Source organism: Magnolia sinica, chromosome 18 (genome assembly GCF_029962835.1).
Source record: "Magnolia sinica isolate HGM2019 chromosome 18, MsV1, whole genome shotgun sequence".
In the NCBI taxonomy this organism is placed as follows: domain Eukaryota; kingdom Viridiplantae; phylum Streptophyta; class Magnoliopsida; order Magnoliales; family Magnoliaceae; genus Magnolia; species Magnolia sinica.
This window is the reverse complement of record NC_080590.1, coordinates 66,660,833-66,732,921: the sequence shown is the minus strand read 5'-3', so window position 1 is coordinate 66,732,921 and position 72,089 is coordinate 66,660,833. Positions and strand designations below refer to the sequence as shown.

Here is a 72,089-nt window from a genome sequence, read left to right as displayed (position 1 = left end):
GGCGGGCCACCCCACATCACTTCCCTCTCTCTCTCTCTCTCTTACACATATATATAATGTAATATAATATATTAAGATATATTATAATATCATATATATACACATTTAAAATGCCCACCGTCCAGACCCTCTAGACATTCTAGACGGTGGGATCTAACGCATCTATCATGGTGGGTCGACACGTGTGGCCCACCTCAATTATATAATGCTGATATTTGTGTTACCTCTTCATCTGGGACTGTCCAGACGGACGGGCAGCAATCCCGTCCGCTGGACAGTCCAACAAGGTGGACCTAATTCTTGGACGACACGGATATGATACATACTTCAAGGTGGGGTCCATTCGGGTGGGTCACACAGCTTCATCGTCACCACCAAAAAAATGAAAGAAAGATGGAGAGAGAGAGAGAGACGGCAGAGATAGAGGGACCCCACCACATGGGCCCCTCTTGATTTCAACATATACATCGAAATGGGTCCCATCATAAGTGGGCCCTAAAATGAAATTCACAGTGGATCACCCACCTATTGGCCTTCTTCCTTAGCTCCTTGGACTTGTATGCTCCTTGCCTTCTATTTTAATGGAGGTTGATGGAGAATGAATGGTTGAGATGGGAGAGAGTGGAAAAGTGGGCTACACTTGGCTTTGGGGGAGAGAGAGCTTGGACGTTGGAATATTTTATTGCTTAGGAGATTGTTTTTTTGAGAAATGAGGGAGAGAGAGAAGTGATGGGATGATAAGAGATGGAGTGATGGGTGATGGGTGATGGGTGGAGTGATGGATGAAGTGATGTAAGGGTTAACTTTGGGGTAGCTTGTGTAAGAGAAAGGTAAGGGGTAGGATATGGGTTACTTGTACTTGACTTGAGGTGTGATGTGCACTTGATTAATGGGATTGATTGATTCATGGGATAGGTCGTAGAGATTCTCTCAGAATTCGCACGCGCAGCATTTTCCTCGAAATGAATGCGAGCCCATATCTCCTAGCCCGGGTATCGGATCGGTGCGGAGTCGCGGCGTTGGAACTGCGGTGATGGTACAGTCGCAGGGGTACAAGTCTCGAGTCGAGCTGACTTTGGTATGCAGGACTTAGCTTAGGATCGTGCGTAAACATCGGATACAGGTCGATGGTTGCCGGAATTTGACCGGGAGGACCGCGGGAGCCTACAAAATGGTACAGTCTAGGGTAGGGGTCTTACACCTCTGAAAGGCCATACAAGGGCGTGAGATAAAAAATTCAATTGGGGAAAAAGAAATTCTTCTAGCCTAATCTTTCCCCAATCCTAAACCACAATATGAAATAAGTGACCAAGCTCTTCAAATCAAATGGAGCAAGTTAAGTCTATCACCACTCTTAGGAGTGGGAAGATAATTGACAAATCTATTCTGGTAAGGGCTGAAAAGCCTAAGGACACAGAAGAGGATAATAATAATAGACCTAGCACTGCTCACAAGAATTAGAACTGGAACTTCAAGGTAAGCTGATTGACCCATTCCCCCAACAATTGGTTGCACCAAAATCTCTCTTTAACTCTCAGGACATTCTAGAGGTACTGAAATAAGTGAAGGTCAATATTCCTCTACTTGATGTCGTAAAACAAATGCCTTCATATGTCAAATTTCTAAAAGATATGTGTACGACCAAAAGATGGCAAAATATTCAAAAGAAAATCTTCTTAATTGAAAAAGTGAGTGTCATCCTAAAGTAAGATGTGCCACAAAAACACAAAGATCCCGGTAGTCTAACCATCCCTTGTGTAATTAGGAACTACCAGATTGAGCACGCACTTCTTGACTTAGGAGCGAGCGTAAATCTTATTCCTTAATCGGTCTATGAACAATTAAGTTTGGGTAAATTGAAACCCACCCAAACTATATTACAACTTGTCGACTACTCAGTTTGTGTACCGAGAGAGATAATCGAGGATGTGTTGGTCCAGGTTGACAGATTCTATTACCCGGTAGATTTTTATCTTGGATACTCAACCCATCATGGACATGAGCACTCAAATTCCCATCATTCTTAGTCGCCCATTCCTTGCCAAATCAAATGCAATTATTAATTGCAGTAATGGAGTCATGAGTATGTCTTTTGGAAATATGACATTGGAATTGAATATCTTTTTCAATACGGGCAAACAGTTAGAGGATAATGACGATTTCCATGACATTAACATGATTAACTCTTTTGTGGAAGATAGGACACTTCTGACCTTATTCTCTGACCATTTAGAGATGTGCATGGCCCACTCCCATGATTTGAATGATGATATGATTAGGGAGATGGGTGTCATACTTGATATTGTGCCGGTACTTGAAGTTAACCAGTGGAGGCCACAATTTGAAGAATTACCCTAAACTGATGTGGTGTCTCCACCGTCTAACCTCAAGGCACCGAAGCTTGACCTAAAACCTTTGCCCTCTGATTTGCAATATGCCTATTTAGGTCAAGATGAGACATATCCGGTGGTGATTTCTTCCCACCTTGAGCAACAACAAGAGAGTATGCTCATTTCTACTCTCATTGAGCATAAGGGAGCCCTTGGATGGTCGATTGTGGACCTCAAAAGAATTGATCCTTTGATTTGTACTCACCACATTCATCTTGAGGATAATGCGAAGACCTCACGCCAACCACAACGTAGACTAAATCCAAACATGAAGGAAGTGGTTAAGGCCGAGGTTCTTAAGCCATTAGATGTGGGTATTATATACCCTATATTGGATAGCCAATGGGTGAGTCCAACTCAGGTGGTTCCTAAGAAGTCCGTAATCACCATTGTAGCCAATGCCAATAATGAACTCATGCCAACAAGAATCACTATTGGTTGAAAAATGTGCATTGACTATAGGAAGTCGAATACCGTCGCAAGGAAGGACCACTCTCCTTTGCCTTTATCGATCAAATTTTGGAAAGGCTAGCAAGTCACTCTTACTATTTCTTCCTCGACAGTTATTCGGGCTACAATCAGATCGAGATAGCCCTTGAAGATCAGGAAAAGACCACAATTACATGTCCTTACGGCACCTTTGCTTACCGAAGGATGCCATTCGGGCTATGTAATGCCCCCGCCACTTTTCAGCGATGCATGTTGAGTATTTTCTCTAACATGATGGGGCAATATTTAGAGGTCTTCATAGATGACTTCTCGGTCTTTGGTCCATCCTTCAGCGAATGTTTAAAAATTTTGAAAAATGTACTGAAGCGATGCGAGAAAATAAACTTGGTACTGAATTGAGAAAAGTGTCACTTCATGGTTCATACGAAAATTGTCCTTGAACACATCATCTTGTCCAAGGGAATTGATGTATATAAGGCTAAAATTGATCTTATCTCTAACCTACCTCCACCTAAGAACATACGAGACTGCAATTCTTTCTAGGACACACCGGGTTTTACAAAAGATTCATAAAGGACTTTAGTCACCTCTCTCATCCTCTATATAATCTACTTTAAAAGGATGCACCATACGAGTGGACTGAGCAATGTCAGGAAGCTTTTACTAAGCTTAATGGCATGTTAACCACTGCACTTATCATGCAACCACCCGACTGGAGCCTTCCTTTTGAACTTATGTGCAACACATCTGACTATGCTCTTGGGGCGGTTTTAGGCTAGAGAAAAGAAAAGAAGCTCTACGTTATTCATTACGCAAGTAGAACTCTAAATCCTGCCCAAGTGAACTACTCGACTACGGATTACACAAATCATGCGGTGCTCAAGTCTCTTCTTTCTAAGAATGATGCAAAGCCCCGCCTGATTAGATGGATCCTCCTACTCTAAGAATTTGATTTAGAAATAAAAGATAAAAAGAGAGTAGAGAACATAGTAGCTAACATCTTTCCCACCTTGATCTCTCTAATTCCCTTGAGACAACGCATATAAATGACATGTTCCCTGACAAACAATTGTACAAAGACTCTCATTCACCTTGGTTTGCTGATATTACTAATTATCTTACCACAGGTTTCACACCGACACATTAGACTGCGCAAGATAAGAAAAAATTCTTCGTCAAGGTTTGTAAGTTCTTCTGGAATGATCCATATTTGTTTAAATATTACCCAGACCAAATCTTAAGGAGACATATGCCAGACAGTGAATACTAAAGTGTCATCTCCTTCTGTCATTCGCAGGCCTATGGTCTTTTTTGCTAAAAAGACCACGGCCAAAATTCTGCAGTGCAGCTTTTACTGGCCCACTATGTTCAAGGACACTCATGAGTTTTATAAAGCTTGTGAGCGTTGTTAGAAATTAGGAGCATTGTCCTGTCGAAACATGATGCCTTTGAACCCCATTCTGATCATTGAAGCATTTGATTACTGGGGCATCGATTTCATGGGACCATTCCCCCAATCCTTTAGGAATTTATACATTCTACTAGCAGTAGACTATGTTACTAAATGGGTCGAAGCGATTCCATGCCGGAACAATGACCATCAAACGGTCATTAAATTTTTAAAAGAGAGCATCCTTTCCTGGTTCGGAACACTTCGAGCCATCATTAGTGATGGAGGTTCACAGTTTTGTAATAGGTCATTTGTGAACTTAATGAAGAAATATGGCATCTCTCACAAGGTGAGCATTCCATACCACCCACAAACAAGTGGGCAAGTTGAGATTTCCAATAAGGAATTAAACACATCTTGGAAAAGATGGTTAACCTTGACAGTAAGGATTGGTCAATCTGATTGACCAATGCCTTATGGGCATACCGTACCGCATTTAAAACCCCTATTGGAATGCCTCCCTTTAGACTTGTCTATGGGAAAGCTTGCCACTTGCCTGTGGAGTTGGAGCATAGAGCCTACTAGGCTATTAAAAATTTGAATTTCAATTTGGATAACACTGGCTCACTACGCAAACTTCAGTTGAATGAACTCGAAGAAATCTGGAATGATGCGTACGAGAACTCGAGAATTTACAAGGACAGGATGAAGATGTTTCATGACCAACACATTCTTTGGAAATCATTCACACCAGGTCAGGAAGTCCTCTTGTATAATTCTCGATTACATCTCTTTCCAGGCAAACTCCGATCTCGTTGGGTCGGCCCTTTCACTGTTACTAATGTCTATCCACATGGGGTTGTCAAGATATAAGATTCGAACAATGGCAAAGAATTCAAAGTAAATGGACATTGATTAAAGTCATTTGTTGAGAAATTTGATTCAGAGGATATGTTCATACCTCTGAGTGATCCTGTATACCAAGATTGATCTCTTAGTCTGACGGAGGTGTAGTTAGGTTTATTTGTTTCATACTTTGTTTAGGATAGTTTGTTTTATGTTGCTTAAGATAGTTTGTTTTCCATTGTTTTAGGATATTTTCTTTTTTGCTGGTTTAAATCTTATGTTAACCTATCTTCACACTGAGATCATTAAAAAAGCCTCAAAATTTCTTCGTCAGGTATTATCTTTCCATCACTTTCTTTTTCCTTTTCATTGTCTCTTTTGCTTTACATGCTTATTTCTTTTACGTTGAAGATAATGTAGATTTTTCGGTTAGGAATGGGGGATTAGGTGAACTAATCAGTGTTTGCTCAATTTTGAGCAAAATTTTTGAAAATTTTCAATGTTTTAAGTTGAAATCTGTTTGGGAAGCGATGAATTATGTACTTAAGAATGCTTTGGGTTTTATAAGATAGAGGTTGAATTTTGGATTGTTAGAGTCTAATCATCTAAGTAACTTATCACTTAAGTGCTTACGTTCAATTGATTAAGAGGTAATTTGAATATCATGTTAATCTAAATTACAAGACACATTACACTCAATCTCCTTCTGTAAAATGTACTAGAATTTCTTATTATTAGTATGTAAATCATTGATAGATGGTGAGAATCGAGTCTGGAGAATTTTATCCACCTTAAAAGAAGAAAAGAACCAGTTAAAAAATAGGAGATCGACAAATAGGTCATGAAAAAGAACGAAAAGACTGGAAAAGAATGTAAAAATAATATAAGGTTTGTAAAAGAATGAATAAAAATTGACCATCAATATAAAATCAAAAATTGAAAAAAGAAAGAAAAGGGCATAAGTTCGGAATCAGTACTTGAGTTTCAAACTGATCTGGAAGTGATGAGCATAGCTAACATGATGAATTGATAGTATTCGTACGGGAAGTAAATTGACTTTCGTTAAGTACATTGAAAACTTGATATACAAATTGTGCTTCAATTTAGTAGATGAAGAACTTATTTGATCGGTTGCTTATGTGATTGGGCTTTAGGTTTTCAAAATCTCACGTTCGTGTCTTAATTCTACCCATTCATCCTTAAGTACACAAAAGATTATTTTCTGAAAAAGATTTCTGACATTAAGCATTGGGATTTATTTTTCGCATACTTTGCTCGAGACTAGCAAAATGCTGGTTAGGAATTGTGTTGAGGATCAAATATTGTATATTAGACCCCATTTATTACTTGGTTTTATGAACATGATAATGCTTAATGATCTATTTTAATCAACTTTGTGTTGCAAGATGAATTTAAGAGCTTGGATTGAAAATGATGCTAAAAGCATGAATTTAACGCTCAAGAATCACTAAAGCCAAGGATGGATCTTAGAAGACAAAGAATGAAAAATTCACATGCCAAAGATCCAAAAAAACTAAGTCAAGAATGAAGAAAATCGAAATTTTAAAATGAATCCTCGACTAGTCCTGACACCTGCTTGACTAGTCGAGGCTCCTACTAGCCCAGAGACTCATCGACTCGAACTCAGCGACAAAATCCTTGAAAATCAGGTCATCCTCGACCAATCGAGGATGGTCCATGACCAGTCGAAGGTGACCCTCGATCGGTTAAGGATGGTCCATGACCAATCGAGGGTTACGCAAATTTTGCGCAGACTGCGTAAATTTGAGTCAGTTTCTGAAAATTTCCAACTCGATGCGAAAGGAGGTGATACAAAACTATAAATAGGGGTCCGTAGGGCATTCCTAGGCATCATCTAGGGCTTGTGAAGTGGAGCAAAAGCGCGGAGAAGTCGTCGCCAAGAGTTTTTCTTCCCTTTCCTTAGTTGTTTTTATGTTTTTCTTAAGAGATTGTAGTTCAATCATGTCTATGGTTGGCTAAACCTCTTAGCTAGGGCTAAGAGGTGAAGCTTGTAACGTGATGGGATATTTTTTATTGCTTTGATTCATGTTTAAGTTGAACTATCTTTAATTTTAGTTTATTGTTCAAGGAATACTTTCAGTTTTTAATGGTTTGTTGTGACTTAAATTACAATAGATCTGCAATAGCTTTGAGTATGTTCTTTTCATGTATTAAGATTGCAAAATTAGGAAATCCTGTTGTTCACCATCATCCCATGGGCATGGTTGGGTGATGGAATCCTTCTAATCTTCATGATTCTCTTATGATTGGTTGTGGGAGTGGTAAATCCTGTTGTTTGCCTTGTCTCATGGGTATGGTTTTTTTCTGGAATTACTTCCAGTTCTCACTCCTCTCATCCATTAAGAATTAGGTCAAAGGAAGTTCAGATTTGGTTTTATTGAGATATCTTCCAATTGGACAAGATGGGACTCTGATTCTAGTTGTGTCCTTGAATCAAGCATAAATCTCCCTGATCTCTACAAGTGGATCCTTGGAAACCCTAGTTTCTCACCTTTGAATTTATAAGTTTTAGTTAAATAATTCACAATTACTCTCTCAATCAATTCGGATTTAGATAAATATCTTCTTCTAATTCTAGTTTTAGTTGCTTTTAGAAGACACGAGATTAGTCCCCGTGGATTCGACGTCGGTCTCACCGAGATTATTACTACATCGCAACCCTACACTTGGGGTTATGAACAGTTATGAAATTGACAAAGGGAGAGATTGTAAGTGCTTGTACTTAAGCACAATTAGGATTGTCAAATTTCGTGGTCCTGAAAGGAACACAAGCACTCATCAAGATACTCTTGGACAACTCATGAAGATTTGTTATCGACTCGATCAAGCATCTCAGGGAGACTCAACATCTGAAGGTATATAAGGACATGATTCAAAGATCGGAACACTTCGTATGAGTCAACCATTACGTGGTATAACCTTAGATTGACCCTAGGTTAGGTGTACTTCACATAGCATTATAATGAACACAATTTCAAGTAAAATACACTCTAATTAGGCCAATCCAACATCTGGTTCAGCCAACCTAACCACCTTTGCCTAACCCAACATAATTTGAGCAAGTTTATAGATTGACAAAGATTTTCCACGGCAAGTTCGGTCAACCTAACCTTAGGTTCGGCCAGCCGAACATGACCGCTCAGCCAACTTGACTATGTTCGGTCAAGTTTTCAATGCACAAAGATTTCAGATCTCAAGGAGATTTGGCTAGTCGAACCCTGTATTCGCCCAGCCGAATCTTGGCTTAGGCCAGCAAAATTTTGAAAGATGTTATCCTGCGAAATCCAAGTGTCGTCGAAACACAATCGTTGGAATCCGACTAGCCGAATTTCCAATTCATTTGGCTATAAATAGAGGCCTTCTCTCATTCATTTCAACAATGAAAATCTGTGAGTAACCTCCTCAAAGAAAGAGAGTGAAAAGGAGACCTTACGATGTCCTAGAGGGGCGGTGAATAGAACAATGCCAAATAATCGAAACAAGTTTTAAATATGTAAATAAAATAAAGATCTCAATTGCTAGATTATTGAAACCTTGATTCCAAATAATTAGTAGGACAACCTTCACATAAAGTTTTAAGCAGGATAACCTTATTTCATGAATTTCTTTAAGATCAAAACCTCAAACTTGCAAGAGTAAATTAAAAAATTACAGCATTCACTACAGAACTGAAATTAAATACATTCAATCCACCAAAAATAAAAATAACGCATTCACCACATGGCACAAAGAATTATAGTGGTTTGGTGCTTTAAAAACAGTCACACCTACTCCACTTCCAAATTACTTCCCTCATAATTTTGGCTTTCACTATGAAAAGGTTTCACAGGGTCACCTTAATAATCTGATACAATTCCTTATGATTTTCATGGGCTATCACAATAAAAACCCAAATTGAGATTTTACCATGCTATATCAGACAAAACCTTAAACTGAGATTTTCACAGGAGATCTCAGAAAAACCTAACAAGAAGTTATAGAAGGTATACTTATCTTGACCATAGAAGATATAGTAGAAGCTTGTAGCAGAAGGACCTCTTTTTTAATGTAGATGGTTCCATGTTTAGTTATAAGAAATGGTCTAAGGTTCTATTGATTTTAATTATATTAAACCCAAAAGCTACTTAAATCAATTCTCTTAGATCTCAAAAGAGGAGTATAGTTTACTCTCTTAGATTAAACTTGAAATATTTAAGATTAAAGGGAATTGAAAAAGCTATTTAAATAAATTATAAATACCTTCCAATAGCTTGCTAATAACTTAAGCTTCCTTCTCTATTGCAGAAGAATTTTGATAATTAACTTGTGTAATTCAGAATAAGAGAAGAACTCAATTTATAGGCAAAGAAGTTAGAACTTCAGCTAGCCCGAGATAGGCTTCGACTAGCCTAAGTTCAGCAGTTTCGGTTCAACGGATTTCAGATTGCGTGAGATAAGGATTATCCAAAATTCGGCTAGCCCGAGGTCAAGTTTGACTAACCGAACAACTCAGTTCAGCTAGGCAAATTTGGCTTTCGACTGGTCGAATTGCCCTAAAATTTAAAAGTTGAAGCTGCTGGAATTTGGCCCAAACTTTCTCGAGCTGGCCGAATTTCAAGCTCGAGCTAGCCGAACCAAAACTTGGGCTAGCCGAATTTACAACAAAAGTTGTTATTCACTTCGGGCTTGAAGTTGGGCTAGCCAAGGAAGTTTAAGTTGACCGAACTAAAAGTTAGGCAAGCTGAATTCCAGGCAAAAGAAGTATAAAAACCCATAATTAAATAACTTTGAAAGCACCTAATCCTAAGGTCTTTCTGGGATTTTATACCACTTGAGAGATATCAAATATCTGATTCTCTTTGGCTTGAACTTAGTCTCAGACTTTATCTTGAATTTGTGCTTGAACTTTTCTTAAGCATTAGCCGATCTTGAGCTTGATCTTTTCTTGAACATAGACCGATCTTGAGCTTGATTTTCTCTTGAACATAAACTGATCTTGAGCTTGATCTTCTCTTGAACATAAACTAATCTTTGAAGATCTACTTTGAAGTAGTTTTGTCTTATGAAATTTGACAACTTATGTGTGCTCAACCTCCTAGCACTTACGATCTCCCCCTTTGTCAATTTCGTGATAAAACAAAACACTTAACATTATAAATTTGCAATCACACACATCTTTTGATGTTTGTATTCTGAAGTCTTGTAATCCGAAGTCTTGTGCTCTTCTTGTAATCTTCAGCTCACCAACTGATGATGCTCAACTGACACTCCCCCTATGAAATACACATATAGCATTCCATACACATAACATCTATGCATTCATTTTATACATTCCATACACAAAGCATCCATGCCATTCATTCCATACATACTCTCCTACATTCTCTCCCCCATACTATAACATTGCATATTACTCTTACTACTACTAGCATTGGTATCATCTCTCCCCCATACTAGCATATCTCTCCCCCTTTTTGTCACAAATTGAAGGAAGAATAGAAGAAATAAGATGAATAAAAGGAGCATGTAGTAAGAGAATAAGGGTAAGCATATGAAATAATAAAGGTAAGCATATGAAATCTTTTAAGGTTTAAGGGTAAGCAAGTGTCAGCAAAAGCATCCAAAGTACCAAGACAAACACAAAATAAGGTTTAGTACATAACCAGCACAAGTCTGAAAAATAAAGGTAATCTAGCTCAATCCGACCCAGAGGAAAAGGGAGCAGGCATCAAGGGATCATTTTGGCTCAAACTCCGACTGATGCGATGAAAGTACTTCTTCATGTACTTCATTGTAGACTTATGGGTTTGGGCCAATGAAGCTTGCGATACATGCAATGACTCCACTTTCTCCTCCAATGCAGTAAGTCTCTCATCAAACTGAGAGGGATGGTAGTCGGAATCAACTGGATCATCTGAATCATCCAACTCATTAAAAATATCTTCCATTGTGGTGTCTGTAGCTGGCTGAGCTTCCTCTTCTTCTTCATTTTGTCTAGGAAGAGGAGTGAGGTTCATCATATTCAGATTTAAGTTGTTAAATAGGAGTTCAGATTCCGCTGCCTCATATGTTGGAATTCGAATGTTATAGTGAAGTGCAATACAAGTCATGAGATGATCAAAGGGAATCAAACCGTGCTTGGGATACAAGCAAAATTGAATGATGATGTAACAGATTAAGGAAGGCAGACAGACACGAATACCTGATACAATGGAGTGAAATACTCTAAGCATGAAGGGAGTAAGATCAGTCTTATTCCTGGTTCAAGGATATACATTAGACGTAAAAATTTGATGTAATACGCGGTATTTTAGGAGTATTTGGTTTGCGGAAAGGGCATTACCCGATCACCATTCAGCATTGAAATAACATAATTTATGAGTGATGGTTTGTCTTTCAGAGTTCGACATCTTCTCTGATAATGTGGCAATTGGTGTACCATCATCCGTAACAAATATATCCATCAACGCAGAAATAACATGTGGTGTAATTGTGAATGTCTCTTCAACAAATTTAATTGAGAATGTTAAATTCTCAAGTGAGACATCACAAATGGAGGCATAAATGCCCTGCACTATGGACCGGTAAGCCATTCCACCTCAACTCAAGATACGTTCCCATCCAATCTCAGAAAGAATAGGAATAAGACCAAACTTAGCAATGTGGTCTAAGTTGACAGATTTTTCTATGATTATGTCTCTTTTGCAGAAGTCCTGAACATAATCCAAATTATCTTCCGGTGACCGTAGGGTCCGTACACCAAGATGAGTCGATCTACAAGATGAACCTGCACGATTCTTATGAGCCATTTTCTTAGTTTTATGCTCCATATCAGAATGCACAAGAAAAATATCAAAGAAAAAGAGAAGAAAAAGAGTAGCTCATATTTAAATCAAAACCCACAACAAAAAAGGGTTTCAAATGATGAAAAATCTACTCAAATATGATTATCTAGAATGAGACTACTAAATACTTGAAGGAATTTGAAAATAAATCACTTACAAGTGAGTTTGGAAGATGGGTTGGTCAAATGGGGCACCGGCTAGCTGAGGAAGAAGTTGTGGAATGAAATGAATTCGAGGATTTTCCCATTTAAGAGGCAAACCTATGCGATCATCGGCTAGCCCGAGCATGTGCTCAACTGGCCGAATTCTTTGGCTATCCAGAGCATGTGCTCGGCTAGTTGAAAAATCTCAAAATTTTTTAATTTTTTGACATTTAATTTTTATTAATTTTTTATATTAATTTCATGCATTTCATTATAAAAAATAAACATAAACATAAATGCATAAAAAGAAATAAAATAATTATTTAACGATACATAATCCAATATCATGCTTTAAATTTGAAAATTTAACTCTGTTAAGCGGCTTAGTCAGTATATCTGTAAGCTACTTCTCAGTTTAAATGTATTCTAGCATGATAGATTTGTCTTCAACTAATTCTCGAATATAATGGTATCGTATGTCGATATGCTTTGTACAAGAATGTTGAATTGGATTTTTAGAGATATTTATTACACTAGAATTATCGCAATATAAAATTATCGTATCTTGCGTAATTCCATAGTCAGCTAGCATTCTTTTCATCCATATTAGCTGAGTGCAAGCATTTCTTTTTACAATATATTCATCTTCAGCAGTAGAAAGAGATACAGAATTTTGTTTCTTCCTGAGCCAAGATACTAAGCAATTTCCAATGTAGAAACATCCACCGCTGGTAGATTTTCTATCATCAACATTTCCTGCCCAATCTGCATCTATATATCCAGCAATTTGTACAGACGTATCATGTGGATACCATAGACCTAAGTTCGCAGAACCTGCAACATATCTGATTATCCGTTTAACAGCAGTTAAGTGCAATTCTTTAAGATCGGATTGATATCTAGTACATATTCCAACACTAAATGCAATATCAGGTCTACTAGCAGTTAAGTACAAAAGACTACCAATCATACTTCGATATAGTCGAGAGTCTACTCTTTTACCTGATTCATCTTTTAAGAGTTTAAAAGTTATACTCATTGGAGTATCGAAATTTTTACCATTTTCAAAGCCAAACCTTTTTACAAGATTCAATGCATATTTGGTCTATGAGATGAACATTCCATCTTCAAGTTGTTTAACTTGTAATCCAAAGAAATAGTTTAGTTCGCTGACCATACTCATTTTAAAATTAGATTTCATTAGATCTGCAAACTCAATAGATAGGTTAGCGCATGTAGATCCATAAATAATATTGTCAACATAGATTTGAACTATCAGAATATGATTATTATATTTCTTGACGAATAGGGTTTTATCAACACTACCCCTAACAAAATTATGACTAAATAAGAATTTAGTGAATTTTTTATAGCACGCTCTGGGAGCTTGTTTCAACCCATAAAGAACCTTTTTTTTATGGTAAACATGATTTAGAAGTTTGGGATCTTCAAAACCCTTTGGTTTTCAACATATTTCCTCATTCAAATCATCGTTTAAAAAAGCACTTTTGACATCCATTTGATAAATTTTGACTTTTTTATGGCATGCAATTGAAATAAATAATTTGATTGATTCAAGACGCGCAACTGGTGCAAAGGTTTCATTGTAATCAATACCTTGTATTTGAGTATACCCTTGTACAACCAGTCGTGCTTTATTTCTGATAATATTTCCTATTTCATCAGTTTTATTCTTAAAAATCCACTTGGTTCCAATTACATGTTTATCAGTAGGTCTGGAAACCAAATACCATACACCATTTCTAATGAATTGATTTAATTCTTCTTACATGGCATTAATCCAACTTTCATTAGCGAGTGTTTCATTTACATTACCCGGTTCAATTTGGGAAATAAAGAAGACATGATTACATATATTTTCTAGTTGTCTTCTTATCTAAACACCAGTGCGAGGGTTACCAAGTATTTGATTAGTCGGATGGTCTTTCACTAACTTTAACTCAGTATTGTCTAATTTAGATAAAGAGTCAGGAATATTAATCAAATTGACATCATCATCATCATCTTGATTAGGACAAGGTGTGATCTATTGATCATCTATCACAACATTTATAAATTCTCGTATCACCCTAATTCTTTTGTTAAGAACACGGTATGCCCGACTATTTAGATCATAACCTATAAATATTCCTTTCTCGCTTGTAGCTTTAAATTTTCTTGTTCACGTAAAATAAAAGTGGTACCTAGACAATGGTTGCTCTAGACATATGACAGGTGACAAAGATTTGTTCACCAACTTCAAAGATATGACTGATGGTTCGGTCACATTTGGTAATGGCAGCAACTGCAGAATTATTGGCCAAGGTACGGTTCAACTTTCAATCTTCCTCTTTTGAGAATGTTTTATTTGTAAAAGGCCTTAAGCATAATCTCTTAAGCATTTCTCAAATTTGCGATAATAAATATAGCGTCAAATTCACTAATCAAGGGTGTGAAATTTCTAATGAGAAAAGTTCTGTGATATTAACTGGTCGCAGAACATCTGAAAATTGCTATATAGTTAGTGATTCGAGCTCATCTAAGTTATCGTGTTACATGATCCAGACCAATGAGACTGACTTATGGCATAAACGCCTAGGACATGTACACTACCGTAATCTTTATAGACTGAGCAAAGGCGAATTAATAAGAGGTCTACCCAAGTTAAAGAAAATGGATAAAATTTGTGGCGAATGTCAGATTGGGAAACAAACTAGGAGTACTCACAAGAAAGTGAACTCCAGTGCCACATCCAAACCCCTTGAACTCATCCACATGAATCTCATTGGACCTACTAGAACGGAGAGTCAAAGCGGTAAGAAATCCATTCTGGTAATAGTGGATGACTTTACCAAGTATAAATGGGTAGCTTTCATGAGAAAGAAGTCTGAAACTCTCGTTGAAGTGAAAAGGACACTCGAGCGTATCCAAACTGCAAAGGAATCAGATGTTTTGAAAATCCGAAGTAGCCATGGATCGAAATTTGATAATAGAAATTTTGAGAAGTTCTGTAGCGATCACGGGATATCGCATGAATTTTCTGCACCTAAGACACCTCAACAAAATCGGGTTCTTGAAAGGAAAAAATCATGTCCTTCAAGAAATGGCCAATGTTATGTTAAATAGCATGAAATTATCTAAAAATCTATGAACTGAAGCTATGAACATTGCATGCTATATAATAAACCATGTTTATACTAAAAAATCAAATGATAAGACTGCATATGAACTGTGGTTCAATAAGAAGCCCGCAGTCAAATACTTTCGAGCTTTTGGCAGTTCTATATTTTGCATGACCGTGAAAATTTAGGAAAGTTCGACACTAAAAGTAACGAAGGGATTTTTCTAGGGTATGCTCTAAATAGTCAAGCGTATCGAGTTCTCAACAAGAGAACCAGTGTTATTCAAGAGTCCATTAATATGGTTACAGATAATCACTTGAATACACCTGTCTCTAGTTAAGAAGATGATGAAGTCTATATATTTAATAAACCAGACTCTTCATCCAGTCAAAATGACACTGAACTGCGGTCAGTTAAAGACCATCCAATTGATCAAATACTTGGGAACCCTCTCACTGGTGTATGCACTTGAAGACAATTAGAAAACATATGTAATTATGTGTGCTTGACTTCCCAAATTGAGCTGGCCAATGTAAAAAAAAGCGCTTACTGATGAAAACTGGATAATAGCCCTGCAAGATGAACTCAATCAATTTGTAAGGAATGATGTGTGGTATTTGGTTCCTAGACCTAATGATAAACATATAATTGGAACTAAGTGGATCTTTAAAAATAAATCTAATGAATTAGGAAATATTATAAGAAACAAGGCAAGACTGGTTGTACAAGGGTACACTCAAATAGAAGGCATCGATTATGACGAAACCTTTGCCCCGGTAGCTCGTCTTGAATCTATCAAATTATTTATATCCATTGTTTGTTTCAAAAAGTTCAAAATCTATCAAATGGATGTCAAAAGTGCTTTCTTGAATAGTGATTTACATGAGGAAGTATATGTAGAACAACCTAAGGGTTTTGAAGACCCTAAATACACTGATCATGTTTATCGCATGAAAAAGGCACTCTATGGTTTAAAACAAGCTCCCAAGGCATGGTATGAGAAGCTGACTAAGTTTTTACAAAGTCATAACTTTGTTATGGGGAGTGTTGATAAGACATTGTTTGTAAAGAAATACAATGATCACATACTTATAGTACAGATATATGTTGATGACATTATCTATGACTCTACTTGTTCTAACCTGTCTGCTGAGTTTGCAGAGTTGGTAAAGTCCAAGTTTGAAATGAGCATAGTTGGAGAACTGAACTACTTTTTAGGTCTACAAGTGAAACAACTTGAAGACGGAATTTTTATTTCTCAAACCAAGTATGCTCTAAACTTGGTTAAGAAGTTTGGTTTTGAGAGTGGAAAAAACTTCAATACTCCTATGAGTACGACTCTTAAGCTCTCTAAGGATGCAACAAGTAAATGTTTAGATCGTAGGTTGTATCGCAGTATGATCGGTAGCTTACTATATTTAACTGCGAGCAGACCTGATATAGCATTCAGCGTAGGTATCTGTGCTAGATATCGATCAGATTCTAAAGAATCTCACCTGATTACTGTCAAGCAAATTATGAGATATGTTGCAAGTTCGGCCAATCTAGGCCTTTGGTATCCATATGATACTAATGTTCAGTTAGCTGGTTATACGGATGCTGACTGGGCTGGGAATATAGATGATCGAAAGTCTACCACGGCGGATGCTTTTATGTCGAGAACTGTTTAGTTTCGTGGCATAACAAGAAACAGAGTTCCGTTTTACTATCCACAACTGAGGCTGAATATATTGTAGCTAGAAATGCATGCACTCAGCTTGTGTGGATGAAAAGAATGTTAAATGACTATGGATTTGCGCAAGATACTATGGTTTTTTATTACAATAACTCTAGCGCTATCAACATCTCTAAAAATCTCATCCAGCATTCACAAACCAAGCATATTGACATTAGATATCATTACATTCGTGAATTACAGGAAGATAAAATTATTTCATTGGATTATGTTTGAACTGAAAATCAACTTGCGAACATTTTCACTAAACCACTTGACAGAAATAGGTTCTCTAAGTTAAAACTGGATATTGGTATATGTAATTTGATCTGTGATTACTATGCTTGTTTGTACTATATTTTGTATATTTTGTTTTTACAAATTTTTTAATTTCAAAAATTAATAAAATTAAGAATTTTCGTGTCTGCACGACCAATCAATTCACACTCGACCAGTCATGGCACGACCGGTCGAGTATATACTCGACCAGTTGAGATGCACGGGTAGGGTGCTTTTATTGTGAGAAAAATTACTTTTTCTTCACTTTCTTCATCTTCTCCAACAGCCCCTTCTCCGTCTGGTTAAACCCATCTCCGAATATAACTTGGCTAGTGCATCATTTTCATTTTTCTTTTGGATTTAGGTTCCTTGCATCTCATTTAGCTTGATTCTAATGTTTATTTCAAGCTTTCTTGTGGTTTCCTTTGATTTTTAGGAAAAAATCTATTTTGAGTGAAATCCATAAATCCTTCTTGCATTCTATTTTTTGCTTCTTGCAATGGAAGGTAAAACTAAGAAGAAAACTACTCGTGGTCCTTCTTCTTCTCGTTCCACACCTATTTTGGTGCGCACTCTTCGACCACCCAAAGAAGACCCGAAATATGTGCGGGATATTCGTCTCCGTCATGTCATTGTTGAACGAACTGTTAATTCCAACCATCTGGTTCCTTTCAACATTATTCTCCTCCTTGTGGCTGTAGGATGGGATAACATTTTGAATTAGGGCAGACCCGCATATCAGTCCATTACACAAGCCATGTATGCATGTATTAATGATGTTTCTATTGAAAATTTAACCTTCACTATTACATTTAGAGAAGGTACATTTCTAGTAGATCGTCACTTGATTTCTAACTTGATGGATATACAAGTTAATGATGAAGGGATTCTAATATCCACATTGGCTGAGAGATTGAATGAATCTGAAAAGCGTCTTTTAATCAGAAATTTGTGCAACATGAACTCGGAATGGAATTCCAAGATTGCGCTCCGTGCCAGCCATATGTTACCCAGATACAGAGTACTTCATCGTATTTTCATTTCCAATGTATACCCTAGATCTGGTAACGAGTCTAAATTAACCTCTTTCATGGTGCGTATTCTTCATTCTGTCGTTTCTGATATTCATGTGTGTCTTCCTTCGTTAATTTGTTATATTATAATCCAATTTCGTCTCCATCCGGGGCATAGCGATATTCCTTTCGCTTACTTGATGACCATCCTTGCAACTCATTGTCTTGTGGTCATGCCAAATAGAGAGGCTCCTATTTCTCAACTTCCCTTCAACAACTCAAATATTAACAAGATGAATTTGAAGTTGGGTCCTGGTTAAGTTGATAGGGATGCTGGAGGAGCTAGTGAAGAAGTTGGAGAGGAAGAGGCACTACCTACTGACGACGTGAATATGGATGATTTGTTTGATGAGTTAGAATCTGATTCTGAGGCTGATCCTAATTTTCAGCCTTCTGATTTTGATGAGAGACTTAGAACATTAGAAGAGAAGGTAGATGATCTCCATGTATCTCATGAATCATAATTCAAATATATGCGCAAATACCTTTGTCGCATTAACAAGGGATTACATCAAATTGACCCATCTATTCCTGCTCCATCTTCTGGTTCTGATTAGTCTTTTTAGTTATATCGGGCATGTACTAAATTTTAATCTTTACTTTTGCTTGGGTGATACTTGGACATGTTTTTAAATAAGGCATCTATGGACATGTTTATGCTTGTTGATGATATATTTATCTATACTTGTTGATGCTTGAACTTGATAGTATCATTTCTTGTTATCTCTCTTTCTCATACTCTTCTCTTACTTTTTTCTGTTACCTCCATCATCTGTTTATATCATTTTTCCTTTGTCATTTTGTGACAAAAGGGGGGAGAAATGTGGTATGATGATTGTTGGATTTGGACATGATTGTAGAGAAATATAGAAGTGCACATATTTTTGTGGATATGTATTTGATTTTATACAAGTACTCTACAAATGGGGAGTAGTAGTAGATTGAGGGGGGGTAGTAACATTGCCTTGTAATGTACATATACTGGTGCATGATTCTTTAGTCAGTTTTGTCACAAATTTGATAAAGGAGGAGATTGTAAGTACTATGTTGTAATTTGAGCATCCGGTATTATCAAATTTTATTGTGCCAAACCACTTGGAGTCAGTATTTTGTTATAATAAGATAGAAAGTTCACCTTCAAGTCATCGTCAACTCTTCTACATTTTCAAGTTGAAGAACATTGCTAAAGGTCAAATAGAAGCTTAAATATAAGAACAGAGACTCAAAAGCTCAAGTTCAAGTTCTTTACCCCTAACTCAAGTTTTAAGTACTCAAGCTCATATTACAAGATCACTACCTTAAGCTTAAAGTCTCATGAACACAAGCTCATGCTCAAGTTCAAGACTACAAGGTCAAGCTTCACGTACTTTAAGATAATCGAGTTACCGAAGTGATCGATGTTTCGATGTTTCAAACTCACAATCAAGGTATGAATGACCCTAGATTGACCATATGTTAGGTCATATTTATTACATATTGAATTTGGGTCAATGTATAAGTTTATTGGTCTTTCTTCGACTAGTCCTAGCCTTTGTTCGACTAGTCCAGGCACTGGCTCGACCAGTCCAAAGTGTTTCTCGACCAGTCCAAGATTTATTGAGAATTTTCAGGATCTTTTTGTTGTGGCTCGACCAGTCGTGTACACTGCTCGACTAGTCGAGTGAACAGTCTTGACCAGTCGAACAGGTCTCGACTTAAAGTCCAACAAGCTTTTTTGGTCTCACTCGACCAGTCGAGCAAGTCACTCAACCAATCAAGTAACGGGTTTATCTTATCGCGCTAGAAATTTTGAAAATTGGTTGGTGCTTCGACCAATCGAACCGGCCCTTAGACCAGTTAAGGGAATAGATCTTTTACCTATAAATAGATGACGAATCTCAGAGTTTTTCATTCATTCCAAGTATAATCAAGTCATCACTCTAAGAGATAAGTTCCTGCAATTGTGAAGCTATTACTTATTCATTTGAGATTCTTTTTATAGCTTTTTGTATTTGATTTTATGATCTCTGTATTCAACTGTATTGTATTAAAAAGGAGAATTGTGATTTATCATTTTGAGATCAAAATCAAATCAGGCTAGCCCCAAGTTAATTTAATTTAAAAATCATTTAGACTTCGAACCCTTTCATTTGTGAGATTGGACATTAAATATCTACGTCTACATCGAATTGGTTCTATCGGGCTACATCGAAAGAAGAATCTTTAGATAAGTACAATTTTATTTTCTGCAAATTTGGTTTGTGAGATTCAGCTAGGAAAAATTCATTGTGGGGTTTTTGTGATTATGTAAGCCCATTTGAAAAACAAAATTGTGAAGGTTTTAAGGGTTGTATGGCTGCAAAGTTTCATATCAGCCTAAGTTCTCGGTGTTTTCACTTTATCCCAGTGGGAATGACCTTATAAACCGTTTAGATGGCATGTAAACATCTAAGTAGTAGATCCCATGAAGATTTTAACGGTAGGAAACTCTTTCCTCAGTTTTCCCTCTCGTATGGCCGCCTTGAGTACTGGATCCACTTGATTTGTGATCTCATGTCCTAAAATTATACGGGGAAACGGATGGACAGTGTGGATTTCTATAAATAAATATAAAAAAAAATCACGATGGCCCGACCTAACATCCCCGTGCGGGAACTTTCTGCCAAAGAAATTTGCATGCAACATCTCGTGCAAACCAACGGTCCAGATGGACAGGAGTTTACTTCTAAATGAATGCTGATTTCTTGGGAGAGCCTTTCATAGGAAGTTCCTGCGCTGGGAACGCACTAGGGGCCCACTGGGATGTTTGTGAGAAATCCTCACCGCCCATCCATTCTGTGAGTTCATTTTAGGACAGCCAAAGATGAATGGTATCCAAGCTGAAGTGCGCAGAAAATGTGATAATTAAACGTCCACAGTTGAAATATTCATGGGGCCACGGAAGTTTTGAATCATGATAATATTTGTGTTTTCAGTTCATCCCACAAGGAATGAAGTTATTAACGGTGTGGATGGCAGGTAAACGTCGCTGTCGAATTCAGGGAGGTTTCAACCGTTGGAATTTCCTTAAATACTTTTTCTTTTAGTACGGCCCACTTAGTCTTGGATCCTATTCAATTTTGGTATAATCTCCTCAAATTAGCTCACACAAGACGGAGTGGATTCCTGACAAACATTACGGTGGGCCCCATCTGCGTTCCCAGCGCAGGAACTTCACCTGCAAAATGCTTAAGCCGGAAATCCGCGTCCCTTCTAAACCCTGTTTTAGTTACGTGAGCCGTGTGACATCATCCATCATTTTCGAGGCGCTGTGGTCATATTTTTCAAGGAAAGAAGGTGCGAAGACACTCCCCATCGTAGAGTTCTTGTCTCTGACTCTTCTTCCGCATTTTACCGAACGTATCGAGAATCTCTTCGCTCTTCCAACGCTTGCCAAGATTTCTAGGGTTACGGTTTTGGCGTAACAGGTCGTATCTCTTTCGATTCCTTTTTTCTTTTTCGTGATCTTTTTTTTTTTTTTTTTCTTTCGAAGAATTATATTGAAAAATTGGAGATATCAGTATTTGGGATATTGTGATTGCTGCGATTTCATCATCTTCTGATTGGGAGCTTACATTTACATCTCTCTTTCTTAGATAAAATGGGATTTCTGTGACAAAAATGCTGGATGTGAATATCAGCTTCCTTTATAACCTTTTAGATGATAATATATATTTTTTTCTTATAAAAGGGTGGCTTATGATTCTCAGCTCGGCCAGAGCGTGTGGCCTGGAAACTGTGCAGTTAAGGCCCAAGGTTTGAAATTAGTGTGTTACGTGTAAAGTATCATTTACCACCGATACCGCTACATATTGCCCTGTTTCACACTGCATCGGGCTATTTCGGTCCGATACAGGTGCTGATGCACCCATATTGTTCATGGGCAATATGTACTGTTTTTGGATGCTACTTTAAACCTTGGTGGGGCCCACCTTTTCAATGATTGGGGCTGTTCGTCTGGTGGGGCCTTGTTTTATATCTGATATGCCTGAAAGATCTTTGCCTTTGGATGTAAATTTTATACTTGCATTCTTTTTTGCGTGGCTAGTGCCTTGGTGGCTAATTAATAAAAGGACGGTTATCCTTAACAAAATAAAAAATAAAAAATTCTGCCGTTGGATGATATTCGACTATCTAATTGTTGGATTGAAATGAATGGTTTAGCCAGTGATCCACTTTCAATGTGAAAACCTATTCATTTTGGTCCCGGAAGTTAGATGGTATGGGCTGCTGAAAGATTGGCCGTCTTTTCCTTTGCTGGCCAAAAAGAAAATCCTGTTTAATTTAGTCATGCATTGTATGGTTCCTGTTTTAGAGAAGGGGAAATATATGATACTTGTCTGACCAAAGCAATTTTTTTGGGGGGGCCCACTAAATACAGAGTTGAGTTCCATCATTCAGTGATCTTGACGGATTATTTGTTGGATGCTATCATGAATTAGCTGTCTCAAAAATATCCACATCGGAAAAATCCTAGCTACAAGATTGGTGGAGTATTTCCTGTTGGATGCCAACAGCTGGCTGAATCGTTCATTTACAGTCCGTCAGACTATTAAGATTGTCCTAAGGATGACATTTTCGTGGATTAACGAAATTTGTCCCCCATTTGTATGGTTGTAGGGTCAACCAGAAAACCCATTATTCAGCTGCGCTCTTAATGAATGCACTATCGTAAATTTCATCTCTTTTGATTTTTTGGGCAGGATGAGAATGGGCATTGAAGAACATGGTTTGTTTGAAACCTAACTTAGATTTTCAGAAGATTACAGTTTCCTGTGGACTCATTTGGAAGTAGAAATAGAAATATGGGAATTACTAGTGAATAAGGGTGTTTGAGAAGATTGGGATTATTAGCATTCCTTGGCTTCCACCCAATTGATTATGGGATTGTGAAATCAAGAAAATAAGAAGTTGGGGTTTCTCTTTCATTGAAATTTGATTTCTAGTGGAGGGATATTCAAGAAAAAACCACTAGCTTCTGTTGCAGCATTTGGGTTTCCTCTCTTTGTTTGTTGGGTCTATACTTGCAAGTTAGAATCATGTCTGTGACGGCAGGCGTTAGCGACACTGTAATCACGATTAGAGATAAGCTTCGAGGGAAGATTGGACAGACCAAGGTGAAAAGGTATTGGCCTGGTAAAGCCCCTGAATGGGCAGATGATGCTGATGAAGATGGAGATATTAGAACAGCTCGAGCCGTTGCTCTTGAGAAAGCTTTTCCTAGCCAGGATGATTTGGATGTTAAAGTAAAGGATGACCCTAGGCTGCGTCGTCTAGCTGAGAGCAAGATAGACAATAAAGAAGAGGTGAGGGCTGACCATCGGCGTATCCGGCAAGCTGAGATTGTTTCGACTATAGAAGAGGAAAACAGGAGGCAAGAAAGATTGGATTTGGAGGAGGAGGACGAGGATGCGTTGGAGGAAAGGAGGAGAAGAATCAGGGAGAAATTGCTTCAGAAGCAGCAGGAAGAAGGTGCACTTCTTCCAGAGGAAGAGGAAGAGGAGATAGAGGAAGAGGAAGAGGAGGAATCTGAGTATGAAACTGATTCGGAAGAAGAACAATCTGGTATTGCAATGATAAAGCCTGTCTTTGTCCCTAAGTCAGAGCGGGATACCATAGCCGAGCGTGAGCGGCTCGAAGCAGAAGAAAGGGCACTTGAGGAATTGGTGAAGAGGAGGTTGGAAGAGCGGAAGGTGGAAACAAAACAGATTGTTGTTGAGGAGATCCGGAAGGATGAAGAGATCCAAAAGAATTTGGACGTGGAGGCCAATACTGCTGATATTGACACGGATGATGAGGTTAATGAAGCAGAGGAGTATGAAGCTTGGAAGGCTAGAGAAATTGCAAGGATAAAGAGGGATAGAGAGGACCGAGAGGCTATGCTGAAGGAGAAGGAAGAGGTCGATAAGGTGAGAAACATGACAGAGGAAGAGCGTAGGGAATGGGAGAGGAAGAATCCAAAACCCCTTCCTCCGCCCAAGCAGAAGTGGAGGTTTATGCAGAAGTATTACCACAAGGGTGCCTTCTTCCAATCAGAAGTGGATGATTGTGCGGCAACAGCCAGGTCAGACGAGATCTACAAGCGTGACTTCTCTGCTCCTACTGGTGAAGATAAGATGGACAAAACTATATTGCCCAAGGTCATGCAAGTCAAGCACTTCGGGCGTAGTGGAAGGACTAAGTGGACCCATCTTGTCAATGAGGATACGACTGATTGGAACAATCCGTGAGTACACTTTTGCTATTCTTGTGATTTCCAACTTTCCAAAACTTCTATTAGCTCCAATTCAGATCCATCTCATCAACTTTTCATGAATTAGATTGGCATTACTTTCTCTAGAGCTTGGATGGCTGTTTTCTTTCTGGTGTTCCTATTATGTTATCTGTTGAGCAGTTTCATATGATCTGAAAAGTAGTCTCTTATTTAAGTTTAGTTGTACATGTATATGAGGGTAGTCTATGTATTTTTTATTTTTTATTTTCACTTTGGTGAATACCCATAATGGAAAGGATCTTGTCGCTATTGATTGAAAGCTTTGAGGAAATCAAACAATCCATGGAGGGCAGAGATTTTGTATCTTAGACAAGTACAACAGGAGTACATTTTACAGGTACTTGCTGCTCACATGTGTCAATGGGGCAACATTGATGCAAGATCCAAGCTGCTCATCAGGTGGAATCCAATGTGTAGATGCATTTAAAATTGGGCCTATCTGCTCATTTGGTAGGTCAGAGATGTATCATGGACGTGGATAGTTTGGCCCTTGTACACGTAGCCCACCTTATGACCAGACCAGATTGACTTGTGAGCCAGGCTGATCTGGTCAGCCAAACATGTGTCTTGGATGTGGACAGTTCGTCCTTATACATGTAGCCCACCTTATGAGCAGAACAGATTTGACTTGTGGGTCAGCATGTCTACATGGTGGGGGCCCTCCTGTATTGAGCCTAGGATTTTGCACATTTGTGGCACAATGGCATGGGTGAACATGACATATCTGGTAAGTGGGCTTGTACAGATGCACTTAGGAACACTATCTTATGATTGTCGTTTGCTGTTCCTGTGACAAGCTGATGCATGTTTTATGCCGTCTTTGTACTGGGGTACATCAAAACAGCCCCTAAACCTCTTGAAGGGCTAGATACAATTCTAAGGACGCATCAGGAAAGCGCTAATGTAGGGTTATTGCCTGTTTGGTGGAAATAAAGCTCCTGCATGTATTTTCTAGCCAAAAGAGAAACTCCTCATTGTAGTTTGGTCATTCAGACCTTTATACAACCTTCAAAAAAAGGGATAATGACCAAATACCCCTTCACAATGGTTCCTAGTTGATCCACACCCTCATTTTATTTATATTCCCTCCCACCCCGCACCTTTAAACGATACTTCCTCAGCAATCCCAAGGTCAAAGAAAATAAAAAAAGACCGATGTTAAATTTCTATCTAATTCCCACTGTGCCCTCATTTATAAGAGAGACTTCTATGATAGTTTGACATTTTAACCGCACATATGGTATATTTGCACGGCAATCCATTGTGTTCAAAATCCTAGACCAAATGTGGATGAAGCTTAACAAAAAATTACACTGAACTCGATGATAGCCATTCAATTTTGCAATTGGAGTTTGCCTCACTCATAATTTTATTTTGACCATCCATCTGATAGCCATCAAACAATTGGTTATGATTGCTTGATCAGTGTGATTTTAGACATGCTTTATACACTATGCCCCACAATTTGGATGACCTAGATAGCCTTTCATGCGTGCCACATATGAAAAGGATGAGCCGGAACTACTTTAAAATCGCGGCTAACTAAGAATGCTGTCCTTATTTTCACTTTGCAACTCTGGAGTTTCTCCCAATGTATTGCCATACTACACGACTGGATGCCTGAGATTCAGGGTCATGTCTCAATGATCCAACCGATTGATCGAAAGAGATCTACAACTAGTAGTGGTTGCCTCAGAATTCTTCAAGAAAATAACATAGGGTCATGTTTCCACGATCCAATCCATTGATCCAATGAGATCTACAACTAGTAGTGGTTGCCTCAGAATTCTTCAAGATTATAAGATTGTAAATTGGTATACAAAACAATGGTAATGGAGATGGGCCAAAGGATAAGATCGAAGAGGTTGAATATTTCAATCTAAACACTCTGTCTCAGGGGTATCATACTTAATGTCCTACTACTTAAAGTGCCTCGTCTTCCAATCTTTTTCTAGAAATGCAGAGGATCACTACTACCTGTGGTCATGTATGGAGGGCATGACTTGCGGTAACTGAGCACTGCATGGGAGTAACAAGTAGCAGATCCACCCCATCCATTAGGTGCAATGCGGCATTTTCATCGTGGATCCTAAAGATTAGTCGAATTCAAGACTTAAATAGGTCGTATCATAAGGAAAAGTGTAAAATAATGCCTAAGCCCTCTAAATTCACGTGGTGTGGCCCACACTGGTTTTAGGGGCATCCCTTTATCCACATAGGGCTCATCAGATGAATAGATTGGATGGAATATTTACACCATGGCGGACCCCACATGCAATTTGGACAAGTTTAATGGTGGGCATCCCCTTCTCAACAGTTCCCTGTACTGTAGCCTGCCTGGGTTATAAATCCACCTGAATTCTGGGCACGGTCCAAGCACAGGGTGGCAAACCTGATGGGCAGGTGGATCTCATCCACATGAAATCCTTCCATCTACATCAACGAAAGTCATGCCCTCCCTTTGCCTACACAACTTCTCACAGATGTTCTCGAAATGCAATTGTGCATTGCCAGTACTGAGGGTCACATAGTCCAGAATCCTCTATAATATCGTTCTATGCACCATATAAAACACACAAATTATGTGTGGCCCACCATACAACCCAAAAACCAGCCCTATCCAAAAACTCAAGTGGGTCTCATGTGAAAAATCATTCATAAAATCTCTAAGTTTAATAGGTTTGGCCCGCCTGCATTTCAACCAGGTTGATTTTTGGAATGCCTATTCATAGTGGTGAGGTGAACTTGTTGAGTGGGTTGGATATAAAATAAACACCATTGTAGGCCTCACATGTAAGCTCTATATCCTAGACTGTACCGTTCCATAGGCTTCCGCGGTCTTTCCGGTCGAATTCCGGCAACCTTCGACCCTTAACCGGTATTTGCGCGCGACCTGGATTCTCGTGCCGTCAACCCGAGTCGACTCAACCCAGGACTTGTACCTTAGCGACCGCGTCGTCGCCGCGGTTCCAATGCCGCGACTCGCGCGCTGATGCGATGCTCTGGTTGGGAGATGTGGGCTAGCGCTCGGTGCGAGGAAATGCCGCGCGTGCGAATTCCGAGAGAATCTCTACAAGGTGTCACATCAATCAATCAATCCCATCAATCCCATCATGTCAAGTACACATCAACTTTCACCATTTCCCAAGCAAGCCCCAAAAGTCAAAAAGTTTCTTACAACCCATGACTCATCTTACACCTTTTGCCAAAAAAGTCAAAAATCTCTTACACCCCCATCCCTCTCTCCCATCCATCACTCCATCACCCATCACTCCCTCTCCCTCTCTCTCCCTTACAAGTCTCTCTCTCATTTCAACTCTCCCATAAGCAAAAATTCATACGTATGAGCCTCTCCCATTTCCTCCCAAGCTACATGTGTGGCCCACCTTTCCATCCTTAGATCTCTCATCTCAACCATCCATTTCTCATCTTCCTCCATCAAAGAGGAGCACAAGGAGCTAAGGAAGCCTAGGGAGCAAGAAGATCAAGTGATGGGTGCCTTGATAGGGTAGATTTTGATATTTTTAAGATGGGCCAAGTGAGGCCAACCGATCAATGGTTTGGATCTCACTTTGGACCCTAAGATGTGGCCGATGGCCCACTTGGATCATCATGATCATTCCATGATGGGGTCATTCTCCATGGACCCCATCATGATGTTTATTTTCTTACATGCTTAGGGTCATCTAGACCGTCTATTTTAGTGGAGAAGGGATCTCCACCGTTGGATTTCAATTTCATGGACCCACATGTAATGGGACCCATTTGATGTATGATTTGATGCAAGGGAGGGCCCATAGTGCCGGGGTCCCTCCATCACGCGGATCTCATTCTCTATCTCTCTCTCCTATCTTTTCTTTTCCTTATTTTCCTTATCTTGCTATGATTGTGTGGCCCACTTGAATGGACCCCACCATGAGGTAGGTATTTTATCCAAACCATTTATAAGTGGGGCCCATCTTATATGTGTAGTACCCATGACTTGGTGGCCCACCTAAGCAGGGCCCACCTCCAAAGTATGTGCCAAGTCCAACGTCCAGGGACGCTGGACGTTGCTGGAAGGAAACACAAATATCAGCTTTTTCCAAGGCTTTGGGATGGTCCACTCATGTAGGCCCCACCTTGATACATGTTTTCAATCCGCGCTGTCCAATCCCTTCTCAACCCTATTTCAGGCGTTGAACCGAAATACAGAGTCAATCCGAGGTTCTGGCGGGCCACACCATATCAAATGGTGGTTTTCACCATTAAAGCCTTCCCTAAAATTATTATATGTCAAAATATGTCCAATATTGGACTTGTTTTGCTCGTGTTGGGCCGTGGAAGGCCATTGGACGGAGCGGATTGCCTAGATGTGGACCCCACCGGTGAAATCTGCAAGAAAACGGAAATTAAATAAAAATATATATATATCTCAACACAGCAGCCGCTGCTGCTGTGTCAGACGGCAGCAGGCGCTGCCTGCGCCAGCTTGATGTTTATATGTCATCTAACCCGTTCATCGGGTGGGCCACTCTCTGAAGTGGGCCCACCCCAAAAATCAGCATGATCTAAGGCTCAGGTGGCCCACACCGTATGAAACAGTGGGATTGAACATTTACCTTTGAAACCCTTTTTGGGTCCACAGAAGTCTTGGATCAAGGTGAAATTTGTTTTCACCCTTCATCTAGGTCTGCTTGACCTTATCAACGGTTTGGATGAAGCATAAACATTGTGGTGGGCCCCACATGGAGCCCACATAGATGTATGTGTTTCATTTCCACCGTCCGCCTGGACGGTGGAGCCCACTGTGATGATTGTGTGGAGCCCACTGTGATGATTGTGTGGAGCCCACTGTGATGCATGCGTGTGTGTGTGTGTGTGTGTGTGTGTGTGTGTGTGTGTATATATATATATATATATATATATATATATATATATATATATATATATTTTATATAGGTTTTCGCGTATTATGTATATATATATATATATATATATATATATATATATATATATATATATATATATATTTTTACTAATGTTGAGGCCCGTGATTGAGGCCCACCTTGATATATAGGTAAGGCCCACCTCAATTTGCTTAAGGCCTGTGATTGAGGCCCACTTGATATATATGTAAGGCCCACCTTAGTTACTTGTGGCCCATGATTGAGGCCCGCTTTGATATGCATGTAAGGCCCATGGGTCGAGGCCCATTGATGTATTAGGGGCCCATGGGTTATGGCCCATTAAAAATGTTTTGGGCCTATGGGTCAAGGCCCATTTGATGTACGTTTGGGGTCCCATTGGGGTGGACCATTTGTTACACATACGGCCCATAAGATTAGGCCCATTTGATGCACTCTAAGGCCCACGGGTCATGGTCCATTGCAATGCACATAAGGCCCATTGGTGCGGCCCAATGATGTGGCCCACTTAATGAATATAAGGCCCATATGATATGGCGCATTTGACGTATTTAAGGCCCAATGGGATGTACCTAAAGTCCATTGCAATGTACGATCCCAACATGGGTTATGTAATGATGTTTACGTCGGGCTGTACCTTGGGAGCAATGGTGGTTTGACGTCCCCATTGCAAGTATAGTGTTGGTTAAATGTCCGCATTATGACTTTCCCTAGGGCCCATTGTTAGGCTCGTACGTGTTATGTGCAGGCCGTCTAGGCCCATCTTCGTTATGCACATCATCCATCCTATATAACATGTTTAGTTCCATGATTCATGATCATATGCATCATACGTATGCTTGATATGAGAAATGACTGATCATAGCATATGCCTTCGGGTAGATTGTTTAAGGGCTCCCGTACAGGGGGTGTCGCCCTACATGAGCGCACGATACGCGCAGGATTGCTGCATGACTGAACAGTGTGATTCATGCATTTGCATTGTGTGATATGGTTACTGTACGCCCTGGCGATATCAGAGCCGTAGCCTCCACAGACGTATCGTGGTTGGCAGGATTGGATACAGAAAATACTGTTCTACATGGGGTGCGATAGATATCCCTGGGTGAAAGTCCCTAAACCCTTATGGTACTAGGAGGTTGCTCCAACGTCTAGACCGAGTGGATGCATGAGCGCTGAGTGCCGATTACCAGACGGTTGCGCTTTCCACTGTGTCGTGGTCGGTTGGAAGGGGGTGCGGCCTTACCCGCCCGAGAGTAGGGGGCAATGCTAGGCTGAGTCTGACCAGCTCGAGGAATGGGTCCGCTATTGACGAGCCGAGCCCGATATTGGCAGGCGGATAGTGAGGTCTTTTCCACTCACCTTATTGCGCGCGATGGGGCGGCAATCTGGCTTGGAGTGTACTAGACCCCGGTGATATTTCAGATTTTTGAGCTGTATTGATATGTGGACTTAGATGAGGATTTGCATGCTTGAGTTGCATTTCGCATTGCATGGCCTTGGTATGGCCGACATTATTCTTTGCACCGCATGGCCTTGGTACGGCTAATGGTATTCTTGGCATTCATCAGCATGTTCCGCATTACTCTGATACTGCATAACTATATTATCACCTTAAGCATACACTTTCACCACCCTCTAAGCTTTCCATAAGCTTATGCACGACCGTTGCATGCAGGTGACGTAGGATCGCAGCAGCGCTGAGGCTTGGGCGTATAGCTGATCTTTTGTGGAGCTTTTGGTCTATCATCATTGTATTTCCCTTATGCTCATTGTACTTGTAAAGTTTTTGATTATAGTGGAAATGTGATGGAGTTTTTGGTTGTTGTTGTGGGTTATGCCTTTGGTTATGCTTATTACGAATCAAACTGATGTTGAAAATCCTCCTTGTAGCATCCCAGGATCGGAACCTGGCGAATGGGTGCTGGGAGCCGAGAATGGGGTTCTATTGAGGCTGTCGGCGCCGGATTTCGCGATCGGGAATTTTGTGATCCCGGTTTCCGAGTTTGGTGCGTGACAGAAGTTGGTATCAGAGCATAACTCGGGAATAACCAAAAACAACATTACATGTCTGCTATAAATGATTTAAGTCCTAAAGTTCGGATAGCCTAGCGATCTTTTATTATCGACCCTTAACGAGCGTGCCTCCGTGAGTTTTCAAAGTTGATAGGCACCTTCGCTCTTTCCTGTAGGACATGGCGCGCAGGAGAGTGACCCGATTGACTCCCGCACCACCACCTGAGACTCCGACTCCACCACCTGCGGTTCCCGCACTACCACCTACGATTCCTGCTCCATCACCCGAGATTCCTGCTGCCCAGCCTGAGGATGCCGCTCCTCTACCAGGGATTCATGCTGCCCAGCCTATGGGTGCAGCTCCTCCACCAGAGACCGGTGCGGAGCCGACCGTATCTGTGAGTGCTTCCCAGTTACAGCAGATGCTGCAGGCTGTGACGGCCGCACTTCAGGGGCAGGGCAGACCCCCAGTCGTTTCACCAGCACAGGCAGAGCAGGAGCGCTCGAGTGCCCTCCTTCGAGAGTTCCGACGCCTCGATCCCCCGCATTTTCAGGGTGAGCCAGACCCGACCGTGGCTGAGAGATGGCGCGCCGATGTGGAGAAGATATTTGAGACGATGGGATGCGCGACTGAGCGGCGAGTCCGATTAGCCGTATTTCTTCTTCATGGTGAGGCTGAGCACTGGTGGGCGTCAGTCTCCCGAGCAGCAGGCGCTGACTTTGTATGGACCTGGGAGGATTTTGTGGATCGGTTTGACCGACAGTATTTTCCTGATCACATCCGACGGCAGCGAGCGTTGGAGTTTGAGGCCTTGGTGCAGGGTGATATGACAGTGGCTCAGTATGCCGCTCGTTTTGTAGCAGTCCCGATTTGCACCTTATTTAGTGGATGATGAGGAGCGGAGAGCCCGCCAATTTGAGGGTGGCTTGCGTTACGGTCTTCGAGGCCGTGTTATTGGGCATGAGCTCCCTACCTTCGAGGAAGTGGTGCGGAAGGCCCAGATTTTTGAGGCTGAGTGGGACGGTTCTCAGTCTGATCGCGGTCAGAGGAGAGACCGGAAGAGGCAGGCTTCTTCCAGTGATACCCAGCAGGGTCGACCTCAGCAGAGGCGCACAGGTCGCCCAGCCTTCCGAGCGCCAGCAGCACCTCCAGCACCTCCAGCACCACCTCCGAGGCAGTTCACCGGCACTTGTTTTAGGTGCGGTGCGGCAGGACACCGTATGTGGGAGTGTCCTCGTCCCCAGCAGCAGCAGCAGAGAGGTCCACAGCAGCCTCCACCACCACAGCAGCAGCAGAGACCCCCACAGCAGCAGCGACAGTAGCCCCCACCACCGAGGCCACCTCAGCAGCAGCATCAGCACCAGCCTCCGAGGCCGCAGCAGCAGAGGCAGCAGTTTCGACCGCCTTAGCGACCCCGCAGAGGACAGACGCTCGTAGGGGACAGGCACCTCCTCACCGGGTTGGCTCGTGCTCGATACTATGCGGCCCAACAGTAACATCAGTCATCTGGAGGATCGTTGAGGGTATACTTCCAGGATCTGCATGCATTGCACGTGTGTTGTTTGATCTCGTGCATCGCATTCTTTTGTGGCCGAGAGTTTTTGCCGATCGATTGGTTTGCCATTGGAGTTCGCTCATGAGGGGTTGCCGATACAACTCCCTTAGGGAAGATCGCGTAGTTGGGCCGATTTTGCTCATCTTGCCCCGTTCTGGTTGGGGATATCTTTTTGCCTGCCGATCTGTTTGCTTTGCCTATGTCCGAGTTCGACGTCATCCTGGGCATGGATTGGCTTGCCGAGTACCACGCCATATTGGATTGTTCCGCGAGGACAGTCACGTTTTGTATACCTGGCTTGCCGCAGTTCCAGTTCATTGCTGAGCCCAGAGGAGAGCCGTTGTCTTGTTTGATGTCTTGTGCCATAGAGGAGCCCATAGTGGTGAGCATCGACCAGTTGCCTGTGGTTTGCGATTTTCCCGATGTGTTTCAGGAGATTCCGGGATTACCGCCTCGTCGACTCACCGAGTTTCAGATTGATCTCGTGCCCGGTACTGCGCCTATTTCAAAGGCCCCATATCGTATGGCACCATTGGAGTTGCGGGAACTGCAGAAGCAGTTGGATGAGTTGCGCGAGTTAGGCTTTATCCGTCCGAGCAGTTCGCCGTGGGGAGCGCCGGTACTCTTCGTGAAGAAGAAGGATGGCTCGTTGAGGCTCTGCGTAGATTACCGCGAGCTCAACAAGGTCACAATCAAGAACAAGTACCCGCTCCCGAGGATTGATGATTTGTTTGATCAGCTGCAGGGTGCACAGTTCTTTTCGAAGATTGACTTGCGTTCCGGTTATCATCAGATTCGGGTCCGAGAGGAGGACATTCCGAAGACAGCATTCAGGACGCGTTATGGTCATTTCGAGTTTCAGGTCATGTCCTTTGGACTGACCAATGCGCCAGCAGTGTTCATACAGCTGATGAACGAGGTCTTCCGTCCGTATCTCGATCAGTTTGTTGTAGTCTTCATCGACGACATTCTTATTTATTCGAGGACTCGTGAGGAGCATGAGCAGCATTTGGAGGTTACGTTGCAGACCCTCCGCGCACACTAGTTGTATGCGAAGCTGGAGAAGTGCGAGTTTTGGCAGGAGGAGGTAAAGTTCCTCGGTCACGTGGTGACGAGGGAGGGTGTCGCAGTGGACCCCTCGAAGGTTGAGGCAGTGCATCAGTGGGACCAGCTCACGACTGCGTCCGAGATCCGTAGTTTCCTTGGTTTAGCGGGCTACTATCCGCGTTTCATTGAGGGCTTCTCTCGTATTGCAGCCCCGTTGACCAGGTTGACCCGGAAGGGCGTGGAGTTTATTTGGAGTGACGCCTATGAGTGAGCATTTATGGAGTTAAAGGACCGTCTGACGTCCGCTCCTGTCCTCACTCTTCCTTCTGGGAGTGACGGATTTATTGTATTTACCGATACCTCGCATATTGGTTTGGGTGCTGTCCTGATGCAGCACGGGAGACCAGTGGCCTTCGCGTCTCGCCAGCTCAAGGTTCATGAGCTGAACTACCCCACGCATGATTTAGAGTTGGCTGCAGTTGTCTTCGCACTGAAGGTGTGGAGACACTATCTCTATGGGGTTAGGTTCGAGCTCTTTTCTGATCATAAGAGCTTGAAGTACCTCTTCTCGCAGTCTGAGTTGAATATGAGGCAGAGGCGTTGGATGGAAGTCCTGAAGGACTATGATTTCGATCTCCAGTACCATCCGGGTAAGGCGAACGTGGTGGCGGATGCCCTCAGCCGTCAGCCACGAGGCCTGGTGGCGCATATGATGATTCAGGAGTGGCGGATGCTCGAGGATATAGCAGAGTACGACTTTGAGTTTGGCTTGCAGTCTTCTATTGTGCAGTTATCGAGCCTGTCGATTCAACCCTCTCTTGTCGCAAGGGTGATGAGTCATTACAGATTTATATAAATGAGGTGACATCTGAGAGTCAGGCAGATTGGCAGATTGGTACAGATGGTGGACTTCGCTTCAGAGGCCGATTATGTGTCCCGGATATTCCTGAGCTTCGTAGAGATCTTATGACCGAGGCACATCGATCGCGGTTTTCTATCCATCCTGGCTCGACGAAGATGTACCGCGATATGAGGCGACAGTATTTTTGGGCGGGGATGAAGCGCCAGATCGCCAGCTTTGTGGCCGAGTGTGACACGTGCCAGCGTGTCAAGGCCGATCATCAGAGACCCCCTGGTCTATTGCAGCCGTTGAGTGTCCCGATGTGGAAGTGGGAGCACGTGTCGACAGATTTCATTATGGGCTTGCCGAGGACTCAGCGTGGTCATGACGCCATCTGGGTTGTCGTTGATCGACTAACGAAGTCGGCACATTTTATTGTGATACGTGCGACTTGGCCTTTGGACCGGCTTGCGAGATTATTCATCGAGGATATTGTGAGACTGCATGGCGTTCCAGTCTCGATCGTTTCTGACCGAGACCCGAGGTTCACGTCTCAGTTTTGGGGGAGCTTCCAGAGAGCGATGGGTTCTGATTTGCAGCTCAGCACCGCGTACCATCCGCAGACCGATGGCCAGACCGAGAGGGTCAACCAGATCCTTGAGGATATGCTTCGGGCCTGCGCGATTGATTTCGGAGGTAGCTGGGATGAGCATCTGCGATTGGCTGAGTTTTCATACAATAACAGCTATCAGGCGACCATCGGCATGGCTCCTTTCGAGGCACTATATGGCAGACCATGTAGATCACCAAGTTGTTGGACCGAGGTTGGAGAGCGTCGTCTCTTAGGTCCCGAGCTTGTGCAGGAGACGTCAGAGGCTATTGATATCATCAGGCAGAGGATGCGCACAGCTCAGAGCCGGCAGAAGAGTTTTGCTGATCGTCGGCGTCGTCCCTTGGAGTTTGATGTAGGGGACCATGTGTATCTCAAGGTCTCGCCCATGAAGGGCGTAGTTCGATTTGGAGCGAAGGGCAAGCTTGCCCCAAGATTCATAGGACCTTTTGAGATCACTGGGCGCGTTGGTGCCGTGGCCTATCGGCTTGCCTTGCCATCTCAGTTGTCTGGCGTCCACAACATTTTTCATGTCTCCATGTTGAGGAAGTGTGGGTCAGACATCGTTCCTGTTATCGATTGGCAGCCGTTAGAGGTTCGTGAGGACGCTTCCTATATTGAGCAGCCAGTCCGTATCCTTGATCGGAAGGAGCAGGTCCTCCGGACCAAGGTCATCCCGTTGGTGAAGGTTCAGTGGGGTCACCATTCTGTTGAGGAGGCTTCTTGGGAGCGCGAGGCTGAGATTCGAGAGCGTTATCCCTATCTTTTTGATGATTGATTATGTGTTGTATGTTGTATGTTATCTCTGATTTTATATAGTGATGTTATGTTTCTTCTCCCTCTTGAGTTCTGCCTTACTGCCTAGTTGCGATTATTGTGTAAATTTCGAGGACGAAATTTCTATTAGGAGGGGAGAGCTGTAAGCCCCGTATCCTAGACCGTACTTTCCATAGGCTTCCACGGTCTTTCCGGTCAAATTCCGGCAACCTTCGACCCTTAACCGATATTTGCGCGCCCTTGATTCTCATGTCGTCAACCCAAGTCGACTCAACCCAGGACTTGTACCTTAGCGACCGCGTCGTCGCCGCGGTTCCAATGCCGCGACTCACGCGCTGATGCAATGCTCTGGTTGGGAGATGTGGGCCAGCGCTCGGTGCGAGGAAATGCCGCGCGTGCGAATTTCGAGAGAATCTCTACAATGTGTCACATCAATCAATCAATCCCATCAATCCCATCATGTCAAGTACACATCAACTTTCACCCTTTCCCAAGCAAGCCCCAAAAGTCAAAAAGTTTCTTACAACCCATAACTCCTCTTACACCTTTTGCCAAAAAAGTCAAAAATCTCTTACACCCCCATCCCTCTCTCCCATCCATCACTCCATCACCCATCACTCCCTCTCCCTCTCTCTCCCTTACAAGTCTCTCTCTCATTTCAACTCTCCCATAAGCAAAAATTCATACGTATGAGCCTCTCCCATTTCCTCCCAAGCTACATGTGTGGCCCACCTTTCCATCCTTAGATCTCTCATCTCAACCATCCATTTCTCATCTTCCTCCATCAAAGAGGAGCACAAGGAGCTAAGGAAGCCAAGGGAGCAAGAAGATCAAGTGGTGGGTGCCTTGATAGGGTAGATTTTGATATTTTTAAGATGGGCCAAGTGAGGCCAACCGATCAATGGTTTGGATCTCACTTTGGACCCTAAGATGTGGCCGATGGCCCACTTGGATCATCATGATCATTCCATGATGGGGCCATTCTCCATGGACCCCATCATGATGTTTATTTTCTTACATGCTTAGGGTCATCTAGACCGTCTATTTTAGTGGAGAAGGGATCTCCACCGTTGGATTTCAATTTCATGGACCCACATGTAATGGGACCCATTTGATGTATGATTTGATGCAAGGGAGGGCCCATAGTGCCGGGGTCCCTCCATCACGCGGATCTCATTCTCTATATCTCTCTCCTATCTTTTCTTTTCCTTATTTTCCTTATCTTACTATGATTGTGTGGCCCACTTGAATGGACCCCACCATGAGGTAGGTATTTTATCCAAACCATTTATAAGTGGGGCCCATCTTATATGTGTAGTACCCATGACTTGGTGGCCCACCTAAGCAGGGCCCACCTCCAAAGTATGTGCCAAGTCCAGCGTCCAGGGACGCTGGACGTTGCTGGAAGGAAACACAAATATCAGCTTTTTCCAAGGCTTTGGGATGGTCCACTCATGTAGGCCCCACCTTGATGCATGTTTTCGATCCGCGCTGTCCAATCCCTTCTCAACCCTATTTCAGGCGTTGAACCGAAATACAGAGTCAATCCGAGGTTCTGGCGGGCCACACCATATCAAATGGTGGTTTTCACCATTAAAGCCTTCCCTAAAATTATTATATGTCAAAATATGTCCAATATTGGACTTGTTTTGCTCGTGTTGGGCCGTGGAAGGCCATTGGACGGAGCGGATTGCCTAGATGTGGACCCCACCGGGGAAATCTGCAAGAAAACGGAAATTAAATATTAAAAAAAATATATCTCAACACAGCAGCCGCTGCTGCTGTGTCAGAAGGCAGCAGGCGCTGCCTGCGCCAGCGTCCGGGCGGACGGACGCATGTACAGCCACCCACGGCTGTAGCCGTGGGCCCCACCTTGATGTTTATATGTCATCTAACCCGTTCATCGGGTGGGCCACTCTCTGAAGTGGGCCCACCCCAAAAATCAGCATGATCTAAGGCTCAGGTGGCCCACACCGTATGAAACAGTGGGATTGAACATTTACCTTTGAAACCCTTTTTGGGTCCACAGAAGTCTTGGATCAAGGTGAAATTTGTTTTCACCCTTCATCTAGGTCTGCTTGACCTTATCAACGGTTTGGATGAAGCATAAACATTGTGGTGGGCCCCACATGGAGCCCACATAGATGTATGTGTTTCATTTCCACCGTCCGCCTGGACGGTGGAGCCCACTGTGATGCGTGCGTGTGTGTGTGTGTGTATATATATTTATATGTATATATATATAATATTATATTTCATATAATATTATATGTATTATGTATATATATATATTATATACTATATTATATATATATATATATATATATATATATATATATATATATATTTACTAATGTTGAGGCCCGTGATTGAGGCCCACCTTGATATATAGGTAAGGCCCACCTCAATTTGCTTGAGGCCCGTGATTGAGGCCCACTTGATATATATGTAAGGCCCACCTCAGTTACTTGTGGCCCATGATTGAGGCCCGCTTTGAAATGCATGTAAGGCCCATGGGTTGAGGCCCATTGATGTATTAGGGGCCCATGGGTTATGGCCCATTAAAAATGTTTTGGGCCTATGGGTCAAGGCCCATTTGATGTACATTTGGGGTCCCATTGGGGTGGACCATTTGTTACACATACGGCCCATAAGATTAGGCCCATTTGATGCACTCTAAGGCCCACGGGTCATGGTCCATTGCAATGCACATAAGGCCCATTGGTGCGGCCCAATGATGTGGCCCACTTAATGAATATAAGGCCCATATGATATGGCCCATTTGACGTATTTAAGGCCCAATGGGATGTACCTAAAGTCCATTGCAATGTACGATCCCAACATGGGTTATGTAATGATGTTTACGTCGGGCTGTACCTTGGGAGCAATGGTGGTTTGACGTCCCCATTGCAAGTATAGTGTTGGTTAAATGTCCGCACTATGACTTTCCCTAGGGCCCATTGTTAGGCTCGTACGTGTTATGTGCAGGCCGTCTAGGCCCATCTTCATTATGCACATTATCCATCCTATATAACATGTTTAGTTCCATGATTCATGATCATATGCATCATACGTATGCTTGATATGAGAAATGACTGATCATAGCATATGCCTTCGGGCAGATTGTTTAAGGGCTCCCGTACAGGGGGTGTCGCCCTACATGAGCGCACGATACGCGCAGGATTACTGCATGACTGAATAGTGTGATTCATGCATTCGCATTGTGTGATATGGTTACTGTACGCCCTGGCGACATCAGAGCCGTAGCCTCCACAGACGTATCGTGGTTGGCAGGATTGGATACCGGAAATACTGTTCTACATGGGGTGCGATAGATATCCCTGGGTGAAAGTCTCTAAACCCTTATGGTACCAGGAGGTTGCTCCAACGTCTAGACCGAGTGGATGCATGAGCGCTGAGTGCCGATTACCAGACGGTTGCGCTTTCCACTGTGTCGTGGTCGGTTAGAAGGGGGTGCGGCCTTACCCGCCCGAGAGTAGGGGGCAATGCTAGGCTGAGTCTGACCAGCTCGAGGAATGGGCCCGCTATTGACGAGCCGAGCCCGATATTGGCAGGCGGATAGTGAGGTCTTTTCCACTCACCTTATTGCGCGCGATGGGGCGGCAATCTGGCTTGGAGTGTACTAGACCCCGGTGATATTCCAGATCTTTGAGCTGTATTGATATGTAGACTTAGATGAATATTTGCATGCTTGAGTTGCATTTCGCATTGCATGGCCTTGGTATGGCCGACATTATTCTTTGCACCGCATGGCCTTGGTACGGCTAATGGTATTCTTGGCATTCATTAGCATGTTCCGCATTACTCTGATACTGCATAACTGTATTATCACCTTAAGCATACACTTTCACCACCCTCTAAGCTTTCCATAAGCCTATGCACGACCGTTGCGTGCAGGTGACGTAGGATCGCAGCCGCGCTGAGGCTTGGGCGCGTAGCTGATCTTTTGTGGAGCTTTTGGTCTATCATCATTGTATTTCCCTTATGCTCATTGTACTTGTAAAGTTTTTTATTATAGTGGAAATGTGATGGAGTTTTTGGTTGTTGTTGTGGGTTATGCCTTTGGTTATGCTTATTACGAATCAAACTGATGTTGAAAATCCTCCTTGTAGCATCCCAGGATCAGAACCTGGCGAATGGGCGCTGGGAGCCGAGAATGGGGTTCTACGGAGGCTGTCGGCGCCGGATTCGGCGATTGGGAATTTTGTGATCCCGGTTTCCGAGTTTGGGGCGTGACATCACACTTCTACCAATAGTTGGTATCCAATCTTTATTGTTCCTTGTTGAGTGATCCACTTAAGTCATAGATTGGGATGATTTCCCCCCCTGAACCTAACAGAGAGGGTCACACCTGATGGACGGACTGGATTTCATGAATTAACATGTGTGTTGAGTTTCATATCTACAAAATCTTTCTTGAAGTGGTTGTGGAAATCGGATTGCGTACTGAGTTACTCAGTACGCTTTTATTGTACTGAGAAAACTCAGTTGGGCCCACTGTGAATTTATGTGGTTTATCCACACCGTCCATCCATTTTTACTTCTAATTTTAGGGGTTGATCCCAAAATTGAAGTAAATCCAAAGCTCAAGTGGACCATTACATAGGAAACAGTGTGGAATAATGATTTCCACCGTTGAAACCTTCTTAGGGTCTAAAGTAATTTTTATTTGTCATCCAACCTGTTCATAAGATCACAAAGACATGGATGAAGAGAAACCACAAACATCAGCTTGATCCAAAACTTCTTTGGCCTCCAAAAAAATTTCAATGGTAGAGGTTCAATCAAACTATTTCCTGTGGTGTGGTCCACTTGAGATTTTAATTTGCTCTTTTTTGGAATCAAGCCCTAAAATTATCTGTTAACATGAATTAACAGAGTGGATAAAATAAATAAATAACAGTGGACCCCACACAGTTTACTCAGTACGCTAAGGGTACTGAGTTACTCAGTATGCAATCCCCTTCCGCAGTTGTGAGGGGGATTTTGGTCATTCTTCCTTACATATTTAACTCCAGATTACAAGCATTCCCAACTTCCCATAAAGGTCTCCTTTGAGCATCCACGAAACGGCCCAGTAAATTAGTGCTCGAAATGGCCTGGTTTTGTTTGTTTTCTTATCTTTATGTTTCTAGCCTGGTTTGGATCTTGCGAGTGACAAGAGGGTCAAGTCCATTGTGGATCTGTTTTTATAATGTACACACATATGCATGCACGTGTGTGTGTGTGTATTATATTATATATGTGCAATGTGATGATTGAAAGCATTAGGAAAGTGGCAAAAGATGTTATAACAGTATCTAGAGGGAAAACCCAATCATATAAGGAAATTCGGTGGTGTAATGATGATGTACAAAAGGCTATTAATGAGAAACATTTATGTTTCAAAGCCTGACAAGGGACTATAAACAATAAAATTCTTGAATAATATATATAGAAATGCCAAAAAGACAACTGAGATAGTGAGGCTAAAATTAAGACTTATGATGATCTTTACGATAGATTGGGGACAAGAAAAGGTGAGAAAGCATGTCTTCAAACTTGCAAAAATGAGAGAGGAAGAGTTGGGGCTTAGATCATGTTATATCCATTAAGATCGATGACCAGAGGGTACTAGTTAAGGACAATGAGATCAATAAAAGGTAGAAAAGCTGTTTTCATAACCTGGTAAATAACAATCACTTAGAGAGCATCGGGTAGAAGAACAACAAATTCAATGACGTCGGAGTCCATAAATACTTTCTTAGGATTAGAATATCTAGAGTGAAAGAAGCTTTGAGAAAAGATGAAAACAAGAAAGGCCCATGGACTAGATGGTATATAAATAGAGGTTTGGAAGTGTATGGGAGGTATTGGGTTATTTTGGTTGGTATAGTTGTTCAATAAGATTATAAGATTGAAGAAAATATCAGTCGCATGGAGGAAAAGTACCGTGGTACCCATTTATAAGAATAAAGGAGACATATGGAGCTGCACTAACTATCATGGGATTAAACTTACGAGCCATACTATGGAACTTTGGGAAAGAGATTGAGCAAAGACTAAGGCATTGGACGAATGTACTAGAAAATCAGTTTGGTTTTATGTTAAGGAGGTCTACCATTGGAGCGATTTTCCTACTTAGACAATTGATGGGGAAATATTGGGAGGAAGAGGGATCTCCACTTGACTTAGAGAGCTTACGATAAGGTCTAAAGAGTTATTTTGTTGGGTGTTGGGAAAAAAATGAGTATAAAGATGATATATTGACATGATTAAGGATATGCATGGGCAAGTAGCAATGTTGTCAAAATCATACGATTTGCATCGTATCGTACCATCGTATGATACAAATCGTATGGTTGAATCACAAATCAAGATGAATCGTACAAATTTTAGCATGAATCATACGATTCATAGCAAATCGCACAATTCAATTTTCTGTGCAGAAAACTGGCATCGATCGGTATAAATTTTGGTCTTTTTTTTATTTTTTTGTTTTTTGTTTTTTGTTTTTGTTTTTTGCAATGTTTTTTTAGGGCTCTCTTTTAAAAGGTATTTAGGCCTCACTCTCATTAGAATAACTTATATTTTGCAACTTTTGACAGATTTTGGGGACTTTTGGAGTTTGTGGGTTATAGGAAACCTAGAGAAATAAATCAATATATCTTTTTTGTCGCTTAACAGAATCGAACGCTGCTTGTCGCATTCGATTTCTACATTAAAGTTATTCATTTCTATTTTATTTCTTTCATATATTGGTGAAAATATGGGTTTTTTGTAAAAGAAAAATAGAATATTTTGATTTCTTTCATTTTCTTTTTCAGTTTTTTGCATTTCTTTTTTAGGGCTTTTGGGTTTAAAAGCTATTTCTACTCATACATATATTATAATATCACTTATTTTCTTTCTTTTGAGAAAAAAGTGGTGAGATTTGGAGTTTATGTGGGCCCAATGTTTTAAATATCGTTATCGCGTAATGTATCGCACCCTTGGGATACTAATACATATTGGTTATCACATGGGATATATTGGTTGTATCGCATAATGTATCATTGTTGTTGGGAAACACCGGAACATTGTGAAATTGGTCGGATTTTTTAAGGTTCAAGGATTGTGAAAAAGACATCAATACACACTTAGAAATCAAAATATTACAAACTAAAAAAATAAAAAGTGCACATAATAGGGGTTTCCTTTGTATGGGGTCCTAATACATGCACTGTCCAACTGATCTAATGCAAATATATTTAAAGTCTATTCATATAATTTATAAACATAAGAAGACATGTATGGAAACACAAGCAATACATTCAAAAGCAAAAGAAGAATCACTATATGAGGCTACATGTTTGATTTTGTGTTTGGATACAAAGATTGCAACTGATTAGCAAGAAATTGAGAAGTTTTGATTTTTCCCAATTTTCTACAACTTTCCCCAAATCTTGAAATCGAAGCTCCAAATCCATGATTTTTCATGGAAAACATCAAGAATCATAGATTTGTAACCATTTGACACTGATTTAACGTGATTTACAAAAAAAAAAAAAAAAGGGATCGAAAATTGAAGATGCTCACCGGATCGAATAAGTGAGATATATCGGCACTACCTATGCATTTCGTATCGCACATGTGGGATACAAGATATATCGTGTGATATATTGGCCGATATTGTCGATATTTAAAACAGTGTGGGCCTAAATTTTTTTTTTTCAAGAGTTTTCTCATTTATTTCAAATTTTTACTAGTTTTCACTAGTATTTAATCAATTTATAATCATATAGAAAACTTGCATGTACATGGGATGGGAAAAGGAGTTATTGTTTGAACTTGAGTATGACATGATGATACAAATACAACACATTGACAATGAATCAATGATATATCTTTTTGTTTTTTCATATTCATGACAAAATGGATGATTGATGTGTTTTTTTAATTTTTTGATCTATATACAATTTTTATATTTTCTATGACATGTTTTATGAAAATCTGAAAAAAAAATTAAAAAAATTACGATTTACGATACGATAACGATTATGACAACATTGGAGAGCAATAACAAATGTGAGGACCACTAGTGGAGAAAAGTGAGTTTTCAATTACTCTAGGCTTGCACCAGGGGTTGGCATTGAGCCCATACATTCTCGCATTGTTTGTGGACGAGTTAACGAGGCATTTATAGGAAGAGATTTCTTTGTGTATGTTGTTTGCACATGACATAGTTTTGATTGACAAGATGAGGGAGGGTAGAAACGCAAAGCAAGATTTATGGATAGGTGCTTTGGATTATGAAGGATTTAAAATTAACTATATGGAGTGCAATTTTAGTAAAAATAGTAGTGGGAATGAGGTATTAGTTAAGATCCTTGACCAAGAAGTTTCCCAAAATGATCACTTTCAATATCTTGGGTCAATAATTGATGAGAGTGGAGAGATTGAGAAGGGTGTTGATTATATGGAGTGCAATTTTAGTAACAATAGAAGTGAGAACGAGGAATTAATTAGGAGTGTAAACCAAGAAGTTTCCCAAAATGACCACTTCCGATATCTTGGGTCAATAATTCATGAGTGGAGAGATTGAGAAGGGTGCTGAATATATGGAGTGCAATTTTAGTAACAATAGAAGTGAGAACGAGGAATTAATTAGGAGCGTTGACCAAGAAGTTTCCCAAAATGACCACTTCCGTTATCTTGGGTCGATAATTCATGAGAGTGGAGAGATTGAGAAGGGTGTTGAATATATGGAGTACGATTTTAGTAACAACAGAAGTGAGAATGAGGAATTAATTAGGAGTGTTGACCAAGAAGTTTCCCAAAATGACCACTTCCGATATCTTGGGTCAATAATTCATGAGTGGAGAGATTGAGAAGGGTGCTGAATATATGGAGTGCAATTTTAGTAACAATAGAAGTGAGAACAAGGAATTAATTAGAGTGTTGACCAAGAGGTTTCCCAAAATGACCACTTCTGATATCTTGGGTCGATAATTCATGAGAGTGGAGAGATTAAGAAGAAATGGAGACGTGCCTTTGGATTAGATTTTTATCTAATCGTCATGTAACACTCAAACTGAAAGGGAAATTTTATAGGATGGCTATAATACCAGCCATGCTTATGGGATAGAATAATGGGCAGTCAGGGAATAACATGTTCATAGGATGAGTGTAGCTGAAATTAGGATGTTTAGATGGATGAGTGGCAAGACAAGGATAGAATTAGATATGAATGCATCCTAGGGAACTTAGAAGTAGCACTAATAGGTAATAAGATGAGGGAAAGTAGACTTAGATGGTTTGTTTATGTGCAACAGAGACCAAGAACTTCGCCAGTTAGGAGTGATGTGGTACAAGTTGAAGGCTCTAGAAGTGCAAGGGGAAGGCCCAAAATGACGTGGGCAGAGGTAGTAAGAGAAGACTTGAAGACCTATGGCCTGACTCAAGTGATGGCCCTTGATAGAGTGGAATGGTATAGAAGGATTCATGTAACCGTCCGGGGGAGGGATGATCTTGATTACTCCAGCCATTTCTGGTGTTTGGGTGGTTCTTTGGCCAGCAAGATCATCACAACTCCCCCAGCTATTCCATATTAGTGGATGGTATATCCCCTTTAAAGCCCCTGATATATGGCAATACTACAAATATGCACTCGCTTATTCTCATCAAAATACGTCAATAAAGGGGTCATTTTGGAATTGCGAAAGTACGAAAACATTCACCATGCCTACTTCAACTTCTGCTCTTTGCTGCTGCATAGTAGTGATAATGTATATATATGTAACCCTTTTGCACTAACGCTGATTGAAAAGCTATCTTTACATCTCTCGTGATGTTGGTTTTTCTTGTGATGCTTTCAGGTGGACCTACAATGATCCTCTTCGAGCGAAATATAATGCTAAAATGGCCGGCATGAATGCACAGATAACTAAGCCAAAAGGAAGCAAGAAGCTCAAGGATTGGGAGTCCCATTAATTTATTCTGTGAATCCATGTCTTGAGGTTCAAAAATCTACTTCACCTGGGACTTGCAAGAGAAATGCCATTTGGATTGTGGTTATATAGACGGTGGATCTGTTTGCTGTCTCCCTCTTTTTCTTCTTTTTTTCCCTCTACACATCTGCACGGGCAAATGCTTGTATTGAAGTAGGTGGTGTGTCATTTAGCCCGTTTCACTTCCAGTCTCCATTTCCATCAGACTTCTAATCATTTGTGGTAGTATTTCATCGGATTTCAATATAAACAATATGCAGGCACTTTTATGTTTCCAATGGGACATTCTTGTTCCGGCCATCTTTGATTAGAGGAATCATACAATCCTTGACGTGAGGATATGTACACTTCTGATTTTCATTTGTCCAAGTAGGGTCCAAGGTCGGTACTGAGACAAACATGGGTGGACTGTGCCTTTAATATCTCCCTGGTGGGACAGTTGTAACCCACTGATGGGTAGATGATTAAGGAAAGAAATACAACACCTTCCACATTCAGGAGTAAAAGAAAGGCCAGATATTTGGTGGTTAGGATCTCCAGAGCCAATCAGATACAAGCTGGATTGCTAACCATGGACCTCACTCATAGAAACTGCATTGGACCAACTGATGCTGCACATTGTTTGTTTATTTATTTTTCCATTATTCCAACGTTCCATTCCTTTTCTCAACCAGCCAATCCTGACCCTTAAAAAAAAAAATGGACTCTGTAATGGTTTCATAATATAACTTGATGATAAGGGTTTGAACTGATGCTAACATCAGCAAAAAAACAAAAAACAAAATATTCTACACCTAGTCAAAATTTACAAGATTCGTCTAAGTAGAGACTCGTTCGTCAACTGAGCTGAGTCCAAGTTCCTTGTTTTTGAACAATGACTCAACATGAGTTCGCATGTCTATTCTGTTCTCTGTGCATGTTCGTCCATCTGGTGTACTTCTGTTTTGAATGTTCCACAACACAAGAATTGCATTGATTTGGAAGTTCTATACGATCTCATATGCTGAATTTATGGACCGTTAGCTACTTGTTTAACCATCCATTTCGAGGCAGTTGGGCTGCCTACTTGTGCTTTAACCATCTGTATGAAAGCGTTTAAGCCGATGGTGATAGAAGCTGCAGGTTGGTCAGGCAACATGCGCATAGCAATATTCACCAAAATCAGAATGAGGACTGAAACTAGTCTTAATTAAGGGAGAGAGAATCGTGAAAAGATGGTGTTTGAAAGTCTGTTTTGAATGATTTTCTGTGAGCAGTGGCATTGATGGAGGCCTTTCTAACGAAGATGTGTGGTCTGTTGACGATGGAAGGGTTTAAATGAGATTTTTTTTGTTTTTTTTGTTTTTTTTTTTTTGGTTGTTCCCTAATGGATTTTGATAAAAACAAAATTAAGGAATGGTTGTAGTTGTTGCTGCTGTAGGATTTGTTGATAGTTGCTTGATGCCTGGCCCTTGATTTTTTATTTTTTTTTGGAGTTGAAAGGGCCATTCCAAGAGGCATGTTGTGTGTAAATTTCCTCTAGGATGCACACAATGCGGGAGAGTTGGGTGGAAGAATCTGCTTGAACAATGGTGGTTTGGTTTTGAATGCAAATAGAATCTATCCTGGTTTTCTTTTGTTTTGAAAATTTTCTCCGTTTGATGCTTCGCATCTTTTGGATGATCCAAACGATGGTTTCTAGACTCAGAAAAGTCGACTCGGACTCAGTACAACCGGATCCAGTTTGACATCCGAGTTGGGTAAGTTGGGCAGATTCAGTCCCAAGCTTGACTGGGCTCAGGAACTGAGTGAGCCAGTCCCAAGTCGCAGAGTCTTTCAGCCGTGATCCTAACCCTTTAATGGATCGTGCATAGGTCCATTTCAAAGCAACATTGATTAGGTGCCACGCACAAACATGCAACAGGCGGCCAGCAAAACACCCAGTTAAGGTAGCTCTTCAAGGATGTCACGAAACTGAGAATTCTACTCATCAAAAATGATCCATGGTTTGTGAAATGAATAATTTATTGGATTCTCAGGCAGCATATCACACATCATACTCGGGCACTCAGAAAGTGTAATGCAGGACGTGTTTACTAAGTCAACAGTAGTGTGTGTAGTAGCCCTGTGAGTCTCAACACAGAGGTTATGGGTTCAGGTACCCATGTGGTTTTTTTTTTTTTTTTTAAAAAAAATTATTTTTAAAGAGCCGACGGTGCCAAAATCGGATTGGTTGTTTGAACAATTCCAACCTTTGATTAATTAAAAATCCTGCAGCAGTAATTATGTAGAGCATGCATTGTGGATTAAGATCTCTAATGAAACTGTAACTAAGATGAGATCAAATCATTTTTAGGTGTCTACACGCAAGAAAAAGCCTAAAAAACTCTGGCTTATGGAAGATCTAACCTTCCATCGTGATCACCAGTCTCCCAACCAACACCATCCCTCTCAAATTTGTTCACAATTACTCGTCTTCGTACATAATATTAGTGGTACGAAAGCAAGGAGTTATCAATCTTTCTATGTTTTTTTTTTTCATCAGATCGTTTTATTTTCATTATTTTCGATCTACTAAGGAAAGTATATTTATATCATTCAAAAAATGTACAATGGCTTTATTTAAACTAAGCCATTTTAGCAGTTAAGCCATGTTAGTTTGGAGTCATCATATAAACCAAGCTCACTGAAATTGCACGGATTTTCTACCACGGCACGTGGAAATTTAGTAGAGCTTAGTTTTATATCTAAGTCTAGGGGGAGGGGGTGAAGTAACTAGGACCACTTAAAATTCTGTCTAATTAAATTAATTTACCAATTAAATGTAATTAAGGTGTAGGGGTCCTATTCTCATATACTACGAAATATTTAACTAATTGACCTACTAGTTTATGGGTGAGATAGTGATATATCAAGTGTGTGCAATTGAGTTAAACACTAAGCATTCAATTTATTCATGCGTTCATATCTACTAATTTGACTCATGAGCATAAATAGAAATGTACGCAATTCATAATCATAAACACAACGATATATAGTGATTCGACTAATTGCCAACACCACCCTTGGTTGACGCACTCTCCTCGAGTGTACCGAATTCCACTATCTTAGAAATTTTCAATAGGTTCACCCTTAACCTTTACAATGGTTTTATAAGTTTACTACAAACCTACACATACACACCTATATGGATGGACCATGTACCTACCCATGTCGGTGACAATTCTACATAAAGACCTACATGTAGTCACCTATATTGGTGGAATACGTTTTCACATGTGTCAGTGGTTCTCATGGAAACTTAATTTTTTATTGGCTACCCAACAACCACTACAATGCTAATCTAATGACCTACGTATACTCCCACTGAAGGCTCCCAATGAGACTAACCGTATGCACCCGTGTCCGGTGGACGTCCTACATAAGAACCTATCTACACTCTCGTTGGAAACGGTCATATTCAAGGACCTAGTTGAGTTTAGATCTCAAATTCGATGGACTCTAAAAATGACAACCTTATTTATCGGATTGAGCCTCGTCAATGCGCATTCTTGATATGTTTCTTCAATACTCTCCCATGCTTGAATTAACTTCTCATTTGCTCCCTCGATTGTTGATGTGGATGCTTCAACTCCTACGATTAATTACCTTGAATTTTATGTACCTATGAAGTGACTAAGGTAATGGGAGGATGGTTGAATCTCTTACAACTATGGGATAATTGTTTTCCAATTAAGGATTCACCTAAATGGTTATTTTAGAGAATTTAGACAAGAATTTATCTATAGGATTGGTGTCTAATCTCTAAAAAACAGAAAGAACATGAACATATTCATAATTGAACTTAAAATGCTCATTAAAGTGATTAATCATAAGAAGGGTATCATAAATTTCTTTAGTTTGGAGTCTATGAGTTGGATAATGAGTGGGGAATCACCTAGGCTCTAATTGAACCAAAAATCAATCAATTTGTTCAAGGATCGAATGACCATTTTATAGAAAAAAGTTTATAATTGCTATAAAATAACTAAGTTCAATGGCACTGTTGATAGGATCAAGTAAGCCTTCAATCTAATTGAAAAAATTCAGAAATGCATAGTTTGGTTGTTGGACCGTTTCTTCGATTCTATCGAGGAGATCTTTGATCGTATCAAGTCATATTGACAACTTGTCGATAGGATCGATATCCACTCAAAACTGTTGATTTAGTTTGTTTGTTTATCAGTAACTTTGCACCTTTAAAGCCCAACTTTCCATGATTAAATGAAGGCTCCTAATGCTATAGGATGATTAAACAAATGTTTATCTATTAGGGAATAGATCATCTAAAGACTAAGGTTGTTTTTGACTTATAGGAGTGTAAGGTTATGATTACCAAAGCACCTCAATTTATTTGTTTCTTCTAAAGGCTCAACCAACTTACTAACATACTAACATGAGTGATTGATAAACAAGTGCACTTACAATCTCCCTCTTTGTCAATTACATGATAAAAACTAACTTAAACTTTGTCATAGTCCATACCAATGAAAATTCCAAACAATTCAAAATATTACATGTTAAATATTAGAATATTTACAACATAAATACATGACTCGATATGTGGATACTTGCAATGCTCCCCCTCAATTGCTTCCCTTTAACTCTATCAACTATATACAACAACAAGCACAAACCTACAAATTAGAATTCAACTTGTTTTCATGGGAATTGATCTTTCTCACTCTTTTTGTCAGTAAATGACAAATAAACAATTCCATATATATACTTACAAACTCAGAAAATGGAAAGCTTTATAAGTCATTAATTTACCTATAAGGACATACTAACAAGGGAATGTAGGATGCATATAAACATGAAAAACTTAGAGCATACATATAATGATCATTTAAAAGATATACCTATCAAGTAACATGACCAATGATAAATTAGCGAAAAAATATGATACTAAATGAAGTAACTTTAATGCTAACCCACCAAAATGAATAAGAGGCTAAAATCCTTTGATTTACCTATAAGCTGGTATGGACATTCTAATATTACATATCCCTCTTCACAACCCATTTAGGTGTGAATTTCCTAGGACCCTGATTCTTATTAGGAGAGAGAATTTTTTTTCTTAAACTTATCTCTCGTAAGTGAGATCCTATTTGGTGATCAATGTTTAGTGGAAGGTTTTCTTCGTTGTTTCTTACCCTGATTGTTATTGCCTTAAAATATTATTTTCTTAGTTCATTAAGTTAATAGGAAAACTTATTTTAATAACTCCCTTATATGGTTGTTCATTTTTGGAGGGGTTAGGATATTCTTCTCCTTTTTTGGTGATTGTTTACGAGGACTCTTCTTAAAGTGTGCCATTTTCTCAGTCTGAATAAATTTTCCTATTTGGCTCAGGGTTGAGGTGGAATGCAGCCTTTTGGACATTAAGCATTCGAATTTCATATGGCTAATTTCTCAACATGCATGACACATAGGAGAGGCTTTACCTCTACTTCCTAAAGCTATAGAATCCTTTTGCATCACCACTTGGACAGAAGTTGTAACATGAATATTCTTATTATTTCTATGACCTTTCTTATCCCCAAAAGGCTTACCCATACCTAAATATTTACCTCTTTGTTCTTCTCCTTGAGTAACCTTAGCATTAACAAGATAGGATTCAAGTTGGTTGACTTGAAATTTTAGGTCTTGATTTTCAAATTCTTACTATATCAAGTTCTAATTTAAAACTCAAATATCTCCCTATAGTCTCATCAAGATCAGACTTAAGATTTTTCTTTTCTTGTGTGAGAGGAGAATTTTCAAATTTTACTCTTTTTGATTGATTAACCAATTGATTCATTTCTGCCTTAACCAAACTTAGCTTCTTTACAATTTTCATACATTTAGCGAAAAGCCAGTTGTAGGCATCTTGCAGTTGGTCATCTCCTTCATCATCTTCTTCTTCATCGGAGAATGGCTCTTCTTCTTCATTAGAGGTGTTATTGTCAAATAATTCTTCCATGTCTCTAGTCATAAGGAGAATAAAGGTATTGGAGACCATTAAGGTTCGCATCAGTCCAAGGTCTCTATCACAATGAAAATTTTCGGAATCTGAATTATAATTCTCAGACTCATCCCATTTTAATGCCATAGCTTTTCCTTTGAATTTTAATACGTTCGGACATACGGAGGCAACATGATCATAATCCTTACAAATGTAACATCGTATTTCTTTCGATTTTTTAAAAGATATACCTATATGTATAGAGTCAAAAGATGTACCTTATATGTCACAACACCCTTTTATTATTAGACATGATTTCAAAGCTCTTGACGGATCTTACTCTAGATGATTCAGTCATTAAAGAGCAACTCGCTTTATTACAATTCTGCGGATTGTCTACCATAACATGCAGAAGCTTAATGGAGCTTAGAATTACGGTTAAGCCCTAGGGAGTGAATAGGACTATTCAAAATTCTTTACTTAATTAAACTAATTTACCAATTAAATGCAATTAAGGTATAAGGGTCTCATTCTCATATACTATAAAAGATTCAACTAATTGAGCTACTACTCTATGAGTAAGATAGTGATATATCAAGTGTGTGCAATTAAGTTACACACTAAGCATTCAATCTATTCATGCATTCATATTTACCAATTCAACTCATAAGAAAAAATGGAATTGAATATAATTCACAATCACAAACACAACAATATATATTGGTTCGACTAATTACCTACTCCACTCTTGATGGATGCACGCTCCTCGTATTTATCAGATTTCACTATCTTAGGATTTTTCAATAGCTTCACCTGTAACTTTTATAATGGTTTTACAAGTTTACCACAAACCTACACGTATACACCCGTTTCGGTGGACCATGTATACATTCGTGTCGGTGACGGTCCTACACATACTCACACGGTATTGGTGGAATACGTTTCCACCCATGTCGATGGCTCATGCAAAGACTTAGTTGATTTTTTATCGATTAACCAACAACCACTATGGTCCTAATCCAATGACCTACGTATACTCCCGCTAGAGGCTCCCACGGAAACTAACACGTATGCACTCGTGCCTGGTGGTGGTCCTACACAATAACCTATGTACACTCCTATCGGAAATGGTCCCACATAAGGACCTAGATGAGTTTGGATATCAAATTTGATAGACTTTAAAAGTGACAACATTACTTATCGATTTGGGCTCCTTTAATACACCTTCTTGAGATGCTTCCTCAATGCTCTCCCATGCTTGAATCAACTTTTCATTTGCTCTCTCGATTGTTGATACAGATACTTCAACTCCTAAGATTAATCACCTTACATTTTATGTACCCATGATGAACCTAAGGTAATGGAAGAATGGCTGAATCTCCTACAATTCTAGGATGGTTTTTCTAATTAGGGATTCACTTAAATAAGTATTATAGATAATTTAAATAAAGATTGACCTATAGGATTGTGTCTAACTAAAAAGGGAAAAAATATGAATATCTTTATAACGGAGCTTGGAATGCTTAATAGAGTGATTAATCATAAGAAAGGTATTATGAATCTCTTTGGTTTGGAGTCTAGGAGATGGATAATGACTGCAGAATCACCTAAGCTCTAATTGCATTAAAAAAAAAAAAAAAAAAACCCATCAATTTACTTAAGAATCGAATGCTAGTTATATATATATATATATATATATATATATATATATATATATATAAGTTTATAATGGCTAGTTCAATAGTATTGTTGATAAGATCGAGCAAGCCTTCGATATGATTGAACTGACCCTCGATCCAATTAAGAAAATCCAGAAATGCACAGTTTGGTTGTTGGCCCGTTTCTTCGATTCTATCAATTAAATATTTGATCGTATTGAGTCATATCGACAACCCGTCGATAAAATCGAGATCCACTTGAAACTGTTCATGTGGGTTGTTTGTTTATCAGCAGCTTTGCACCTCTAAAGCCTAACTTGCCATGATAAAATAAAGGCTCCTAAGGATATAAGATGATTAAACAAAGGTTTACCTATTAGTGAATATATCATCTAGAGGCTAAGGTTGTTTTGGACCTATAAGGGTTTAAGGTTAGGGTCACCAAGGCACCTCAATTTATCTGTTTTTTCACTCCTTGATGCACCAAGTCTTCATGTGTCTTCGGTCTTTAGCTTCCAAAGGCTTAACCGACTTACTGATACACTGACACGTGATCGATAAACAAGTGCACTTACACTCGCTTGAACTGACCCAAGGTACGGAGCCCAAGGCCTATACTCAAGTCCAATTCTACTTCGAATCTTAAGCCCAACTTCAAAACGAGCCCAAGCTCATATGCAAGCCCACATCAACTAAAGCCTGAGCTCGATCATCTCCCAGGGAAACCTAGTCTGAACAACGTTCGAGTTACATAATACTCATTTTGGGCATACATTTTCTGTTGGATTTTGGATATTTGATTTGTCGAAACTTAAGAGACCATCTTACCAAGGCACACTAGATAGAAGGAGTGTATCAAGCACTTGAGCGGGAATGAGCCTATCATCAACAACAGTGACTTCTCGGCAAAATTGGCCACTTCTATCTATAACAATTTTCCTTATATATATATATATATATATATATATATATATAAATACGTAGTGGTTAGAGTTTAAACACAACTATAAGAAAAAGTGTGTATAAATCTAAATAAATAAAAATAGTGAGTCATATAGTCACAAACGAACTAGCCAAAATGGCTACTCTAGATTGTCTTAATTTCATAATTTGAAAAAATAAAAATTAAAAATTAAATACATTCTTATCAGAGTTAAGCATACCTTTTGAAAACATACAAACTTAAAAAGTTATGGAGAGACCTCATACCCTAGTAAGGCCCACCATGGTGCATGTTATTGTGCACAGCCGCCACACATTAGGTGAGGAAGCAACATTAGAATGAATTAAATACGCGAATAGAAAAACAAAAATCAAGCAATTACAAAGAAACACAAAGATTTTACGTGGAAAAATCCTTACATAAAAAAATCACGACAACAAGCGACAAATGATCCACTATAATCAGAAAGTTATAGGAGATGGACAACTTACAGTTTCAAAACTCTTGTCTCTCAATACGAATTCCCCTTGAAAAACCGTATAAATTGTGTAGGCCCTCTCTACAATACATTGATTTTCTCTAATTCTATATTACAAAGGCTTATTTAGACTTCTGCAAGAAAATAGAAATAAAGCTTGCACTTACGTAGAACTTGTACATCCCGTTCGGTCAACCCCACCTGACCTTTGGTCGACCAGAATCATCACAAGGACTCTCGGTCGACTAGAAGAGATCTCAATCGATCGGGAGCAAAACAAAGACTGTCGATCAACCCAGGCAGGGTTCGGCCGACCGAACAAGTCTGGACAGATTAAAGGCACTCATTCAAAAATCTCCACCATAGTCCTTAATATCTACTATTCTAAGCGGTTATCACTGTATCTAAACCTCAATGATAACAACATCATCTTCGTTTCTCACGCACACTCCGTCTTCATCCATTCTTTGCCTAGACTAGATAAGTTCAGAAAAAATCGAACTTTTTTGGCATGAACCACTTTTGTAAGCATATCTGCTCAATTTTCACTGGTGTGAATATTCTAAAGATTAACAATACCTTCCTCTAGCATCTATTGGATAAAATGATGATGTACATCAATGTGTTTAGTCCGGGAGTGATATACTGAGTTCTTCATCTACGCCGCTTATCGTTTTTCTCATATCATTTTAAGTTATGAGCCAAAACATGAGGCAGGTCTAGGGATTAAATGGACCACAAGGTGGGGATTGAACATCTACTATTAAAAACTTTTTAAGAGCTAGAGAAGTTTACAATCAAGTTGCCAGGTCTACATGACCTTATGAATAGGTTGGATGGTTTTTTTTTTTTTTTTTTTTTAAAAAAACATCAAGGTAGCCCTTGGAAAGGTTTCAATGGTGGATGTCATTATCACTGCAGCTTCCTTTGGTCTGGTCCGCTAGCGCTGTAGACCTACGTCATTTTTTTGGGTCATTCCTTAAAATGACCCGAGAAAAGCGATGAACAACGTGGATAAAACACTTACATTACGGTGGGCCCTACATAGCCCCGCCCGAACGGATTACCGTTCGGGAGGAGGTAGGACGCAATCCGCGTCTGAGCTTTGGATGTGCCTCATTTCCAGGTTCATGCTGTAGAATGATTTGAAAAATTGATGAACCGTATGGATCTAACACATAAATCAAGTTGGGGCAAGAAGTTCCAGCTGGTGTGATCGACAATGACGTATATCCATCGGACCGTTTTGCAAGCTCATTTTAGAACTTGCGGTCAAGTGGGTCATACGGAAGGAAAGGATCGGATTTAATCACCACCGTTGAAACATTCCTACGCTATAAAAGTTTTGTATATGGGCAATTTTTGGTTTTTTTACTTAATCCACAGGGAATGACATTATATTATAAACTTGTTCGATGGATCACCTCATTTTTTTATGGTACAAGATAAATAATAATAATAATAATAAAAAGTTGGCAAAATGGATGGACGGGTGAACTTCTCACAAACATCACGGTGGCCCCATCTACATCCCAGAGTATGAACTTTGGCGGGAAATCCGCGTCCCCAATGTCATTGCCTACGCGTAAACCTATTCTTCTCCGTTGTTTCCCTCCTGCAGTAGCTTCTCCACTAAGCAATCTCCCGATAAATAGCAATAGCCAATCTCCGTTTTCCTCTTACAGAAGCTTCTCCACTAAGCAATAACTCGTGAGCAAACGCAACCGTAGCTTTGTTTGGCCTTTTCTAGGCTTCAATTTCCCCACATCTTGAACTTTGATTGACAAGAGACCTTTCTTTCTCATTGGAAGACCCTCCGATCTTATCAAATCGATTCGAGTCTTCTTTTCCTTTTTTCTTCTGTTCGATCTTCAACGGCGTCACCATCTATCGTACCTGCAAAGGCCATCTTTCAAACCGAAGGGAGATTCTACACTTGCTGCGATTGGTGTGGTTTGGCCTTCCCAACGGCTCTAATTTTCTCTTGTTGATTCAATACAAAAAGAAGAGATAATTGTTTGTAATCTATTGTTTAGAAGTTTTTTATTTGATTGTTTTCTTTATTTACTTGTATACATAAGAACAGAGAGAGAGAGAGAGAGAGAGAGAGAGAGAGAGAGAGAGAGAGAGAGAGAATGAATGTTGTTTATTATAAATTTAAAAGTACAAAATGTTATGAGAGTTTGGCTATGCATGATTCTTTCATATCAGTCTGGAATTTGAAAGAAAAAATAATTGAAGCAAAGCATTTGGAGAGAGGTACTGATTATGACCTCTTGCTTACCAATGCCCAGACCAATGAAGGTTGGTTCGTTTACCCCTTTCTTCTTTTTCATTCAGTAATTTATGTTTGGTGTCTGCAAGTAGCATTACTCTTAGTTGTCCTACTGTATGGAATAAAATTGTGTTCCTTCTGAATGATTATTCTGCAATTTCAACCACTTGTTCGAAAACTGGATTGAAAGATTAACTCAAGTAATTATAGCTATTGTACAATGATCGTTCTCAACTACCACGATTTCTAGTTATGTCAGCACTCCATTCTCATCGTATAAATCTTTCCCCTACGGAAATTGTTCTGAATTACCACAATTTCTGGTCACGTCAGCACTCCATTCTGATGTTATACATCTTTCCCTAACTGAAATTATGGGCAGGTGATGCACTACAATCTCCTCAGTCCCGACCATCTTACTGTTGGATGTTTCATTGCTAGTGACTAATGGCTATCTTATCTTTTGAAAATGTATTTTGTTGGGTGATGATCAGATGGCCAGGGTTGTCCTGTGAGGAAGTTTGTAGTAGCATTGCCCATGATATGGTTGCCAGATGAATGGTCTGAATCATTGAAAGGTGGCCCTACCTCTTACATAGTGCTGGCCTCCATGAAATGTCAGTAATTTGGGACGAGTGTTATGCATTTCATCATGTGAAATGCTATCATGATGCATGCTTCATACAGCCTTTTATAAAGAGCATAGTATGAGAACCTGAAAACTCAACTTGACTCAATGTTCAACTGGGCTGGGTAGACTCAAAGACTTGATCCGACTCGACTCGATATTTAATTGGGATTTTTATGTAAAAATTCCTCAGAAATTCTGTTTTGGGCATGCTCGGGCTTGTAAATTGAGACTCAAACTTGTGAGGGAAACAAGGAAATTGTAATCATTACATTTCCAGCCATTTACCATTGTAATTGGAAAACCAAACACACCCTTCACGAAATAATGCCTCCATGAATCAAATTGCCCAGCAGGTGCTTTTTGAGGGAGTGACGAAATGCCCTCCATTATTTTTTCCCTTAAAACCAATAAAGTTGAGAATTGTAGGGCCCACGTGATCTGTCTATGGCATTCAACCCGTCTAACATATACACCGGAAAGTGGTGATCCCCCAGAAAAAAGGGGCCTAACAGTACATTAGATGGGCTGCAAGTGAATTTGGATGTTTTTGGGTGGCATAAATTATTTTTTGTGGCCCTCCCAATGGTTAGATCCACCATATATTTTCTTCATCTAATCATCATGAAGGGATTGGCCTTGGATGTCATACACATGCCACTTGGGCCTCCACAGTTCTCGACATCAAAATTTTATAAAGGAAAAAAAAAAAAAGAAAAAAAAAAAGAGGTATTTTGGCAATTGCACACCTCCGGAAGCACAACTTGGTTATCTCCAATCATGGAGGCATTATTTGGTAAAATCTGAATTAGCAAGGAATTTTGTTTTAGAAATCCCTGTTTAATTTACTGTAATTAAACATATTAGGTATGCCAATGGATATCTTAAATAGTTAGAACTAGGAATAAGTAGCATAAAATTGAAGTATTTTATTGTAGTAGCTGGTTGATGTGTTGGTTAAGTGCTTCTCTCCGTCTGGGTAGGGTTGTACGTTTGAATCTCACCCTCCCCATGTACTTTTTACTAACAATATCTCTATGACTCACTGTGTAACTTGCCTCGAGTCATCACGAGTCGCCTAGAGTTGATCTAGTGCTCTATTCAACTCGTCAAGTTTTCTGGATTCAAGATTGAGTCAGGCCCGTAACTGAGCTTCCAAGAGACTTGGCTCGAGTTTCCAAGAGACTCAGCTTGAAATCTTGCTGAGTTGAGTTTACTTGGCCAAATTTCAAGTTGAATCGGTGAGTCTTATAACTATGATAAAAGAGAAGTGCCTATGAAGTGCCATTCCCATTAGACATCCCCAAGTTTGTGATTGGGAGCATTGATTTATGCTACCACCAGGATGTCCAAGGGTCCAAATTCATAGTGGCTAGATTACTTGCCCATCCAATTGAGATTCACTGATTGGAAGGCTACCATAGTCTATCTCATTGCCTTCTCAGGTGCAGACACATGGTGGCCCACCAAATCAATGATCATAATCACTGTCCACAAGTTCTGTGTGTATGTTCAAATGCTTTTGGTTTGCACCTCATGTAAGTCCATGAATTGATAATGCCTCATGGTAGCATTCCTTTATCTCCCCATCCATAGAAGGGGTTGGGATGATTATACTCAGGATATTTGATCAGAATTTTCTATGGTCAAAATGCCAATTGCAACTGGTGATAATTCTAGGTGTTGAGATTTTGCGTAGGATTAGACTCCGTATTTAAGATTTTATATTTTCCACAGTTTTGCACGCACATTGCTGGTGGGAGTTGTTCGCTCTCATTGCTAGTCCCAAGCCTGATAACGGGGGGTTATTTCAACAATCTGACAGTTCACAGAGTGGAATGGCAGAACAGGATTAGTGTAGCCGACCCCAATTGGTTGGGATAAGGCTTAGATGATGATAATGATAATGATTGGTGACATCATTATCATCATCATCATCTAAACTTTATTCCAACTAATTGGGGCCGGCTACATGATTCGAGTTTTGCCATACTACTCTATCAAAGGCCATAACTTCAGTTAAACCATAGGTCATCAAGTCTTTTTCTTACTACCTCCACCATGTCCTGTTGTACCTTCCCGTTGTACTTTTAGAGATTCCAACTTGCACCAACTCCAACCAACACATAAGATTTAGATGATGATGATTTTTCTATAAGTTTATTTTGCTGGCAATATGTGTCATTATTCAGTCATTCTCTGTAGTATTTTTTCATATAGTCTTTGTGGTATGTTGTGTTTTGCTTCAGATTATACTGATGAAGAAATGCTGGTACCAAGAAATACGTCTGTATTAGTTTGCCGGGTTTCCGGACCACCTCGCATGCGCATTGTTATAAAACGAGAAGAGTAATACATCTCACTCTGAATCTTGATCATTCATTTCGTGTTTTCTTTGCATTTAAAAATAGTGAATTCTGTTTTGGCCCTTCTTTTCCCTGGCTTACAATCTCAGAGTTCTTTTGGGAGTCTTTATTTCTAAAGAGGAAATTAAGAGCTTCAATCTGTTTTCTGGTCGCAGGGAGAGTAAGGTAGAAGAAGTTTCAAATTCTAAGAGCACTGTGTCTGTTGCTGATTCATCTGACATGAGATCTCTAAATGTAAGACTCTTTAGTGGACTGGTTTGGCAATGTCATTTTAGACACTGATTTTGGAAGAATTTTCTATTCTATATGATTGCAAGTGAATGATAGGAAGTGGAAAATCCAAAATAAATATATGTTTGTCTTGCTTTCCAGCCTGAAGAATCAGAAGGGTATGATTTTGGTAATGATCTTTTTGCTATTCCAGAAGTGGTGCCAGTGCAATTGAGCAATCTGGTGCAAAATGATCAAAGTAAGGCTAAGGAAGATAGGAAGGTGGAAATTAATCTTTGTAAGGCTGAGGAAGATAGGAGGATCAAGGCATTAGTCAATACACCTGCTTTGGACATGCAATGGTGAGACATTGACCCTTTCATTTGTTCTTGGATATGATGTGGTGTTTCCATTGTCAACATGTTTTTTTCCGCAGTCTTCACCGTTCTAGATATGTCTTACAGGAAAACAAAGGGAACTTTTGGTTTTGGAGGCGGCTTTGGAAGGGCTATGGGTGATAGAATGGTGAAGGGCCATGGTTTTGGTATGTTCCATGGAATTTAATGTCTTTTTTGCTCTGTGTTTATTACTGATACCAATGTTCCTTAATTGTTTTAATTGTTAGTACAAACACCTTGGGTCTTCCGTATGTAATATAACTTGCATTCCTCCAATATTATTGAATGAAGAAAGTGTATGGGTTACAAACATTGTATCTGATGTGCTTATATAAGCAAAGAGGGTCTAGACTCATAATCCAACTTAAAATGGAAGATTTTTCTGAAGTAGTAAACTTGCTAAAAGTAGTAAAAGGTATCTAGTCCTACCCAAACTTGTAAACACATCTTAGATGACTAAAAATAGACTTTGGACCACATCAGGACTCTGAAACCCCTAAATACAACAAAAACATATCTTACTAAAAATAGTAAGTTGCAAGCTAAAATGCATATTTGAGCCTGAAAACAGCCTTTTTCTAAAAGAAATCCCTCAGGTCTAACCAACCCCGTCGATTACCATGTAGCAGGATGGTCAATAGCTTTCCAACGACATTTGAACATGCAAATGCGATAACCTGTCACGAGGTTATGGCCGTCGAAAGCTATAGTGGGCATTTAAGCCAATAGAGCTTTTCGGCGTGTTTTCCTTAGATCCTAGCCATCCATGAAGTTGTCCACAACCTGTTCCACATCAGTTCTGCATATACCTTTTTTTAAAAATCAATCCGAGGATCTTCTTGTTTTCTATTTTCAGTTTCATATATAAACCTATTATCATTGCAGTTCTTTCTGGTTCTAACATTTAAAAATTTGCTTGATATGAAGGCCGGGGTGGATTGTTGGAGCGCAAGACACCTCCACAAGGGTATATCTGTCATAGATGCAAAGTGCCTGGGCATTTTATTCAGTATTGCCCAACAAATGGTGATCCTAGCTACAACATTAAAAGGTTGAAGCATCCAACTGGAATTCCAAGGTCGATGCTAATGGATACTCCAGATGGCTCCTATGCATTACCAAGTGGAGCTGTTGCTGTTATAAAACCAAATGAGTAAGCTGATATTTTATCTCTCTCTTTCATTCTTTTTTCAAAGGCAAGTGGATATTTCCTCTTTTGAAAGGCATGATGGCTTATCTATGACATTTTCAACTTGAAACAGAGATGCTTTTGTGAAGGAGATTGAGGGGTTACGTTCAACTCGATCTATCAGTGATATTCCTCCAGAATTGCATTGCCCACTTTGTAAAGAAGTAATGAAAGATGCTGCCATGACTGGCAAGTGCTGTTTCAGGAGTTTCTGCGACAAATGTAAGTTTTCTGATCTTTGGAACTGTCCCTTTTGTGTTTCTTTTTAGCAGTTAGTACTAATTTTAATTTTGTATGATATTTGGTGGTCTTTTTTTTTTTAATTATGTATTTTAACTGAATTTGGTAACTTCATTACCCCCTGCTGTACTAGTTACCTGCTTTCAATTGCAATAGAGCATGTTCTTAATTGTGCATTACTTCATTTGTTCACAGCAAATATCATGAAATTTCGTTATTATCAGTCTAAGTTGCTGCAATATTTCATTAAGTTTGCAACAACCAAACACATCCTAAAACATTTCTATAGTTCTTCTTTTAAAAATAAAAGCAAAGAGTTCTTCAAAAAAGAAAAAGAAGGAGAAGAAGCAAAGACACTATTCAATGCAAAAGAACCAATTCAATTTTATTAGCTTGTTACATAATAAAAACATGTTGGTTCTGTCAGTGCTGGGATCTAGCTATTTCCAAATTACAAACTTCATGCTTACAATGCTTGCATCTCTGTATGAAAACTGCCAAAACGTTCACGTGAAGCCCCAACTGATTAGTGAACTGGCATTATTTTTGGTCTATCATATATGTAGTGGGCCCACCTGATTCAAGGCCTGGATGCCCTGCAGATGGTAATGGAATGGTCAGTTTTACAAAACTCGGTTTTTAGTGGGGGATCCTTGCAGAGATGTGAAACTCTGGTTTTAAATAGCATCATGATACACAATGTTGGGGTCTATTGTGCTTTACTTTTCATGGCAGTTGTTTTTTGTATTTTCATTCAATGTTTGTTGATTCATTTAAAGATTTAGGCCTTAAGTTATAATAATTTTTTATATGTGCTGTAAATTCTCAGTTATCTGTGCATTTTTAATCAGGTATCAGGGACCACATAATCTCAAAGTCAATGTGTGCATGTGGGACCACAAATATCCTTGCAGATAGCCTAATACCTAATAAGACACTCAGGGAGACCATCAACCGTGTCTTAGAGTCGACAACCAGTAGTACTCTAGAAAATGCTGGAAGCTTATCAAATGTTCAGGGTTTGCATTTCACTGAAGCATTTCTCCTTCAGTTTATCTGATTCAAATAATATTTCTGGTGTGATAATCTAAACCCATCTGTTTTCCTCAGAGAGCAATTCTTGCACTCTTTCTGCTCCTGTGAAGGAAGAACACATACCACCTTCTCATAAAGATAACACTTCGAATAGAAAGAGGCCTGCGGATGAAGAGAAGCTTACCACTGGTAGTCTCCATCGGTCCTTGGAGAGAAGTAAGACCACAACAAATACCACAAAATCTGAAGTGACAGTGGAGGCTATAAGTGGGAAAGAACCAGCATCGCTAGGGGTTGCTCCTCTGCTAGCCAAAGAGAAAGTCCAGCAGAACCTGCCCATTGCAGGGCCGGTGAATAATTTTCAGGCATTGAATTCAATATTAAAATTCGTTTTGTTTTGGTTTGTGGGATAGTTTTTAGACCAGTTAGGTTAGTCATGCTCACCTGGGAATTAGGAGCATGTTGAGGCTTAGCCATTACCAGCCAATTTGAAATGAAATAACAAGTTTATATATATATATATATATATATCTTTTCTAAGCGAGATGTATATGTTGGTTGTTTCCTGACCTTTTCTAATCACTACAGGAATGAAGAAAAGGAAGCAAGCATGCAAAGCTGCTAATGGTTAGTCTGTCACATTTCGTTTTTGTTTTTTTTTTTTTTTTTCTTTCTTTCTTCACAAGTAACATCCATCCATGACTTCTCAATATGCGACTGAAACCCACATGTATTACAAAATTTGCATGGCTGCCTCCTGAGGTGAATACATTGTGGGTTTTGGGAGATCTTCTATTGGAAAATTACATTTGCGCCTCCATTCTTGAAAACGAAAAATCAGAACTTTGAAACCCGATACAGTATAGTCTTATGTTTTAGCAAAATAATGACCTAAGTCAATGCCAAAGATACTGCATTTATGGCATAACTGTCTACGATCACCTGCAGGGAATTTTTTTCCCATTTCCATTATCTTGTGATTTGAAAACCAAAATGATTGAATAATATTATAATTTACTGTTTTATTTTTGCAAATGCGCTCGTGCACACACAGAGGGAGGAATTAATGCAAGGATAAGTGCCAACCTATCAATTACGTACAACATCCAACCCGTCTGAAAGGTTTGCCTGATAATGAGGAACATCTGCCACAAACTCCAAGCCAATCCATTCATCAGGTGGGCTTCACCATAGCAATGGACAGAAGACCATCGGATTCAAAGTACAGGTGTGGCCCACCTAACTAGTGGATCAGGCTATTTTTTTATAGCAGGTGATCTTCATGGTGGGCCCAAACTTTGGATGGGTTTGATGTCGTACGCAATTAATAAGTGAGCTCTCATCCACTAGTTGGATGGTATATGAGACAGGTTAAGAGGCTCTGTTGGTGCTGCAAAATTGGAACAAGGGATGGCTTTGCGAGGCCTAAATCCACATAGTTAGTTTGGTTATAACTTATGTGGATTAGGATGAATTCTCATTTTGATTTACCAACATTTTAAGTTCTCAAATTCTGCTGTCATTCATGGATATAACCTTGTTTAGAAATTCAATTTTTGCAAGTATTGATATGCTTGTGGTGACCTGCAGTTGACAAAGTGATCGCAACAGCTCGTTTCCCTTGTTACACGCAAGGATTACAATGATGGATCTTACTGACTGTTGAAGAAAGAGAAGGCGCACATTTGAAGTTTCCAAGAAGTCAATGTGAATTTTATTTTTTTATTTTTTATTTATTTTGGAAGAAATGTAAATAGGGAAAAGATATTTTTCTTATTTATTTTGGTGGTTGCCAAACAATTGTATAATAAGTTTTTTATTGGTTATATAAAGAAAAGTTCATTGGTGCATAAGACTTGTTGATTATTGTCTTTACTTGAAATCTATTCTTGATAGCATTATCAATGGTGCATGCATTTTTCGACATGTATCCACTGGATAGAGGGGCTTTGTGTTTGTTGGGGAAAATGCAATGCATTTCTTTTTTGCTTGCATTGATTTTGTCCAATCAATGTTGATGGGGGTTTGAATCTGATAGATGCCTCACATATAAGGATGGCAATTGGCAGGGTAGCCCGCCCTGTCCGACCCTGTTTTGAGCCAGGCTTGGAGTAGCTAGTCCTGTGGGTTGGTCTTAGTCCTCACATGCATGGCCCAATCAATTTTTAAGTCGGGCTTGGACTTTGAAGTCGTTTTTGCCCAACGTGAATGTAGACCATTGGTTTCATTCCTCTAAAATTCTTATGCCTTTTGGTCCAACCTTTGATTGTCAATCCATTTTTAAAGTCATGTTGATATGATTACCCTACTCATCTGATCAAAAGGATGGGAATGGATGGCCCATATTTATTATAATAGAAAATTTTCAACTTAGTTATTCGGACTGTCCACCATTTGGGGCCACCTTTAATTGCCTCCACCTCTTATGAGTTGACTTTATTTGGTGATCATAATCATCCAATTATGACAATGAAGTATGATCCGTAGTGATCATAATCGAGTTACTGATTTAAGGGATATTTATAGAAAAATTTCTCATAAATCCCAATTTTACCAAAGGATTCCTTCACAAATAAAGTCCAACTCTACGTTAGCCCATGCTTTGAATAGCTGGGTCCGTGGGCCTAGCCCAATCAATTTTTAAGTCGGGCTCAGGCTTAAGTCATTTTCTTTTTGCACGTGTGACCGAACTTTATCAAGGAATAGGTTAGGAAACTTCTAGTGGCAAATATTGATTTTATCACTTTTCGAACCGGGCAAGTTGGGTCAGGCACAAGCCCCACCAACTTTTTTTTTTTTTTCTTTTTTCTTTTTTTTTATAAATTCTTTTAGCTAGGGATTGGGTCCAGGCTTGTGTTGCTAGGTTCAGGCCTTGGGTGTCTTAAGTATCGGTCAAAGGCTAGGCCTAGTGAAGCTTGGGCCAAAAACCGGGCCATTGCTACCCTTATAGTGTATGTGAGATGTGGTAATTGATTCGAAGGTGTAAAGTTTTAGTGCATTAATTTTCGCACTTTATTTATCAATCACATGAGTTATTGTGTCAAGCAGTCGGTTTAGCCTTTGAAAAGTGAAGACCAAAGATACAAGCGAAGCTAAAGCATCAAGGAAGCAACAACAGGTAAAAGGGGTATCTTAGTGACCTTAACCCTTGACCCAAAATAACCCGATAACCTCTATATAATCTTGGCCTAACAGGAATACAAAATTGATCATCCCTTAACTCTAGGAGACTAATAAAAACATGATAAACAAGGCTAGAATAAGTATGAATCTGTCGTGTAAAAGTTAACTCAAAACATCATATTCTAAGTCATGTTCGATGGCATCGAGCTGCCATCGAACGACCTTCGATGACATCGAAGACCTGGCCGATGACATCGATCGAGAGTCAAGGATGTCCAACAACTAACCTGGATTCATGTATGGAATTCTCAATGGCATTGAGGTCGCTTTGATGACATCAAAGTCTCCTCGATGGCATCGATTGAGATCCAGAAATGTTCAGCAACGTTTTTGGATTTTTCTGTTGATTCTCTCGATGGCATCGAAGCCACTTCGATGATATCGGAGGTCGGGTCGATGACATCGAAGTGGGTCCAGATCTATCCAGCAAGCAAACATCATTTTTATCTGAAAATTTCAATGGCATCGGGGAACCCTTCGATGACATCAAAAACCATTCAATGGCATCGACAAAGCCATTTTCTACCCATTTTTTTACCGTCAGAGCTTGAACTTTTTATAAATGGCATTTGGTTCTTGGGCATTTTGATGGATTTTTGGAGCAACTAGGGGTAAGGTGATCTCATATGCACATCCTTCATTCCTTGCTTCCATTCCTATGAGTTTCAAGCAATCTCCCTTAAGATTTCAACTCTAATAAGGATTCCAACCTCACCATTGGAGATGTGCTTCAACTCCTCCATTTCCTAGAGATTGGACTTAAGCATCTTAGTAAACCATTATCCAGATCTTATAGGAAACCCATTTAGTTGAATACCCTAAGATAAACAACTACCCATTAGTCGTAGGAGATGTAATCACCTCCTATCACCTTAGGCACCTCAAGGAAGCATCACAAGAAAGGTGATTGATTGTGGAGCTGAAGCATTGGTGAAGCAACGACAACATGATCGAGGGAGCTGATTGAAGCACGAGAGAGCGGAAATCAAGCAACCCAAGAGGAGATACAAAAGGGACTCAATTCGACAAGTGTCATGTGTAGGAGTCCATGTTTGTGATCCTTGTGTGGGTTGGAATGCAAGAGTCTGTGTTCAAACTTACTTAGGTTCTTTTGTAGGACCTTGGCTCTTCCATAAGGCCTAAATTCTGTGGTTCTTATATAGTACCAAAGTTGTTGGTAATCCTAAGAAGAAATCAAACAAAGTTCTTTTATAGGCCCGGCATGAGAATACGTGTCGGGTTCGGAAGTAGGACCCTTGCTCTTGTGTAAGGCATAAAGCTTAGGTTCGATAGTAGGACTTTGGCTCTTGTGTAGGGCCTAAATTGTCGAGTTCAGGAGTAGGACCCTTGCTCTTGTGTAGGGCATAAAGTTTAGGGTCCTTATATAGAGCTGTAAAAGTTAGAGGTTAATCTGATTTAAAACCTCTAATAGTAAAATCCAGTACACTCCTGGGTTGAGTGCGTGCACCGGGAGTGAAGTAAGCAAGTAAATAAATCACTATATGTGCTTGTGTTTGTGATTATCATTTGCGCAATTACTTAATTATGCATGTGTTTAGATGTTTAATTATACATGCATGATTAGATGAATGCTTAGTGATTGAATAGGTAACACATCCCACACACACATATACACTATATACATAGACTAGTTTCTTATTTCCATATCATTTGTAGTCTATATGATTGGACCCTCTGTTGACTTGGAAGCCTTAGAGTTATATAGCCTTACTTAGTTTAATTGCATATTAGTTTAAGTTAGGCAATTTCTGTTTTAATTGAGATACTTTTAAATATGTCCTAATCACCCCCCCATCTAGGACATAGCCTTCATTCTCTAGCTCCACCATACTTCCGCACTTAAAGGTATAAGCAGTCTATCCGCAATTTCACAAAGTTCAAGAGGCTCGTCTCATCTTCTTATTATTTGGTTTGCTCTTTTCACCAAGTATAAAAAGAAACTGCTCCCCAGCTTGCCCTGCTACATTCATTATAGATCCAACACTTATATATCATCTAATGGTGGGCGCTAGAAAGTTTTAATGGTGAGCGTTCAATGACCACTGCTTTATGTGGTATGGTTCACCTAAAATTTCAATGACCACTGTTTCCTATAGCATGGTCCACCTGAAATTTTTATCTGCTTCATTTTTGGGACCATATCCTAAAGTAAGATGTAAAAATATATGGTGTTGGCAGCTTGGTTTGTTTTAATTGTGTGAGCGTGCCAGAATCAATATAGCTACTCGATCCAAACCAATCAACTTTAACCCCAAGTGCTAAAATAAGTAGATACGCTCAATACAAATGTATATGAGTAGATTTTAAGAAGATCAGTCACTTCCTCAGCCACTTGCAAAATTTGATAACTATCACGCAACAATAACAGGGTGGGGTTCTCCAATTGGAGTTCTTTATCTGAAGATGAGTTACTTTATGCCCTTTAGAAGAAAATATTTTCAGAATACCAGTTCAAATTAAACAAAAGAAAAAACTCACAATCGGTCATTATGAGAAACTACATGAATGCATCTTTTGAAAGAACTACTTGATATTAGATAAAGAACAAATCCAACATATGAGCGTAGACTTAGATTACAACTAAAGATTGTGGCTAAAAATTATTGCTACTACCTTGATAAGATGAGATACAAGATAAAATTAATAAATTTGATTGATTGGTTGTTTTATAGTTTGGTTTGTTGGGTTTTCAAGATTGTTGGATTCATATGCTATTTATAGATTTTTGTTTTAGCTTATTCTTCCATATCCTTCTTCCATTACTAAATGGTTACCGTAGTCCAAAAGTTTTTTTAGATTCTTCTCTTCTCTAGATCATTATTTTAGTATGTTTCTCTTTACGATGGTTCTACTTCTGTCGACCAAAGCTTCGTTGCCCTCGGTCACCTTTTATATCTTAAACAACTCGATTATGCTTCTTGTATATCAACCGTAACACTCCATCAACCATCCAATGATGTGTAGAACTAGATTTACGCCAACTATAAGCCTGTAAAAAGCGCTCCAAATCTTTGAAGATTTTTTTATCCACTTGTTATTCTTCATACAATGCCACATGTCCCACTCCTATTGGCTTTCCTAGACTAGCCGGAAATAGGGTTCAATATTGCCCACCACATCGATTTGCCTTTGGTAAAAAGGTCACAATGATGTTGTTCCGTTATCTGATATCATAAATGCCATCGGTCGTTAATCAATGTGTTATTTTCCCATTGATTCTACTCGATCGATATCGTATCAAGGGATATCATTTGTCTCACGCTTCTAGGTTGTACATGCGACATGTTGCATAAAAGCGTATCATACAATGAGTCATGATTTCTTATTCATTAATGCACACATATCGCAACCGATACAAAGCAATTCTTAAGTTGGTACTTTTCCCCTTTCACTCTTTCTTTTCTCTTTTGCATAAAAAACTTTCTGATTTCATCTCCTCAATTCCTCATGGTTGCTTCTTCATCTTCTGCTCCAGTTTTCCAGTTGGAATCCTTTATCAAAGACCTTTATGTCTTATCATCTTAAGTGATTAATGATCTCTTCTTTAATACTCCAACTGAACTAGACATTGTAGTATTGACACTTGGTCCTTCTTTTCATATGATATTCACCTATGAACAATTTTGTGAAATCAAACTTAGCTTCCCGAAGTGCCCTGATGAAGTTCTGCTTATCCAATCGGATAATTTTACGGATCCCTCCCAAACATTCAAGTCTCTATGAGAATGGCCGAAACCGATGATGGTCGGGTTGAATGGTTTGCTCACGTTGAAGCATAGCATGGTGATATATGGAAACAAGTAGAAATTTATGAGTGCATCAAACTTTCTCTACACGAATTTCTAGCAAACCCGTTCTTGCAGCAGCATCAACTTTCTATAGTCCATTGTGAAATTGCACATGGGCTCACAGGCTATGTGCGGAAGCTTAGTAGAGCAATGGAATGCCTTTTTTAACACAAATTCTTAGCTTAAAATAATGTGCAAATAAACTAAGTAAAGCAATTTAACACTAAGGCTTCCAAGCCAATAGTGGGAACAATTACATAGACTACAAATGATATGCTAATGAAGCAACTAGTTTATCTATGGTAGTGTACATGTGTGTGTGGGATGTGCTACTTATAATCTCCTATCACTCATCTAATCATGCATACATATAATTAAACATTCAATCACATAAGCATAATTAAGCAAGTGCTCAAAATCAATCACAAACACAATCATGTATAGTGGTTCGGTTTCTCCACACCATCCCGACGAACGTACTCAACCCATGAGTGTGCTAGATTCATTATCTGATGTTTTATAAGAGCTTATACTTAAAGCATAGTTAGGATTGTCAAACTTCGTAGTCCCGAATGGATTAGAACACTCATGAAGATGTTCTTTAACGACTCATGAAGACTTCGTAAAGACTGGATCAACATCTCAAGGAAGACTCAACATCTGAAGCTTTAAATATGCATGATTCAAAGTTTGAAGCATTCTGTATGTGTCAACCATTAGGTGGTATAACCTGAAAATGACCATAGGTTAGGTGTATTTCACAGTGATATGATATATATAATTCTAAGTAAAATACACTAAAGTTAGGCCAGCCCGACTTCTAGTTCGGCCAGCCTAACTACCTTCGGCCAACCTAACACATTTTGGGCAAGTATACAGAAAGATATGGTTTTTCCATGTCAAGTTCAGCCAGCCCAAATGTGTTCGGTCAAGTTTCCCGCAATGCATTTCTTCGGAATTCAAGAAAATTCAGCCAGCCGAACCCTGTGTTCGGCCAGTCGAATTTTTAAAAGATCTTATCCCGCGAAATCCGAGTGTCATTGGAACGCAATCGTTGGAATTCGGCCAGCCGAACCACAAATCAGGCCATTAGAATTTCCAAGACCTTTGGTGATAAAATAGAGGCCTTCTATCATTCATTTCAACAACAAAAAATTGTGAGCAATATACTCAAGGAATGAGAGAAAGTCAAGGCCTTCTTAAGTTATTTGTACGGTAAATCTAATATTTAATTTAGCTTATTCTACTCTCTTTCTCAAGTTAATGTTAATCATTTTCAATAGAGAAATCCATACTCTATTTGAGAATTAGAGAATTGAATTTGCAACATTAGGGTTTTTCTTTATTACTTGAAAATACATTAGATCCCTATAATCTTTTTGGGTTGAACACATACATCTTCAT

The 72,089-nt window shown here is 39.7% G+C and overlaps 2 protein-coding genes across 2 annotated transcripts; both read left to right on the top strand.

Annotated features, from left to right (window-relative positions):
* Window positions 1-22,007: 22,007 nt before the first annotated feature.
* Window positions 22,008-46,575, top strand: LOC131233057 (uncharacterized). Its single transcript, XM_058229631.1, has 2 exons — window positions 22,008-24,517; window positions 46,177-46,575. Exons 1-2 carry the CDS (start codon window positions 23,331-23,333, stop codon window positions 46,289-46,291), a joined length of 1,302 nt encoding a protein of 433 aa, XP_058085614.1. The 5' UTR covers window positions 22,008-23,330; the 3' UTR covers window positions 46,292-46,575.
* Window positions 46,576-57,025: 10,450 nt separating this feature from the next.
* On the top strand, window positions 57,026-65,563 carry LOC131233056 (E3 ubiquitin ligase PQT3-like). Its single transcript, XM_058229630.1, has 11 exons — window positions 57,026-57,656; window positions 60,505-60,604; window positions 60,777-60,855; window positions 60,994-61,193; window positions 61,296-61,375; window positions 62,157-62,382; window positions 62,492-62,640; window positions 63,510-63,677; window positions 63,769-64,042; window positions 64,280-64,320; window positions 65,284-65,563. Exons 1-11 carry the CDS (start codon window positions 57,488-57,490, stop codon window positions 65,337-65,339), a joined length of 1,542 nt encoding a protein of 513 aa, XP_058085613.1. The 5' UTR covers window positions 57,026-57,487; the 3' UTR covers window positions 65,340-65,563.
* The last annotated feature ends 6,526 nt before the right edge of the window (window positions 65,564-72,089 follow it).

What these genes read in the sequence shown, in the direction of transcription:
- LOC131233057 (XM_058229631.1), top strand. Translation starts at nt 23,331, where the DNA reads ATGTCTGTGACGGCAGGCGTTAGCGACACTGTAATCACGATTAGAGAT. An exon ending in ACGACTGATTGGAACAATCC is followed by an intron (nt 24,518 to 46,176) that starts GTGAGTACACTT and finishes TGATGCTTTCAG; the next exon opens with GTGGACCTACAATGATCCTC.
- LOC131233056 (XM_058229630.1), top strand. Translation starts at nt 57,488, where the DNA reads ATGAATGTTGTTTATTATAAATTTAAAAGTACAAAATGTTATGAGAGT. An exon ending in CAATGCCCAGACCAATGAAG is followed by an intron (nt 57,657 to 60,504) that starts GTTGGTTCGTTT and finishes GTTTTGCTTCAG; the next exon opens with ATTATACTGATGAAGAAATG. An exon ending in CCTGCTTTGGACATGCAATG is followed by an intron (nt 61,194 to 61,295) that starts GTGAGACATTGA and finishes TATGTCTTACAG; the next exon opens with GAAAACAAAGGGAACTTTTG.